We start from the raw sequence: 71,023 nt of genomic DNA, 5'->3' as shown, positions 1-71,023 counted from the left end.
CAAAGTTTCGAGCTTTTCGTAAAACTATCCGTTTTTCTTGATTTTTCGCTTGGGATATCTTCTATACTTGCCCAACAACCTAGAACACTCGCCGTTGTTCGCCGATTTTGATCGAGTTGTCAAAGATCTGAAAAACTGCTTAGAAAACCCATTTGTGCACTTATTGAAACTTTAATGTTGAAAAGTCGCAATCCGACTTAGTGCCTTTAGGATTAGTTGCTACAAATGTCGTTAGGAACATCTCTATCAAATTTGTTTTCCGAAGTTTTAACTTTGAGTTTTTGAGCTTTTATTTTGGACCAAAACGCCCCTGAATAGCCGTATTTTGACCCGGTTGTTCTAAAATTTTTCCGACAGTTTCTTTACCCTAGTTTTACCCTAAAACTACCTTGTAATTAAATTAGATCGAAGAAAAAGAGCCGGAGCCTTTTTCCTCTTGTGGCCGAGAGCATGTTTGTGTGGGGGGGAGTTTTTCGTTTGCGAAAACTTGTCCTTTCGTACTCGATTGTTGTATTCTGAAGCTTCAATGCTTTGTCTATCGTTAATTAGCTGTGTTGTGATCGAGCTAATCGATTTTGTTTGGATTTCTGCTTTGTTTTATCCGAGGTTCAGTTGAAGGAACTTTGGGTTTTTCAGAGCATTTGTGTGAAGAGAACCTAGACCAAGAGGCTGGAGCAATTCGAGGTTAGGGCAACTTACCTTTTAGCTAAGACTGCATGACAGGCGTCGATAAATTCGACTTATGCTTTACTTTGATATTGATTATGATGATGAATTAATGTTATGATGTTTTTCATGACTTATGATATTGAGATGTTATTGAATTGTGCGTTTTGACGCGACTACGGAGTGGAGAATCACTGAACTGGTTACTTTTGATCTTTCGGGTTGGGGAAACAACCCTAGGCAAGTACAAACAGGGGTTTGAGACTTAGCCATTCGTTTGTATACTTAGACTTTCCCCGGGATTTACATTTGGTGGGTTTTTGGAAAACTTAGAGTGAATAGAATTTCGAAAACTAGAGACTTTAGAGAATTTAGTATTCAAGAACTAAACTCATAACTTGACTAATTCAATTCGAAACATTTTTATTAACGAATAAACCATAGGAAAACTAAAGGGGAAAATAATTGCGAAAGACGGGGAAAAGTCGACTTTTGTTGTGGGTTCTGGAGAATTGCTGGACACCAGGGGGTGAGCCACGGTGACAAGGGGAAGTTACCGAGTACTTTAGCACTCTTGTTGTTGGAGTTGTGTTGTATTGACCGACACTAAACTCTTGGGTTTTGAGATTGGGTTTTGAGCTAAACACCTGCGTTGTGAGGACGAATCGATGTTTGGCTGACCATATTGCATCATGCATCATTCGAGGTTTGTACGATCGAAAGATTGGGCCTCGGTGAAGAACGGGAAAGCTTCACGAAGGTTGGGGAATCGCCTTCATCGAAGAACACCTGGGTGTATCTTCGGCATAGCGGGCAGAGTGGCACGACCTTTGATGGTTGGGGCTGATCCGACTATGCATGGGTTTGTAAGCGACACCCGAGCAGAGTTGGCGACACTAGGCCTGTGTCGTGCAGACTCGTGGTGCCCATCCCAAATTGAATTATCCGGATCATATTGAATTGCATTTCACGCATACATTCACTCTGACTGGAATTGTATGCTGTTTGAATTATTAAAGCATTGTTAGAGCCGATAACATGCTAGGATTATTTATATATATATATATATATATATATCAACATATATATCTATACCCCAATCACATGTTGAGTGTTGATAAGCGCATAATTGATACACTTTACGTGTGTCTTTCTAAGCTTCATTATATACATTTTTGTGCATAATTGTTATGACTTAGCCATGTTTTGACCATTAGTGTTTATTTGGATTATTCATGGAAAAGAGCTTAATTCTACACTTTTAATTTCTATGACTGTTTTGCTAGAACAGATTGAATATGGAGCTAACAATATCGAAATAAGGCCCATAATATGTCGTTGGAAAGCTAACTCGAAGCCCTACAACTTTCATGTTCAGAACAATTGAAGAACAAGCCTCTAACATGGTCAAAATGGCCTTGCAAAGTTGCTGTCGCTAATCCTGCGAGTTTGGAACAGTTTTCACTAAAATGATCATATCTTGGGCTACAGAACTCCGAATTAGGATCCAATTGAAGGCCCGCGAAGCTGACTTAAAGAGCTACAACTCTCATGTTTACTTTAATTGAAGATTCAGACTTCTTGTGGGACCGCGAATGCCTGATTGTTCGGCAGCTTACTCCTTTATGTGGGCCCGATTTTGTGAAGATTTAGAAAAGATTTAGATAACAAAGATTGTTACTTGATGAACAAGTTTATTTATTAGTATAAATAAGTGAGTTTAGGCTTTTGTTAGACCTCACCACCTCACCACATCTCACCATCACCTCCTCTACCTTCTCCTAATATCTCTCTCCATCTTTTCTAGTATGAGTTGCTAAACTCCATAGTTAGTTTTAGGATTTTTAATATTCTTGTGTTTGCAAACTTGAGGTTCTGTTCTTAATGCAAATTTCTTCTTTATTAATTCTCTTCATCTCTATTTCTGATCTAGGGTTGCTTAATTCCGTAGTTTTAGAAATAATAGTTGATGCATGTTCGCTTAGTTCATGTTAGTTCGTAACTGTTTCTTAATCGCTTAGTTTAGGAAACTGTGAATTGATTTTCGCTTAGTTAATCAACTCTCACGAATTAGGGAAACAATAAGGAAGAATTAATCTTTTGTAACCAATGAAGGTTTGTTGCACTTGAATGTTATAATCCGATGACTAACACTTTCTTTTATCTGAATTAAATCTCTTTTAATTTCTGTTTGTTACCTTCTATCGAATCAATCAAAAAATCCCCCTTTTATTTGCTTTTGTTTTACTCTAATATCAATTAATAATTCTTCAAGTCCTTGTGAGAACGATCCTAGTGTTAACACCTTGTACTGCATTCAAAGCAAAAATACTTTGACACGCACCCGCGACAGTGCGTTCGTCAAGTGTATAATTACTTATTTCCGTGAGTTGACCCTAGCGCCTTGGCTTTGGTTTCATGTTTGTGTTTGGGCGGTCGGCATGCTGCCAGATGTCGATGGCGGAGTGGTTTTCGATGGTCTCTCCCTCGGGGGGATCAGGTTTGAGTTGGTGGACCGTCATGCCCCCACCGCTTGGGTGATCGATGCTGTGGATCATCGAGCGACGTACCGGGGAAGGTTCATGGAGGACCGGACATACGAGCGTTGACGTTTGACGAGGGGAGTGCTACGACGCATGGAGCTGAGCTTTGACTTGCTGCCTTCAGTTCGCTGTGGATCAGGTACTGGTCGAGGACCACCTGCACCACCTCCGACTTCATCTTCTTCCGATGACGAGGACCCATCCGAGATCTAGGTTGATGTTGCTGCACCTGTTGCGCCACCTCCTACTACTGCTATCGATCCTACCGACATGGCGTCATCCTCGAGGCTCGTGGAGCCAAAGAGGGAGTCTGTTGTTCCATCTGCCTCACGTCGTTTTCCTTTTACTCCACCGCGCGGCTACCGTGTGGAACCCCTGGTTCGGGTGGTGGAGGAGGATGTTCTTACTGGAGAGGTGGATGTTGAGACGGGCTTGACTAGGACGGTGCGCAGGACAGTTAGGAGGGAGGTCGTGGACTTGGACACCGAGATGATCACGGTGGATTCCGACTCGGACTCCGACAGCGATGTGGACAGCTATTCGCCGAGCGACGAGGGAGAGGAGGAGGAGCTATGAGCGATACTGGGAGGGTAGGTGAGGCAGCGTCATATTTTGTGTAGAGCTCTGATTCGTCTTACTTTTGGGACAGGGTAGGTTCCTGATGCATGGCTTTTTGGTGTGGTTCTCTTGATGAGGAATCACAGAGAGTCTGTCGGACTATAGGGGTCTTTTGTTTAGGCCATTTTGGAGCCGACTTTCTCATTGGATGACTGTACGTAAAACTTTTACTTACATTACTGGTTCTGTACATATTTGCCTACGGGCACACTACTTGGGGTCACTGCGAGTGCGCGTGACGTTGACGTGCAGCTGAGGCTGTACCTGTTTATATTTGTATATCGGTTAGTTTAGATGCTGGGTTATGTCTTTATTTTCTATCGCTTTAATTAAAAGGAATCAAACGAAAAAAAAATTACCTGTTTTCCGCGTAAAGTTTATTTTTAGTTACTTAAGTGACACCTGGAAATCGGGGTGTTACATTTAGCTTCGGTCGTCTTCAAGTTTTAGGCCTTCATCCTTTTATAGACTTCAGCAGCGGTAGCATGGGCTCTAGGGTTAGCATGGGCTGAAGTAACAGATTGCAGCAACAGCAATTCAAAACGCAATCTTGATAGATTTGGTTTACTTCTTGCACAAGTAAAGATAGAATCCAATCTTTTAACAAAGATTGTTTCAACAAATAACAACCCATAACTAAAACCCTTCTGGAATAACTACTTGCACCTTAAGTAACTCGAAAACATATCTTCAGATAATCTTCAGAGGGCCCACGACAGAAACTCAAGCTAAGGACTGATGCCCTAGCTTCACGGAATCAGATGCCACGACATCTGCTTCGACAATCGGTTGTTTTGACAAAATGCAAGGCAACATGTACCAACAAAATTTCTTATGCTCTCATCAACTGTATAGTCTCATACATATACACTTTTAGAATACCTATTTTTCGAGTGCAAGATCGGTTCATTCATGTGTCCCTCCGCCTAGAAGCCTACTTGGAGCCGCTCATTGTCCATTCCACATCGCTCAGGAGCCCTCGTCGGCCTCATGTGTTACTACAATGTCTCAACAACAAAAGTCATGGCCTCAACAAGAACAAGATCAAATATAGAATGTTATCAACAAGCAATACCACAAAGTATAACATTTATTCATGTTATCAACCACACGCAATTCAATATTAAGCATGCAGGAAACTGTAGCATTTCCCAACCATTCCAAACCCCAACATTTAATATTTTTTCTAAGTCTTAATACTTAGAATATAATTTCTAATTTAGCTCCATTAACCAAAATCTCGACTAGGCCTAACTATAAGGTAAAATAATTACTTCAACTAAATTATTATTTAAATCATATTTTCAAGCCAAATATTTTATGTCTAATAGATCCTTATTTATTTCAAAAATATAATAACAATTAAAACTATATTCCAACTACCGAATTACTTAATTATTTTCGGCCACTTCCAATATTAAAAAATAATCAAATAATTTATTTAACCAATTATTGTTAAGTCCAAACGCTAAATACATCTTTTATCATATTTTAAATGATAACAATTTTTAAGAGTATAAGTGTAATGGTTAAAAATTTCATATGAATTATATTTCAGGAAATAACACTTTGACTCACATCCCTCACTATCTGGTCATCAAGCGCAAGACAATGCCAGAAGACAGATCACACAAGACAAGAAATGTCAAAGCTGCAAGACATTCAACACTAGCGAAGAAGAGCCAAATTTTCAAGAGTACAAGTGTGATGGTTAAAAATTTCATATGAATGATATTTCAGGAAATAACACTTTGACTCACATCCTCACTTTCTGGTCATCAAGTGAAAGACAATGTCAAAAGACAGACCACACAAGAGAAGAAATGTCAAAGCTGCAAGACACTCAACACTAGCAAAGAAGAGCCAAATCTGCTAGATCGTCGGATCAAGAGAAGACTACACTCAATGAAGATTTTCATCATCTATCTCAAAGTTGACCTATGAAAGCAATGTCTGGAGAAAAAGCAGCAACTTCAAACTAAAGAAATTTCTCTGACATTCTTGTGAAGAAAGTCAAGTGCAAAGAATCATGTGATACTCTACAAAGCACTATGATCAAGGAAACAAGTACAACATTTTCAAAATCAAGTTTCTCCTATCTCTCACAAAAGGACTGGAAAAGAGTTTAATGTGCTACCTACCGGCTGACAAGATACTTTTTGTAGCAACAAGTCTCAATCATGTGACACAACGCATTTAATACACCTGACGAGAAGACTATTTGATCTAACAGCTATAACTTGAAGTGCTCCATATGCTCCAACGGCTATCAACAAACCCTAGAAGCACTTGAAATATGAAAGGAGGATTTGAAGATTTTTAGAAGAAGAACCACAACACAAGAATTTCAACTGCAATCAACTTTCAATCTGAAAAAGCAAGCTTAAGAGTTAAATCTTTTGACATCGTCTGAGAGAAGAACCTAAGAGTCAAATTTTTACCCCACACTCTCTAGATCTAGAACTCAAAGTACATCACGGTGTAAAATCTTATCCAATAATTTGCAGTTCTTGTGCTTAGAATTTTCTACTATCTCTCTTGTGAAAAGAGATCCTTGTAGAAGCAAACGATCTTGAAAAGCTTTTTAAGAGAAGTTCTGTATAATACTTGGTGAAGGAGAAGTCCTTAGAATACTTTTTTAGAGGAGTCCTGGATAATACTTGGCTAGGAGAAGTCCTTGATAATACCTTGCTGAGGAGAAGTCCTGTAGAATACTTAGTTGGGAAAAGTCTTGTCTAATACTTAGTGTGAGAGAAGTCATTGATACTTGCTTACTGAAATCTTGGTTTAGCCAAGGACAACACATAATTTAAGTGATTAACGAACAAAAGTGTTAACAAAATATTATTATTAAGTTACATATATATATATATATTCTTGGTTTATCCTCTAGTCACTTACGTGATTATTATTTATTTCTTCCACTTTTTATTTATTTATAAATAATAATAATAAATTAATTAATAATAGCAATGACACAATTATTCTTCACCAAATTAAACATACATCTTCATAAGGACGTTAGAGAAATCATATTCTTATATAAAACACATAAGGCACAATAAACACATCAACTTAAGCTTAATAGCGCTCATCGTTCATAAGCCGATAAATAACTGATTAATCGAACGTTTAATCTATTTAGGTCTTACAAGATCCATACATTATCTAATTAATATGAACGCAATCAACGTACACAAGCATATGAATGCTAAAATCTCCAATTGATAGTAAATCTTAAATTCAGAAGAAAAATAATGAACAAAATTTCTTTACCCAAAGTAATGCTACATTATAAAATAAAGTCTCTTATTCGCTTCTGCACTTGGTCAGTGATTGTAGGGAGGTTGTGCCGCTGTGGAGGGGACTTTTGCATGGTGTAAGCTTGAGCCAATTCTGGTCTTTGGACCTGGAACCCTGGATCCTCTTCAACTTGCAGGTTGGCGGTGATAATGGGCTTCCGAAGGAGTGGGCACACACCTTTTCAACCGCAATTTGGGAGCTGGGAGAATGCGTAATGAGGCGGTTTTTACGGACCTTGCACCATATTGTTTCCGGGCCTGAGGGTACATGCAACTGCGGTGGTTGATTCGCACCACAAGGAGGTTGCACTGACGTCCCTTCCCCCTCGGGTCTTAGGCGTGGGTGTTGGAGTCTCGCCTGCGGTTGCTTTAGGAAACACAGATAGATCGAGGACACAAAGGCTGGTCACCGATGGCAGCAGATGGCGCAAACCTGAGGCGGGATGGCTGAAATTTAATATCGATGGTACGGTTAAAGTGGATAGCTCAGCCGAGTGTGGAGGAGTGTTGTGGGATGACCATGGGAATTGGGTTTTGGGTTTCTGTAAAAAGCTGGAAACGTCGAACGCATTATTCGCAGAACTTTCAGGGATTCAGGTTGCTATTGATATCGTGCTGGACAATAATCTACCTCGTGTTATCATTGAGTACGATAGTTTGGAGGCAATGAACCTGATTTCTGGTGCTTCTTCTACTAGTGGACCATATGGTGAGATTGCTAATACTATTAATGGTGGAATTGCCTTCCATGGTAATGTCAGATGCTGCTATGCACCGAGGGAGACTAACTTAGTTGCAGATTGGCTTGCCACAACGGCCATGTCCTTCCTTTTTGGTACACATGTTCTCTCTTCCCCTCTAGGTGATTGCCATAATCTTCTAGTGATAGATAGAGGTGAGGGAATTTCCTCTCCTCCGGTTGAGCCTAGTGCGTAGTTCTTTTTTAGGGCCTATCCCGGCCATGTAAACAAAAGAAGAGTTTCTCACCTATTATATCAAGTTGAAGCAAACTCAACTATTACATACGTACCCAGGAACATATTTCAAGCCCTTCATCTCCTTGCATGAATCAAAAAATAAATTCACCTAAATCATGATACAAGATAGCCTTCTTTGGAGAAGTTGTCATATGTAATAATTTAGAGGAAAAACAACACATTTTCTTTAACAAAGTGACAGACAAAATGTCCTTATAATTTATATAAAGGAGTCACTTTGGTGACAAACATTTAAGTATACTTTCATAATCAACTCAAACTAGAATGTATATCACATTCAAAATAAAATAAATAGTTAACATAATAATTAAATGAATGATATCAAGTACATGAATCAACACAACATGTGTCTTGTCAAATTGTCAAATCAAAAGAGTCAAAACAATGATCAGTAAAATGCTTTTAACACATGATTTCTTTCTCAGAGGAATTTATTGATTACAAAATTAATTTCTCATAAACTTCATGTGAATCTTGCTTTGAGCAATCAATACAACATGTGATTTAACCAATTCAGGTATGGTATAATTTTTTTTTTGGTAGATACAAGCTTAAAAGAAAGAAAAATAAATGGAGCAAAAATCTAAGCTCTCAAGAACTCGACACCCCTATAATCAACACTCAACAAAGGACCAAGGCCATACAAATGCAGCTCATGCACCACCAACTTCCGACCATCACGGACTCCTTCCTTGGCAAGGAAATCAGCAACTTGTTTACCCTCTCGTAGAGTATGCTCCAACGTAACCAACCAATCGCAGCTTAACCACTTCCGGATCGCAACAATAATAGAAGCATACGTGTGGAACAACGACATATCTCCTTGTAACAGCGCTAGTCACCAAAGATTAACTATCAATGGCTAGTAAGGAATGCATTAGAATAAACACAGACAAGATATAAAGCTTTGGCTTGAAGATTGGACGGGGTCAGGGCAACTCAGGATGTCTTTTACCGATTGTATAATTTGTCAAGACAAAAACAGGCTATGGTTGGGGATTGTGGGAGGTCAGTGCAGGGTGTCTGGCATTGGAATTTGTCTTAGCGGCGTCAGTTAGGTGAGTGTGAGCAGGCTTGGTTTTTGTCCATGCTCCATATTATTCCGCTTTTGGTAGGCGGGATTGATGGTTAGGTGTGGAGGCCAAGTCCATATGGTATCGGCTAATGTTTTTTGCAGCACCTGTGTCGTGAGTATCAGATTTGACTTTTGAGCTTGTTTGGAAATCTTTTTATCCGTCTAATGTGCATGCCTTTGTTTGGAGGTGTCTTCTTGATCGCATTCAAAGCATGGATAATTTGGTAAGATGCGGGGTCCTTCTAAATGAATAAGCAGATGCGTGCATGTTTTGTCTGGCTGATGTTGTGAAATCTGGCTCACATCTTCTAATTTCTTGCGTTTATCGCTTTGTGGAAGTCGTACTATATTGGTTGGGATTTCAAACGGTACTCCCTGATTCAATTCGAGCTCATTTTTTGCAGTTTAAATTTGGGTGGACTGAGCTTTAGGATTTGGGTGTTTTGTCTATTTGGCTTGCCACTGTTTGGACAATTTGGGGATTAGTAATGGAATGGTGTTTCGAGGGGAGAATGTTTGTTGGACTTTTCTTTCGAATTGTTTAAATGGAGATTATGGAAATGAAATAGAGCAAATATAAAAGGGTTTGGCTATTCTTTTTTGAGTGGTCGACAAATTCGGTGATGTGTGTGCTCTGGTTTTATCTGATTTTGTGTGTTGTCTGTCGACTGTGTTGCTGGGACTGGTGCAGGAACAGGAATTGGTTGAAGTTTTCTTTTATATTTTGCTCTATACTGTATTAGCGGTTTGTTGTTTCCTGAGAATCTCGTGCATGGGATTAATTTATTGGGGTTGGTCATGCTACACTACAAAAAATTCGCTGTTTAGTGGGGGTTTTTTAGCGGGGGTTATTAAAACCCCCGCAAGTTTCATTAATTTCTATTAATTACGGAGGTTTTAATAACCCCCTCAAATTTAGTTTAATAGTTCCCAATTTTCACTCTGAACTCACTCGCTCTCTCACCCTCTCCTCACTCACGTTAATTTCACTCTCACACTCTTACTCGATTCCTTTTCCTTCTCACCATCTCCGCCATAACCGCAGGCTCTTCTTCTTCCGACGAGAACTTCCGATCTATCTCCGCCGTTCACCGAGAGCGAGACTGTCGCAAACCACCATTCGTCTTCTCCATTACCGCAGGCACTTCTTCTTCTCCCTTCTCCATTACCGATCTATCAATTTTTGCGATTTTAGAGTTAGGGTTCAGTCGATTTATCAGATTTTCAGGATTATTTGTATGTGTTTTCATCATTCACACCATAGAATTCTACCTAGGTCTACATTTCACTCTATGTTGTGTCTTTCTCTGCTTTGCTTTTCTCCTATGATTTCAATTTCAATCTCTGATTCATGATTATCGTCTGAGTGTGGTTGATTTCTTATCATTATATTCATGATTTCTGAGTGTGGTTGATTTCACAATCAGTTAAATTTATCATTATATTCATGATTTCTTTCAATTACGAATTTGTAATCTGTGTGCGGTTGATTTTGTGATTTTGTGAATCAGGAATCTGAATCAGCTAAGAATTTGAACGCTCGCAAGTAAGAATTTGAACTTTCGTTTTCACTTTTACAATAGCTGGAAAAGTACTCCTACATGTTCTTAAATTTTTCTCTGTTCCTGAATTAGTGGGTTTCTTGTTATATATGAGTGGGTTTCTTGTTATATATGAGTGTGGGTGATGCAGCTACAATACAATTACTGTCGCAATGTGATTGTGAAAACCTTCGAAATCATGAAATTATAGCTACAATCACATCATTGGGGAGCTGATTTAAAGCCTTGTTAGTTGTTACCTAGTAGGATGTTGGCCGTATAGAAATTTTTGTGATTTGGGATAGTTAAGTTGTGATGAAATTTGATGATTTTTTTTAGATGGAGCTAATATATACTGCTACTTGTTAGTGTACTTTATACAAGGAACACGTCATGAGGCATCACCATTTCCAAGAGCACAAAAACTCATTAGAAAGCACAAAAACTCAACTGACGTTCCTAGCCACCAGCTAAGTCACTCTGTTTGTGAGGAAGATGTGAGCACGTACTTCAATTAGTGTAGATTGTGTTTTACTTTTACCTTATAAATTGTAATGATTGTGTTTTACTAGTGTATTTCTAGAGGCTTATTTAGTCCAGATATGTTTTTTACATGTGTATAAATGAATTAGTAATGTTTATATATTACTTAGGAGTAAATAAGAATTTATTTATAATTCATCATCTGCTGAAATTTGGAAGCCTCTTAAGTGTTTTAAATTACTTTGTTGCAGCTTGGAGGACCCCATATCCCTCTTAAAACTGGAAGAAGGGATGGGAGAAGGAGCAGAGCCTCAAAATGAGACACAACCCATATGCTGCAAATGTCTTTCGCACCTGGCTGTTGTTCCCTCACGAACGACACGTTCACCTGAAGCCGGGCATATCTGGTAGTTACATTCAAATCAGTTATCTTGTTTCATTCAAATTAGTTCTTTGTTTTAGGTTCATTCGATATCTATGCAATTTTACTCACACGGTATTTGCATTTCTCTCTCTGTTCTCTCTCTATCTCTGCATTTGTTTGTGATTCTCATTGTTGATTTGTGTATTGGTGATTGGATTTGTTTCTGGAAATTGATCAATTTCTTGCTTATTGTGGTATGTGATTGGTGTATATATGATTTTGCGTACTTATATAGATTAAGTTTTCAATTAACAGATAGTTTCAGAACGACTTAAACATGACCATTTGCGATTTCATTTGCTGAGCTTCAGGGTGATGAGGAACATGCATTCAGAGATGAAGACGTTCAAGGGAGAAATGTTCTGACAAATTTCTGGGTATGATAGGTTTCTAAGGCTTCTTTTGATCACTATATTTGTCTTAAATTATTCTTATCAAATCTCATGTGGATGTGAATACCACTGATAATTACATATTGAGGATGTTCTGCATTGGATTTTCCAAGAGGAGAACTTACATATTGTGTACTGACCTTTAAATTGAAATATGCTTAGTGCAAAATGTAATGGGTTTGGTTTGATGTTTGTTTCAGTTTTCATTTACCTTGAGATAAATTTAAAGTCATTCTTCCCTTTCTCATGCAAAAATCTCTCTTCTATTTTTTGACTTCTCTACCTGTGAAGGTCGTGATAATTTTGATTGTAACAGTTCTAGCTAATGTCCTTGGTTTCTATACTAATGGTTAAAACACTGCATGTAAAATATGTTAGTGGAGACAATTGCATAACAGTGAACAATCTATCCTGAGGATGTATATGAAAGAGCTTGACCAATTGTGTAGCCTTGATGATGAGTATGTGTCATTGGCTACGGACCATCTAAATGATGATGTAAATCTATGTTGTGGTCAGTAATACTACTATTATCATTTCTGCTAAGAAAGATCCGAATAAGGTCTGTTGTTGTCTCTGCTACAACATAGAAATTATACTCTTGCAATAGCCTAATTCTCAGTGTTTTTGCTTTGTTTATGCAGTCATGGCAAAGGTCAAGCGTTTCCAAAGTCTGACAAAAATCAGCGTTGAACCACAATGTGGAGCATATCCTCCAGCACATATAGAGCCTACACCATCAGTTGAAGTTTCTTCGCAATAGGTAAAAGTGTTATGCTTTCATTATCTTTAAATAATTAGCATGTTGATGCAATAGGTGTAAATAATTAGAAAACGAAAGTGTTAAGTTCAAATAATTAGAAAATGAAAGGTGAATTCATTTAAAAAACTGTAAACAAGCTAATCTAAGCTTGTTTGCCACAACCACAAAGTGTGAAGTATGCCCTTACTGTGCAATTAGGGAAACTCTCATCTCCTTACTCTTATTTTTCTTTTTTCTTTTTAAATTTTCAAAGCAATTGTTCCTTATAATAAAACAATCTATTAATCTGGCATTTTCATTTTTTTTCTTCATTTTGTATCATTACTTTTTTGATTCAGTGTCAACCTTTGGAGCCGTGCTTGACATGATAACAGACAGGTCATTCTCTCTTTACTCTATGTATGCATGCAAGCCAAAGGAATGTGCTGATTATTGCTGTTTTAACTTCTTTATATTGTTTCACAAGTGTACAAGTATGATATTTCTCCTTTCCAGCGGTTCATCAGTTGTTATAATTTTTAACTTCTTGGATTGAGAGTTGTGTATGAGTTATTTTGGATTGAAAGTTGTCCATGGGTTTGTTTCTTTATTTGAACTGTTTTGTTGTTTTGGATATTGCAACTTTAAGTTTCTCTCTATGGATGTTTGGATTATGAGGTTAAAAATGTCCCAAGAATAAACTCTAGTAGCCAAGGGAGATTTAAAGCGGTAAATAATCTCTTGCATTTAAGGGAGGTTGAAAACCGCTGCTAAAAACCGCCGCTAAATGCATCTGCAGGTACCAGGATTTGCTGAAAAACGCCGCTAATAATTTGTGGCGAGTGTAACTTCGGGATTTTTCAAAACCCCCGCTAAGTAACTCGCGGGGGTTGAAAACCCCCACTAAATGCAAAAAAAACCCCACTAAATAACGTTTTTTTTTGTAGTGCTAGTTGGGTTGTATTTGCCGTTGGGTGGGTAGTTTTTGTGTGGTGACTCCATTCTTTTTTCTGTGTAGTAGCTGTCCATGCTTTATGCATTTTTGGTCTTCTAGAATTTCTGTTTGTCTTACTTTGGTTGTAGTATTTTTGTTAGCTTTTCTTTTTCTTCTCCTTTGTATTTAGGTTTAGTACCCTTGTGCTAAATGTGAATACAATAATTTGACTCATCTAAAAAAACTCAACATAAGCTTTCTTAATGAAGTAAAAATTAGTCGTTCACCTTTGGGTAGAAAGTGTATATCAAGATGAAGGTCAGAACCTTAAATGAGTTACTCAATGAACATAAATGATGTTAATGATTTGTGGATTGAGTTGACGTATAGGAGTGAATGCTCGTAATTTCTGGATTTTGGAGTTGTGGTGTGTGTGTGTGAAGATTCAAGGTTGTGTTGACTTATAAGAGTGAGTGCTCTTGATTTCTAGATCTAGGAGTTAAGGTGTGGGAAGAAGATGAAGATGATGAACAGAAAGACTGAAATTGATGAAAATAAAATTTGAGGGACTAAATTGGAAGAAAAATGTCGACCTGGGTAGATTATATTTGAAGAAGTTTCACTAATGAATTATGACATCACAGGGACTTTTTCCAAAAAAAAATGTGAGGGATAAAAAGCTATAAAAAAAATTTTTTTAACAAAGCTATAAAAATATTTTCAAAGAACCACTTTAGATGAGGGTGTTTGTGTCTGGGACTAAACATATTTAACCCAAAAATAAAACGCTCAACAATGCAATTTACACTAACACGCCCTTATTAGGTGGTAATAAATAGGGTTAGCTCTTTCTTCATTCTTGTCTTAGGAACTGATATAAATTAGAAGCTTGAAATTATCTAACAATATCAACGAAATCTGAGACCATTTCTAAATGAAAAGTATAAAACTTTATTCAAGACATTGAATGTCATCCATCAATGATTTACACAACCATCATGTATGTATCTTTTATCTGAAATGTCAAATTCCTTTGTCCTAATTCTCAAATCACAATTACTTGAAAGCTAAAAATGAATCCCGGGAATCAATTTTTTATAGCAGAAAGTTGGGCATTCAATTTAGTTTGGATCAGAGAAGAATTTGTTGATGGATGGCATAATCTGAGTGTCCTTGCCGCGGACAAACTTCCTCACGAAGTGCTGTGAATATTTCTCACCCTCTTCGAAATTGTCAAGAATTCCTGCAGCTCTATTCTGTTTGGTTACCCTGAAAGCATAATCAAATTCAGATATCAACAAAAGGGTTCCAAATGAAGCATATATCTTTATCATACGCTGCATCATATAAAAATATACATCAAACCAACACAATATATCATTGAACTGATTCCTCCACAATAAAAAAAATCACATACTGGGGCAGGGTTGTTAATGGCGGATAGCGCGTAGCATAGCGTCAAGCCAAAAAACTCTATTTCAAGCGCTATTGCGACGCTATAGCATCAAATAGCGGTGAATAGTGAAGTAGCCGTGAACCTCCAGGGCGCTACGCTATAGACTCAAGGTTCGCATCATGTGGAGTTGAAATTTTATAGGTCTTTTATAAATTTAGTTTTGAATATATTATTCTATAATATAAATGAAGATTTAGATCCATGCATTTCATTTCAGAACTGTAGAGGATTATAATCGTAGAACCAGAGAAAGGTATCAACATCTTCTTCCATACAAATCATGCCACCTACTAATTGATTTTTGATCTTTTCCAAATCTGACAATTAACTCTAATTATTTACCCAAAATTTTCACTTTTATGATTTTTGCCTTTATCAGGGTTTCAAAATGCTGCTTGCAAGCAATTGCAACCACACAACCTGAAATTATTTACAATTCCAAAACCCAGCAACAATCCCACGCCCAACCGCAAGCCAGTGTTGTTAATTGCATATGACGGGTCATGGTGGAAAGCCAAAATTCCGCCATATATGACAAATAATGGCGGAATATAACGGCCATATAGCGGGATATTGGCCATAGCAGAAAGTCAAGAAACCGTCATGAGAAACTCTCATGGCGGATATTTGATAACACTGCCGCAAGCACAATTTAAACCCTAATTAACACAGCATTCTAACGATTGATTATGATCGAGGAAATTCTAGATCTCTAGCAACGAAAGAATAGATCAGAAAGAAAGAAGTCCAACACTAATACAAGAACGAAATTTGGATGAAAGATCTATACAAACCTGACTTCTGGATTGGTGCTTATATTCCTAACAAGTTGCATCCCGCAGATCCCAACAGCGATGCCAACAGTGGCAAAAAGTGGGAATACCTGAAGCAAAACTCATGAAAAATTAGATACAGATCATCAATCACAACCACATAAAATACACAAAAATTGCATGAGAATACGGAAGCTACATACCTCAGGTCTAATCCATCTATTGGCAGCCATGTTGAGAATAGAGACAGGAACAAGATCAAAGAGAGAGTAGAGAAGATTGATCACGATCGATGCACCCCGCGACGAGAAGAAAGGACGCGGAGCAAAAGAAAGGTGAAAGTTGAAATTGAGAAAGAGGGGTTTATATATGTGAAGGTGATACGAAAACGATGGTGTTAACCCGAGAGATTAAGGTAGAATCAATAAAGTAATGCAAATAACGAATGGACGGGTCAGCAATGTGTGACCGCCGCCACTTGTTTTCTTTGAATTTCGGAACCAATGAATGGCTTTCCTTTTTCTTTGGCTTTCAATTTCCACCTCTGCTTTCTAGAATATTCTTTCATTATTCCTTTTTTTAATTATTATTTCGTGTGTGCCAACCAATCACCGACTTACTTTTGGCCAACGTGACATTATTCCTCCTTTTGAAGGATGAACTTTGTTCTGTGCGTCATCCCGAAACTTCTGCGAAATATTAAAGGATTATTTTTTTTTTAAATGAAAAAATAATAATTAATACTATCATCTAATTTTTAATTTGTGTGAAGAGATGAAGACCCATTCAAAAAAAAAATTGCGTGAAGATTGTTGCCTAAGAATTACATGCATTTTTAAAGGGTAAGAACATCTTCAACCATGAGTTACTAGTTAGGTTGTTTAAATATTATTCTGGTCAGCTTAAGCTGTCACATAGAATTTAAACAACTCATAAGTAATTTAAGCATGTTTCGCTCCAACTTAAACATTTTACTTTTGATTGAGTCTCAATATATCTCATATATTAATACAAGAGGTGTATTTGAAAAAGCATAATAATTACTTTTAAAATTTATTAGAGAGTCTTATATTAAAGAACGCTAAAATGTTTGTAAGATGCCTTATCGAGTAAAAAGAAACCGAATATTTTTCAAACTTACACTTTTTCTATGTCTATGAACACACTTCAATCTGACCAAACACACTTCAATCTGACTAAATAAGTAAACTCTAATCTCATATCGAGAATCCTCTATTTTTTGTACTATATTTGAATATTTTGATTAACAGCTGTAACTCCCAGCGAACATGGTTTAGCTTATAAATATTAAATACATTAAAAAGGTGACCTCAAACATAGAAAAATAAACAATAACCAAATGAAGTAAGGATACGAAATTACAAATATAGTTGGTACTTGGTAGTAAGTAGATAAAGGAGATGATGTTGATTCACTGATACAGTATATATTATGATTCCCTGGGACCTTCATATGTAACTCTCAATTCTGTAGAGATGATATTTGTATAATTCACTCTTTGAGACTTTTGGTAGCCCTGAGAGATGATTGGAAATAGACCCGTTTGGATAAAACCAAAGTGAATCTCAGAATTGTGAATAAACCCACAGCGAAGATCATAACGAACCAGAAAGGCTGAGCCTTGAGCCTATTGATGATACAGCATTCCATTTTCAGAGCAGAATTGAAGAAAAAACTATAGATAGCTTCTAAATAGAGAGAAAATTAACAGGTTATGAAGAAAACCAGAAGAGCATGGAATTTATGGGGAGAGGAATGTAGCACAAGAAGATGAGTTGGCCCCTTGGAATTGAATGTTGATGCTATAAAATGGGCGCAGAGCCAACAGAATATGAATTGGAAAGGTAGCGGCCACAGGGTTGAAGGTCCCCGGTTTTTGTTTTGTTTGTTTTGGACTGTAAAACAGGTGCCGTAAAATAGTGTGCTACATTAAGTTGAAAAGTGCTGCTGTGATTTTTATCGAAGGGTATATGTGGAGAAAAAGGATTTATGCAGATGGACTATTTATTACAGTAGTTTATGTGATTTTTTTAGTTTTTTTGGCTGGTTTTGTTAAATAGTGTGCCGTAAAAAAGGACTTCAGTTGGTTCCAGCGTTTGGTGAGGGGATTTCTCATGGTATGGCATCCTGTTGGCTACGAGGCTGGCATAATAGCTTGCAGATTTGGATCTTGATATCAGCTTAGGGGGTTTTTATTATATATATGGTCTTTACGTACCTTTAAATGGTGGTAAAGGGGTTAATGTATCAAAGACACTCTCTTAGGCGTGCGTGTAGTTTTTTTTTTCTTCACTAAGTTTTTATCACAAATGAGTTTTTTCTAGTAAGGTTAAAAACGAGGCACATCTCCTAAGTGTGTTTCTTTTCAAGGGGGTGAGACTTTTCTTTTTTTTGAAACTGGGAAATTCATTGAAAGAAAAATAAAGTTGCCATAGAGGCTAGTACATCAACATTAATCAAAGACTCCAACTCCGGCGGCACCTCTTCAATCCAAACAGTGTTATGGAATTTTGAGGAGTTCTTAGCCAAGTGATCGGCTACAGAATTGTCGGTACGACAGACAAAAGAAATAACTAAATACAAAAACGATGAGACTAAGTCTCTACAATCACTAATAATAGAAAATAAATACGAATCACTCTTCTTCGCCTTCTGCCAAGTCTCAAAAAGCTGTAGACAATCCGTCTCAAGACACACCTTTTGGAACCCGAGATCCTTGGCCAAAGAGAGGGATCATCGGAAAGCTAAAGCCTCAGCTAAATGGGTGAGGGAGCATCAACAGGAAACACCACTGCTGCTGCCATGACTTGAGCTAAGTTATTCCTAGCAACAAAGCCAAGTGTCGTGGCAGCATTCTGAACCCAAGAGGCATCAAAATTAATTTTAATTATATCCTCACCAGGTCTGATCCATGGAGCCGTGATAATGTGTTACTATCCACCGGTGTGCTCACCATAACGACATCCTCTGCTGTCGAAAGTAGGCTGTTGAAACGCGCCATGATCCCATCGAACTCCGGTTGCTTTTGCTGGTGTATCACGGCATTACAGAGCTCCCAAATAACGTACAGGAAGGTGAAGCACCGCCCCACCAACTGATCATCTTGCTGGTCGAAGATTTGCTGCAGGAAATCTGCAGGCTCATCACTCGACCGGAACCGCACACCCATGGGTGATGCAAACCACCATCGGGTGACCATCGGGCACGTGAAGAGGACGTGTGTAACCGTTTCTGGATTCACACAACAGAATGGACATTCTTCCTCAACTTGCATTCCACGAACACGGAGAGCATAACACACATGTACCATCTTTTTAGCCACTCTCCAAGCTAGTTCCTTACACCGAGGGAGAGCATCCACAGACCACAAAGCCTTCCAGAAACGAGCATGGGGTTGCTGTCCTGAAGAAGAGGAAGGCTCCGACTAAATACGCCTCTGACGAATGAAGCCATAAGCGGACTTAGTTGTGTATCCACCATCGCTTGTAAATGGCCAGAAAAGAACATCACAGGACGGACGCATAGGGAGAAGGATTTGTAAAATCTCATGCGCCGTCGGAGGCCAAAACACAAACTCAACCAGGTTCCTGTTCCAAACCTGCAAATTAGCAACAAATAAATATGAAACAGTAAGCAAATTTGCATCAGTTTCTAAATCTTCTCTAAAGACAGTTTGGGTTCCACTCGGAATCCATTTATCCTTCCACAAATCAATACTCCTTCCGTTGTCTACCCTCCATCGAGCTCCTTCCTCAAAAATCCACTTAGTGCGGAAGATGCTTGTCCATGCATAGCTTGGACGCCCATGCTTCTTTGCCATAAAAATAGTAGATTGAGGAAAATACACATATTTGAAAAACTTTACCCAACATAGAATCTGGATGCTTCAAAATTCTCCACCAAGTTTTCCCGACCAAAGCCATGTTGAACGCTTTGAAATCCCGAAAACCTATACCACCATCAAGCTTGAACCTACAAAGAGAGTCCCACTTGAGCCCATGAATAATCCTACGGGATGCATCACCACTCTAGTAAAATTTACAGATCATCCTCTCAATATCTGCACATAAACCATCAAGTAATAAAAAACAAGACATAATGTAAGAGGGAATAGCTTGAGCGACCGCTTTAATCAGCACCTCTCTCCCCGCACGAGACAGAGAGCGTTCCTTCCAACCCTTCAGTTTTTTCCATACTCTTTCCTTGACAAATTGGAAACTTTGGGTTTTTGACTTACCAATGATGGTAGGTATTCCCAAATATCTGTCATAGCTATCTACAACCTTTCCACCCAAAAGCGTTTTTAGCTCATCAAAACAAGGACTAAGCACATTTCGGCTACAGGAGAGCATCGATTTGTCAAATTGATGACCTGACCGGACACCCGCTCGTAAGAAGAAATCACGTTCAAAACCGTTGTAGCTTCCTCCGGCGTTGCCCGGGCAAAGACAATACTGTCATCTGCAAAAAGAAGATGTGAGATAACTGGGGTGGATGCAGGGCGTGCTATTTTGCATGGCAAGGGAGTGGGACTTTGATTATATGTGGTATCTGGTTTGTATTGGCCTTTGGTCCCCTTTTTCATGAGAGGGTTGTTCTCATAAACATTCTTCTATCAATAAAGCTTTCTGTTGTCGAAAAAAAATAGGTGCGTAAACTTTGAAAAGAAAATGTCTATATAGTTTTGTTTGAAGGAAAAAAACATTCTATTTCGATCTTTAAAAATATTTTTAAAACTTCTATTTTTTTAAATTGAATTTTATTTTTCTAGATTGATTAAGGTATTCCCACATTTGGTAACCATAAGATTAGTCATTTGTTTAATGTCAGTGTAACAAGAGTTAAGATTCGAACTCTCAACCACTTACTTAAGAGATGAAGTGTTGAACTACACTACGACTACTCACCAACTTTTTAAATTTCAATAAGTAAATCTCAAACAATAGATTTATTGATTGCATGAGAAATTATTTTGATAATTTTCTTTTTATAAATAGTAATAATCGTAACTTTTTTAAAATAAAAAGCTATCTATAATTATAATGTCTTTTTGTTACATTTCAAAGGGTTAAATATATTTGGTCCCTGATTTAAGATTTACACACTATATTCTAAAATGGTTCTTATAAAAAATTTCATAGTTTTGGTTTCTGAAAAAAATTTGTTTTATTGAAAGTAGTTTTTATAACATCATAAAACATTTTTGAAATATTTTTAACTCAATCACCCGCACACATAGCAATTTTAGTAAGATATGAGTATCCACACATAATTCTCACCCTAATTTTAGTCTTTCCAAAATTCTTTATCATCAATCTTAGTCCTTCTCCATTTTTCATAGATGCTGCTTCCTTCTATTTCACTTAGTTTATAGACTTTAAGGAAATTTTCATCATTTTTTTCTTAATTGGGTATTTGGGTATCGTCATTTATTGTGTTTCATTGTGATGCTGCTGTTTTTTTTTTATCTATCCAATTTTAATATACTATGTTCCTATTGCAATAGTGGCAATTGTTGAGCATGTCAATTTTGAGCTAATTTAATTGTCAAACTAGGGGTGTCCACCGGTAGGGTTCAGTCGGTTTCGGGCTCAAAAAGCTCCACCGGCCGAACCCGCATGACACAAAACTGGGCCTGTAACCGACCGTGAGATGTTTCGGTTTGGGTCGGTTTCGGTTTGGGTCGGTTTCGGGTTGGTCGGGTTATGAGGCGGGTCGGTCGGGTTCAACATAGAACCCTAATTTCATTAAACTAAGAACAAAATTAGCTTGTCAAAAAAAAAAACCAAGAACAAGTGTTAGATCAGATCCGGAGATACCAAGTTTTCCATTGCTTTCCTCATGTGAAAGAGATTGTTCACTTCATCCTTGCGATTTCACATCAGAATCGATGGCAATGAAGATGAACAAACTCTTTCGGATCAGAGAAGCATGGAGGTTTGAGACGTGTGAAGGAAAAAGCCATGCACTGTGGTGGTGGAGTGGCTAGGGTTTGACTTTTGAGATGTGTGAGGACTGAGGAGATTCTGAGATGGGTGATGGAGATGTCGAAGTGGCGGCGAAAAGGAAGAGGAGAAGGGTGGTGGCGGGAGGATGAGGAGAAGCGTGGTGGCGGCGTAGTGGATGGCGACGTAGAGGATGAGGAGAAGGAAAAGGGTGGTGGCGGTGCAGAGGATGAGGTCATGAGGATTGAGGAGAAGTTTGAGAGCGGAGCAGAGGATGAGGGGAACTGGAGAAGGGTGGTGGCGGCGAGAAGCTAGGGTTTGGAGAGAAGAAGAAGAGGAGAAGGGTGGTGGCGGCGGCGAGAACTAGGGAAGAAGAAGAAGTGAGGAGTGAAAGAGAGAGGAGCCAGGTTAATAGGGTAGGGTTTGGGTTTGGGGCTTTGAGGTTTGGGTTGTATAAACTTGGGTCGGCTGAATTTTTTTTTTTGTATTGGGTTCGGTCGGACTGGGCTCCAAACCGTAACCGACCGAACCAAACCAACCGGAGACGGTTTTTTTCCATCCTCAACCCGCCACCTGACCCGCCCGAAACCGAGGAGGCCTTTTTTTGTAGCGGGCCGGTCGGGTTCGGTCGGTTCAAAAACTTCTGGACAGGCCTATATCAAACAGTGAGATTGATTTGAAGATAACAGTGGAGGGGAAACTGATTTATATAGCCAGTATGTGAATTAATTGATATAGCAGTTGAGGTTGAGGGGAAGCTGAATTTTTGCAGCATGTAATGTTGCTTAGACAGACAAAACTGAAAAATCTTGTTTTCTCAAACTTGATAGCAAGAACCTCAAAAGAACAAAAGGCAATTAGTTTAATCCAATACAAAAATGCATTGCATCTTACAATTAGTGAAAAAACATCAGCAAATTGAATAGCAATTTTTTGTTGGCCGTGCTTGTGTGTAGAGAAGGTGCTGGCTGTTGTGCTGGTTGTGAGTGCAGAGCTTTTTTTGTTTTATATAGGCAGTATGTGAATTGATTGATTAGTATAGATGAAGATCAAAGGAGGAAAGAAATAGCCAGGTTTATCCTGATAAAATGGATCCACACTCAAATTGTTAGGAAAAGGTGATGAATATCCATGTATAGATGAAGATCAACTTTGTCGTTCTTTCCACTTCTTCTCTCATCTCTGCGTGCGCAACCTTCACTCATCCTCTCGCGCGACCACCAGCGCAACTTCCTCCTCCTCCGACGCGGCTTCCTCCTCCTTTTGATGAAATTCAATCTGATGATGAATGCATAACTAAAGAGGTAGATGTAGAGGAGAATGATATTGATGGTCATGATGATATTGTGGATATCATTTAATTAGTTCAAGACAAGATTGATAATTTGGTTCTTGATCCTAATGTTAGAGGGTCTAAGTCTATCTCATCTGAGGAAGAACTTGATGGTGATGATGGAGATAATGATTCAAGTTGTTCTAAATTCGACGGTGTTGTAGGATTTTAAATTTGGATGACTAGTGACTTATTTGTTCTTGTTTTAAGTTTATCCTAACTTGTATTGATGTTTTGTTAACTTGTTATAACTTATGTACCTTAGGTTTGGATATTTGGTAATTTTATGCATGATTTTAATTGTCATTGTTGGATAATTTTTAGTACTATTAGTGTGACTTAATCATGATTATAGTTTTAAAAGTATTATTTTTGCACGAGGTAATCTCGTAATCTTATGAGATTACGTTACGAGATTACCTCCCCTCCACGAGATTAAGTAATCTCTAGAGATTGACAACCATGTTCATAACACTATTAGTATGTGTCATTTTACATGATGTATATCCAAATATGCGATTATAGTTTTTAAACTTTGCCCAGACTCAACAAAAATCCTGTCTCCGCCACTGTAACCCACTGTTGGAGACTTGGAGATCAAAATGGCCTTGTGCAAATGAACATCATTCAATAGAATATAAAAGAAAAAGTGACCCTTCACCCTTTTTCTTTTTCTTGTGTATATTAGAGGGCTCCAACAAAAACCAGCAAATCATAAAAAAGAAAAAGAACAAAAATAGAAAGCACTCATATCTTGGCTTAGGAAAATTCTGAAGCAGGCAAAGTGTCAAACAACGAGTAAACAACCATTCTGGTCCTTGGTTGTGTTCACTTATGACGAAGTGGTCCTTAGCTGTTGAAAATGGTCTTTTTTCATCCCTTAATGTGTTGCCGTCGGTCAAGTTAATCCTTAGTTCAATTTTCCGTTGGTCCCTTAGACGGAAATGTCCAAATGGCAAGAATTTTTTTCCACGCAAGTGTCCTACTTGGCACCTTCTCTTTTTCCCTCCTAGACAATAATGTCAAACTAATCCCTAGTTTATGCTTCTTCTTCCTCCTGCTCTTCTTCTTCATTATGTTCATCTACATCATCCTTCATCTTCTTTATCCTCCTCATCTTTCATCATCTTCACCGCACCAACCACTCGCATCTTCCACCTAAATACATGAACATGTGCCATCAAAATAAGCCCCTTTGTTCACAAACACCAACCCCCAAATAAAGAAAGTAATCAAAATTCACAAACTAAAAACTTCTCTATAGAACTCAATTTCAGTGATGAATCTGAGTTCAAACTCACAAAAATTTCACCATACAACACCAGATTTAATATAATGAATACCCACCCACAAGGCTACCACTTTAGTGATTATGCAGCAGCCTTGCCCATATAGAATGAAATAGTAAATCCCACCCCCACATACTGTATAACCCAGCTAATTATTTCCCCTTCTCGATCAAAAATCCAACATCACAGATCCATCGACTAGGTACATAACAAATGACAGCCAGCATTATGTTGAATTTGTAAACGCAAAGGTTGACGGTTTCTCCCTATCCGTTCACAGAATTTTCCTTCTTCGTTACCTCCGATGTCGCCATTTATCACAGTCACAGGTCTTCAAAAATTCCCTGCCTCTCTATCTTCACATCCCATCAAACCTTCGCTTCCTTCCCTCTCTTCTTCTCAGCAATCCTTGTGTTCACCAGAATCAGCACAAGCAGAGCAACGCAATCTCCGATCTGAAAACCAAATTGACAAATTCTCAATCCTCGTAAAGAACAATGGTTCGCGGGATGGAGTGAAGCAGTGGCTTCAACGGTGGGTTACTACAGTGAAGAAAAGCGACGACGCATGGCGCGGTGGTCAGATCTGGTGCGCCGACGAAGGCTCCTCTCTCTGGGTTCACGGCGGAGCTTGAAGTGGTAAGGTGCGGCGAGGCGTGGAGAACTCACGGTAGTGGCCGGGTCGAACGACAACATCGACGGAGGCTTCCGGGTTCGATTTATTCAAGTGTTGGTGTTTGGGTTTATCCTGGTTCGATTATTCATCATCTTGTGGCTGGGTGAAGGGCTTGGTTGAGGCTTTGTGGTTAATGTGGCAGGGACCAATTTCTTGTGAGGAAGAAGCGATGGTGGTGGTCGATGGCTCAAGGACGGTGAGGTTGGTTGTTGCTTGGTGGTTTAGTGGCAGGGGAAGTGGGAATGACACTGTCATTAATTATTGGAGGGAGAAGTGGATTGGAGGTGAGGAGTGTTGGATGGAGATGGTGTTGAATTGAAGGATTGAAAGTGGGTAAATTTAGGATTTTTACTTTAGTATGTTCTTCTTCATTAATGACCAATCTATTTGGGTTTTTTCTGGATTTTGTTGAAGAAGATGATGAAGATGGTTGAAGATGAAGAACTCCATAATGATGAATATATTTAAAGATGAGGAATAAGGACGAACTTGACATTATTTTCTGGGATGGGATGATGGAGAAGAAGAAGGAAGAGGGAGAGAGAGAGTGCGGAAGCTTGAGGGACTATTTTGGTATCAATGAGGGACGAATTTGACATTATTTTTTGGGAGGGAAAATGAAAACGTGCCACGTAGGACGCTTACGTGTAAAAAACGTGACATTTGGCATTTTCCGTCTCAGGGACTAACGGAAAACTCAACCAAGGACGAACTTGACCGACGGCAACACATTCAGGGATGAAAAACAACCATTTTGAAAATATGAGGACCAGTCCGTCATAAGTGAACACAATCAAGGACCAAAATGGCTGTTTACTCGTCAAACAACACGTGGAAGAGAAGAAGGACTATGTTGTTGACTAGGAAAACTCAGAACAGAACAACAACAGTGGCAGCTTCGATTGAATGCAACTCTCTGAACACTGAACACGGAATCTGCATCCAAATGTAAACTCAATGGCCCGCTGTGCCGTCGAAGGAGGATGCCCCACCGACTACGTAGCCGTTGCCCTATCCATCGTGTCCTTCATTGTGTAAGCTTGCTTCTCTTTCCTTTTCTTCTTGCCCAATTCAGCTCAAGAATAATTCATCTTTCAATTTTTATCTAACTATGCGGCTTGTTTTTAATGTGTTAGTATGCCACAATGAATTTTGAGGTCTGATTAACAAGTTCTAATCTTATTTATATACCTTGAAGTTTGTGCTCTTGCAATTGTTTTTTTGCTTCCTGGATTTGCATATTGATTAAGGGTTTTTTCATGGTTGGTCTCTCTTTTTTATGATTTATGTGATTCCAATGTATGGTGGTTCATTTTCCTCTTTAATCCCCTATACAACATAGCATCCTTTCTTTGAAAATAGGAAAATTTTATGTTCACACCAATCCACCCACACCCTAAAGAAATATAGGAATAGAAGGGAGAAACATGAGAGATATAGGAAAAGAAGAGAGTGATAGGAAGAAAAGTTGGTGGAAATACGATGGAAGAGAAAGTGAGTGTGAATGAATCAAAACAGTTCAAAATAATATGTAAACAGTAAACACATGTATAAATTTGGATTTTTTATGCACATGTTATTGATTAGCTTCTATCTTCCAGGCTTCTCTTATGGGCAATATTTCCCTTCTTAATTCACAACGTTCCTCGTACCAAAGGCAGTGGCTTCTGGATACCAGTAATTCAAGTTGTTGCAAGCTTCATCCTTCTTCTATCGCTTGTGGTAGGCAGAAACTTCTTTATGTCTGTGTCATTTATTTTCTGAAACAATTTGAATTTTTTTTTTCCGAAATTCTAGTTTTTCTGTTGTTCTTGCCTTGCAACATCAGCTCAGTATGACCCTGTTTTTTTTCCAAGCATAGCTATCCATATTTTTATCTTTTATGCAGTTGTCAAACAGTTTCTTTAAACTTGAAAAGAGGCATTGGTGGCTGTCATGCTACATATGGGCAGGTTATCCTTCTTTTTGCCATATTTTCTGACTTGTTTATACTTCATATTGAAGCATATGAATACTTATTACTTGTTAGTATAGCCAACTTTTTGTGTTTATTTTCAGTCTGGGGTGAGGGTCTTCTAGGATTTGGTTTGCTGTTGAGCTGTCGCATAACTCAAGCCGCCCAGTTATATTTTATCTTTGTCAAGTAAGTGATTACTTGTTATTGAGATATTAAATCCTATAACTACCAGTTTCTGCCTCTGTACCTCTTAACCAATCAAGCAAGAAGCTACCCTAAGCTCATCTATAGCTTAAACCAGCTAGTCTGTACTTATATTGTTCTAAGATTCTGTTTGTCTCATCGGTTTTTGCTGGTTATACTATTATTGACTTGAGCTCATGGAAGCATGTGGTTTTCTTACTGATGTGCTTTTTCATAAGCGTTGTTGACCATAATTGATTGGCACGTTGCCTATTACGTTTTTTTGTTGTCTGTTTGTCACTTGTGTCTTGAATATATTTCTTCACTGATATTTCAGGAGGCGTTTACCACTGATCAGATCATATTTTTTTCTTCCACTAACTATGCTTCCCTGGATTGTTGGTGCTGCAAGTAAGAATTTTAATTTACTTTCCTAGTGTTTTTTTATTACATAAAATTTGCTGCTTGAAGTTCAAGCACTAGTGCGAATCCAATGTGCCATTTTGAAGTGTTTCTGCATTGTGTCCACAATAATCTCACCATATTGTAGAATTTCTAGAAATAACTACTAGAATTGTACCCCTTATCCTAGCACTGTCTCTTTTGTCTTTCCTCCATGTTTTCTAACAAAGCTATTCATCTGTGCTTTAGTTATCCATATGAGGAAGCCTCTAAGTGATCGTTGTCACATGAATGCTCATTGGACCATTCCAGTTGTTTGTCTTCATTCATTGTATGTTGGCACTTTGGTTGGGGTTACGGCTGCTGTTCATCATATAGAGTTCAGGTTTGATGAACTCAGAGACCTCTGGCGTGGAATACTTGTATCAGCTTTATCCATTGGTATTATTTCCCTAGCTCTACAAAATAACCTGTTATTTCTGTATTTCTTTAATTTCCTAGCTTCCAACTAATAAGTGCTCTAAGGCCATTATTATGCTTATTGAATTCACCATTAAGTCTATAATTAGTTAGTTTTTTCCAGTAACCAGTTTTCATATAAAAATGAGTAACATTCAAGTTAAGAAAACTGGTGAAGAAGTCAATTCTAACTCTTCAATTCATATTTCCAAATGTGGCTAATCTTTATTACACTGATATCAAAATAAGGCTAAACAGCTGCCTTCTTCTTATTCCTTCTTTCATACACCTTCTTTATTGGGGGACGATACTCATCAAAACTCCACCAACTCTGCCACCCTCGTCGCCCACCCAGCCTAGTCGTTAGGTGGTTTCGGTGGAGGTCGTATGAGCGCTCCCATATTTCTCTCCCCAACAAATTCATCTCAGCGCATGCGAAGTGATGTCGCCAGAGCTCCGCCGCGAACAGCACCTTTGTCGTTTCTCTATTCAGCGCTGGTGGCGGTTGATGCTTGCGTTTCTCCATCACCTTCAGTTGCCAATGGGTCTTCCGTCGCCGACTCCATTGGGGTCCAAGCTTCTTCACAACACATCTTTTATCCATTGCTTCAGATTCCTTAACTAAATCGGGTTCAGAATCCTTCCGCAACGCCTCTGTCGATACTCATTCATCCTGGGCCGCTTCAAGATTGGATTGCTCAAGCCGCTGCAATCTCTGGTGGCCTCTGAAACGCCTAAGCTGCCGCTATCTCTGCCTCCGACAGGGCTTCAGAAGTTTGCTCAAGCTCAACTACCGCTGCATCTCGCCTTTCTTCCGCTGCGGTGTACGATCCCTTCAGCGACGCCGTTGCCGCTGTTTTCTCAGCCTCAGTTGCCGCCTCCGATTCTCCTTATTTGTTCCCTCTTCTGTCTCCTCTCACTTTCCTTCCGTAATCTCTCACTTTCCTTTCTCAATTCTGTGATTTCTCTTAAAAGTGCACAAATCTCCTCCTTCTCTTGTGATGACAGAGAAGATGAGAAATTCTCCTTTCTCTTGCCAGCCATCTGCTCCAGATGTTGTTTCCTGTAGGATATTTTTGGCCAGGGCACCTGAATCGGTGCTCTGATACCAGTGTTAGAACCCAGCCAAATCTGATATTATTCAATGGTAATTCCTAAATAAGAATTAGGGTAAATATACAAGAAAGAGATACCAAACATCCTCCCTAAACCCTAGAGAGACCCAACGCTCTCTAAACCTAATTTCCAAAGTGAATACAAAGATAACCTTATAGGAAACATGCCTCTTATACCCTATAACTAACTAACTAACTACTGACCCTGCTTAACTACTAACTAGCTAACCCCAAGTACCTATAAATTAGTAACAATTTTTTAATATAATCTTGCAATGGCTTGCTGGATTAAGGACAGTTAATGTTCATATGGTTTGGCTTACCTTACCCATATCCACTAAAGTTATTTTCAAACTATTGGTTTTTTTTTATAGGCTCAAACTGTTATCTAATACTATCTTTGGATATTTTCTGGACGTCTCAGCTTTGTGGCCTGTATAATTTAACATTTGCTCATTTATGTCAGTTGTATGGTTTGCTGCTTATGTGTTGAATGAAATTCATGACAACATCTCATGGCTTCAAATTGCCTCCAGATTTCTGCTTTTAGTTTTGGTATGCTTCCTACTGTGTGTGGTGCATAACTATGAAATGACAGACATTATTAGTTTTGAAAGATAAAATTATAGTCATTACCTTCTGAATCTCTTATTTACTTCCATTTTATGTTGCCTTTGTTTGAAGGGTAGTACACTTGTGCTGGCTTTCTTTTCAATATCAAGTTCTCAACCACTGCTCTCACAAATCAGCTTGAGGCGAAGAGAATCCCGAGAATTTCGCACAATGGGCCAGGCTCTAGGCATACCTGATAGTGGGGTATTAGCACAAAGTGAACCAAATTCAAGGATAGATCCTAACCAACCATTGGATAAGCTTCTCTTGAACAAGAGATTCAGGCAGTCTTTTATGGCATTTGCTGATAGGTAAAAGAACCTTCTGTTTACTTTCTGAGTTTTGCTGGAAACCTATGGGAGTTATGGTTTCTGATAAGGGGTTATAAGAAACGATTCATTTAAGAAAAGTAATTCAGGCGAAATGGGTATTATTTACATTAATGGAAGAGAATAGATGATAATTCGCACAAATGAATTCTTGTTGAGATAAATGAATCATTTGTACTTTTGTTCCGGTCTTGAATGTTTTGGAACAAACATCAAAATAGAGAACAAGGAAAAAACCTTGTCTTTGTTTAGACAAATAATAATATTGTTTTAATATATTTACAGCTGCTTGGCTGGGGAGAGTGTGTTCTTCTTTGATGAAGTGCATGAGCTCAGTAAAATACCTGAAGATGACTGTGTCAGAAGGATCTATATGGCACGGCATATTATTGAGAAGTACATAGTTCCAGGTTAGTCATTTTAGTTCCTCTTCCTTCTTTCATCCTTTCCCTTGTTTTTTTATGTTTGTTTCGCTTTTCAAAAAGCTGAAAGCAGATTAATTGGAAAAGCTAATTTAGAGTGCGTTTGGTTCGTTTTTTTTTTTTTTACAAAAATCAGTTTTTTCATTTTTATGTTTGTTTTAGCTTTTTAAAAAAATCATTACTTTAGAAAAAGCTGAATGCAGATTAATTATAAAAACTACTTTAGAGTGCGTTTCTTTCGGCTTTTTTTTTTAGAAAAATCACTTTTTCCATTTTTATGTTTGTTTCAGCTTTTCAAAAAATTATTAGATTACAAAAAGCTGAAAGCAGATAAATTGGAAAGCTGCTTTAGAGTGCGTTTGTTTTAACTTATTTTTAGAAAAATATCATTTTTTCATTTTTATGTTTGTTCCAGCTTTTCTAAAAATCACTACTTACAAAAAGCTGAAAGTAGATTAATTGAAAAAGCTACTTTAGAGTATGTTTGTTTCAATTTATTTTTAGAAAAATCGCTTTTCTCAATTAAAAATTTCTAACATTTTGACCTGAAAAAAACACAATCTTTATTTGCTTATCAGGGTTATATATGTAATTAAAATTGTGGTTCTGTTCGGATGACTTAGTGTTACCAAACATAACACACAAAACATTATTATCCTATTCTATTATGTCATTTTCTGTTCTGTCACAAAAATCAGCATGCATGCTTTTCTTTCAAATGTGGGGCATTTCGCTTAATGTTATCTAGAATGTAATTTTACAGGTGCAGTTATGGAGGTAAACATCTCTCACAGAAGCAGACAGGAAATTATGTCAACTTCCAACCTTGCACGCCCTGACCTCTTCCGCAATGCACTTAATGAGATTATGCAGCTGATGAAAACAGTAAGTTCCTTAAGGTTCAAAACAATTTGATTGGAATTCTCCTTGCAGTGTGTATATAATTTCATCTAAATTGTGTTCACTTCCTCAGAACTTGGTCAGCGATTACTGGTCATCAATGTTCTTCCTGAAATTCCAGGAAGAATCCAATATGAGATTGAATGACTATGAACTTGAGCAAATGACAGTTTGTAACTTCTCTCCAAGGCTGAGTTCAGTGCATGGTTCAGATGATCCTTTTCATCAGGAACATCTTCTAAAGAGCTCAGGCTGCGGCAATGATACTGACTCGTGATTTGAGAATGTATATTGGTATTGCCTTTCCAAACCAGTTTTACTTTGTTTTACAAAGGAAAGGAAATTGCTTGGATACTTTTTTCATGCAACATGTAGAGTTAGTGTCCATTGAAGATGAACACTAATGCTCTGTTTGGTTCATTGGTTGGGTGTACTATTAGAGGAAGGAAGTAGGTAGGAAGGATTATGACTGGAGAATAGCTTTTTTGTGTTTGGATGAGAGTGGAAAATGCATGGATGGGAAAATGAGTGGTGTACACTGTACAGTAGCCAAATAATTTTCCGTCCAGATTGACCAAGAAAACAAGCCAAGAGAAACCTAAGAGAGTCTATCTCCCAAGAATTTGAAATTCTCATAACGAATCAAAATTTCATAAAATGTACGGAGAAGGGAGGCCCAAGTTGGTGCCATCTAAGCATACTCCTAAATGCTAAATCGGTCATAATACAACCCAACAAGAATATAACTCTAAATGCTAAATGGGTCAAAATACAACCTAAAAGTGAATACTAAGACTGGGAAAAAATACATAGAAAATAGAAAGGAATTTTAAATGTTTAAGACTCAAAAGAAAGGAGTTTAAAACACTTTGGATCCTTCTATGTTTTGGACCTAGTTGTAAGTTCTCCCAAAGCCTCCATTGCCTAAAAACTATCATTTTCTAAGCTTTTATCACAAATGAACGGGAGGCGATAGGAAGACGTGAAGAGTTTCAGAGAAAGTGAAAGTAAGTGGCCTAACTTTGGTATTGCACTGTACATTAACGTCAGCCGGGTATATATTATTCAATATTTTAATGTAGCTTTGGATAATATTGGACACGGAATAATTAGTTGTGGCATTAACGTGGGCTTGGGCAACATAATATTAGGTTTTACGTTAGCATCGGTCGAGCCCATTCCAAAAGTCGACACAAAGGTTCAAACATTTAAAATCTTTATCTTTAGCCGACACTAATTAGGGTGCCCACTAGGGTGAACCACCATTTACATTTTGGTCCACCCATGGACCATGGTTATATTAGTAATTTACAAAAGGGAAAATATATAAAAAAAAATCAATTCCTAAAACCACTCTCTCTCCTCACTCATGCATCCCTCTCTGTTTATCTCAATCTTCTTCACGCTTCTTCTTCTTTTTTTGGAAAATCACCGCCACCATGGCCTTCCTTTTTCATATTCTTCTAGCAAATCACCACCACCATGGCCTTTCTTCTTCATCTCCCTGATCCCCTATGTTTTGCACATGACGTGAGCTCCAAGAGCAACCCAGAAGCTTCGAATTGGAACCCATATCTCGCGATTTGGGTTTAGGGTTTCTCTGATTTATATTTACTCCATGCTCATGCTTATGCTGTTCTCTGATATTCAGATCTGGGGCTGTGTTGGCTTGTTGTATTTGTGCTATTTCAGTGTGTATGCGCAGAAACAAAAGTGAGAAATTGGGAAAACAGTGAAATTTGGTCCTAAAATTGGAACCTGGACCGGGCGGGTCATTACAAGCCCGTTGACCCGCCCGGTAAGGCCAACACTAAGTTGATTAGGACGTAGACCCCAGCTTGAAGATGTGGGCCCGAGTTGTTTTGTCTTGTTATATTGTGCACATATGCATTTGTCTTATTCAGCATAGGGATTTGGGCCCTGCATGTAAGGCCCAAATCCATGAACATTCTAGATAATGATCACTCCTACTATAAAAAGGGTGTCATCACCTTGTACTAGGGATCTTTTTTACCATTTATGAGATAATTTCCTTATATACATATTGCTTACTTATTTTAGCTATGCTAGGGTTTATCAAGGGTACTTTATTCCTATTGTTATACCTTAGACCAGAACATTGGCGCCGTCTGTGGCTCTTACTCAGTGATTGTTCTTCTGCTGACGTGAGAGGCAGTTTTTTCTTTGATGGAGACACGTTCTTGTGGTGGGCGAGCACCACGACGTCGTGGTGGTGGCCGTCACAGTGGAGGCAGAAGCCAGGCACATGCACTTCAGCATGAAATGGAGGATGAGGCTTCCTCCGATGGGGCGTCAGTGGCGGTGCGATCTCACGCCACCACGACGCCGAACAACCCGGAACAGCCGGCCGCGCCGGTTAGATCAGAACTAGATCTTAAGGCAAAGCTTCCCACTCCGGAGACAGAAGATCCCCATGTTGAAACGCCTGTGCAAGCAAAGGACCATGCACCCGGAGCCTCATCTGCGGAGCTAAGGCAGGTGTTGGACACTATTCAGGTGGTTCAACGTCAGAATGAACACTTACAGGCTCAGGTAGAGTATCTTAATCAAATGTGCGACTTAAGGCGTGGACAATGTGTGGATGCTGAGGATGTGGTGGATTTTCAGCCCTTTGCGGCCATAGTCGCTGCAGTTGAGATTCCAGAGCATTTGCAAACTCTGACTTTGGATATGTATGGGAGAGATACCGACCCAATCGACCATTTACGGTATTTTAATACTAAGATGGTCATTGGAGGGGCGACCGACGCTGTGAAGTGCAGATTGTTACCTTCAACGTTTAAGGGCGTGGCCATGACTTGGTTTATTAAACAACCTCCATATTCCATTTCCAACTTCACTGATTTGTCAACTAAGTTTCTAACACAATTCTCGGCCAATCAAGCACAAAAGGCGACCCCAGCTGATTTATTCAATATTCGCCAACATGCGGGCGAGCGTATCAAAACATACATGTCTCGATTTAGCAGAGTTTCAGTGCAGTTAGAGGACGCCAGTCCGGACGTATGTGTGGCGGCCTTCAAAAATGGGCTCAGATGCGGCTCGTTGAACAAAGATTTAACTAGAAGGCCTGCCAAAGATATGATGGATTTGCGTACACGGGTACAAGAATTTATCTTGGTTGAACAGGATGAGCAAACTAAAAAAGATAGGGACAATTGGCGGGCTCAACCGGACGTTTCATCAGAAAAAGGCCGCGTTTCTAAAGAACAACGACCCGCTCAAACACCGCGCCAGCTAAGGCCGGCGCCCTATCCTGCAGGAAGACAGGGGCCACAAAGTAACACTTGGCATCGGAACAATCAACCTGCTTCGGTGAATCGGTCCAAGGAGGAAATGCTCCTGCCTAGGGTCATCAAACCAAATTGAACGCCCCTCTCAGCACAATCCTGCGAGCAGTAGGGCAAACCAATGTAGTCCAGGCCACCCAGGCGACCTCCTGCGAACGTGGACACAACAAAGTGGTGTGAATTCCATAAAGCCATGGGACACAATACTGATAATTGCTGGACCTTGCGCAAGGAGATTGAACGACTGATCAAAGCGGTGCATTTGTCCAACTTTGTCTCAGAAGAAAATACACAGCTAGAAGCAGTCAAAAACACGGGCGGTGATTTGTCAAAGGGTAAGGAGGTAGTTGAGGAGTTGGGAGTACCCGCCGGGTCTTGCTCATCAATCGCAGGGGGATTTGGCGGCGGGCGTGTATCTAGCAAAGGAAGGAAAAGATATGTCGAGGCAGTAAACTCGGTGCACCACGCTTACGAGGGGGAATGTTGGCTGAATCATACTCCTATTACTTTCTCGCCAAAGGATTTTGATCATGTGATTCCGCATGATAATGATCCAATAGTGGTGACTCTGCGCGTAAATAACTATGTTACTAAGAAAGTTTTTCTAGACCAAGGCAGTTCTGCAGACATCATATATGGCGATGCATTTGAAAGATTGGGCTTAAACGAGTCAGACTTAAAGCCATATACGGGGTGTTTAGTTGGATTCACAGGCGATCGGGCCAAGGTCCGAGGCTATGTGGAATTGGACACTGCTTTTGGTGAGGGTGAATATGTGAAGAAATTTCAAGTAAAGTATTTGGTTCTTCCATGTAAGGCGACGTATAATGTGCTTCTTGGACGCGATACTTTGAATAAAATATGTGCAATAATTTCAACCGCCCATTTAACAGTAAAGTATCCAGCTTTCAATGGAAATGTGGGGATTTTGAGGGTGGATCAAGAGGCCGCCCGAGCATGTTATGCACAAAGTTTGGAACTTTATGGTAAGAAGGCGGCCAAGGAAGCACATAGCGTCACATAAATTTTTCCACATGAAGATTTTAATTTGGATCCTCGTGATGATTCGGAGGAGTTAAGACCTCAGCCGGCGGAAGAAACCAAATCTGTTCACTTATCCGGGCGTGCTTTGAAAATTGGGAGCACCTTGTCAAAGGAACAAGAGGACCGATTGGTCCAACTACTAAAAAAGAATTTGGATTTATTCGCATGGACAATTAAGGATGTTCCAGGCATTGATCCCAACGTTATATCTCATCACTTGTCAATCCAGCAAGGGGCCAAGCCTGTTGTGCAAGCTCGCAGGCGGATGGGCGAGGAAAAGGACAAGGCAGTACAAATGGAAACTCAAAAGTTACTTAAAGGAAAGTTTATTAGAGAAGTTCAATACCCAACATGGTTGGCAAACGTTGTTATGGTGCGAAAGGCTAATGGGAAATGGAGAATGTGTACAGATTACACAAGTCTAAACAAAGTTTGCCCAAAGGATTCTTATCCGCTCCCAAACGTGGACAAGTTAGTAGATGGGGCTTCTGGGAATGAAATGCTCAGTTTAATGGATGCATATTCAGGGTACAACCAAATTATGATGTATCGCCCTGATGAGGAGAAAACGGCGTTCATGACAAGTCAGGCGAACTTTTGTTACAAGACGATGCCTTTTGGTTTGAAGAATGCAGGAGCGACCTACCAGCGATTGATGGACAAGGTTTTTGCAAGTCAAGTGGGAAGAAACATGGAAGTGTATGTGGATGACATGATTGTTAAAACTGTCAAAGGGGCGAGCATCACGAAGACTTGGCCGAGGCATTTGCACAGATCCGGAAATACAATATGAGACTGAATCCAGAGAAATGTTCCTTTGGAATTTTAGGTGGCAAGTTCTTAGGATTCATGATCACTTCAAGGGGAATCGAGGTTAATCCTGACAAATGCAAAGCTATAGTAGACATGAAAAGCCCGTCCAATATTCGCGAGGTCCAGAGGTTAACAGGACGGTTGGCGGCTTTATCTCGCTTTTTGCCAAAAGCAGGTGATAGGGCGGCGCCATTTTTTGCATGCTTAAAAAAGTATACAACTTTCCAATGGACGGAAGCGTGCGAAGAGGCCTTCCAACAGCTTAAGAAGTTGTTGGCCTCACCGCCTATGCTAGCTAAGCCAACGCCAAGGATTCCTTTAATCTTTACTTGGCGGTCACTGATGCGGCGGTTAGCACAGTCTTGCTCCAAGAAGAAAACAAGCAATATAAAATCATATACTTTGTAAATCACACACTACAAGGGGCAGAAGTGCGTTACCAAAAAATAGAAAAGGCAGCGCTGGCAATCCTAAAGACGGCCAGGCGACTTCGACCGTACTTTCAGAGTTTTCAAATAAAGGTCAAGACCGACATTCCTTTGAGACAAGTTTTGCAAAAGCCTGATTTATCAGGGCGACTGGTTAGTTGGTCGGTTGAGCTATCAGAATATGACATCTGCTATGAACCAAGAGGACAAGTCACAATTCAGAGTCTGGTTGACTTTGTAGCAGAGTTAACACCCACGGAGGGTGACAAAGAGAATGCAGAATGGGTACTTTCAGTTGATGGTTCGTCCAATGAATCAGGGAGTGGGGCTGGCGTGTCAATCGAAAGCCCGGATAAAATGCTGATTGAGCAATCATTAAAGTTTGGATTCAGGGCGAGCAACAACCAATCCGAATATGAAGCACTAATAGCGGGTTTGAGACTCGCCATTGAATTGGGAGTTCAAAAATTATATATAAAAGGCGACTCCCAGTTGGTGGTAAAGCAAGTGCGCGGCGAATATCAAGTGAAGGACCCACAACTGTCCCGGTACCTAGAAATTGTTCAAAGGCTTATGCAGGCGATCAGACATGTCAGGATTGAGCACATTCCAAGAAGTCAAAACGAGCGTGCGGATGCATTGGCTAAACTGGCTAGCACTGGGCGACTCGGAAACTACCAAACTGTAATACAAGAAATCTTGCCCCATCCAAGTACAGACATGGTAGAGTTCAAAGTGGCAAAGGCTATAGGAAATGGGGGACCATCTTGGATGGATCCAATCATCGAGTTTTTAAGTCAGCAACCTCAAGATGAAAGCAAAAACACTAAGGAAAAAAGGCGCGAGGCTAGCTTTTACACCCTGGTGGGTGGACAGCTGTATAGGCGGGGAATTATGTCTCCAATGCTTAAATGTGTGGATACCGCCAAATCTCAAGAAATAATGGCTGAGGTTCATGAAGGAGTCTGCTCAAGCCACATTGGGGGGCGGTCTTTGGCTGTAAAAGTCCTTAGGGCGGGATTCTATTGGCCAACCATCAAGAAAGATTGCCTTGAATATGTGAAGAAGTGTTCAAAGTGTCAAGTTTTTGTCGATATACACACGGAACCACCAGAGCAACTCACAACGATGACCGCCCCGTGGCCCTTCGCCATGTGGGGAACGGACATTTTGGGACCCTTTCCAAAGGCGAAGGCTCAAATGAAGTTCATCGTGGTAGCAGTGGATTATTTCACCAAGTGGATAGAGGCCGAGGCACTCGCCACAATCATTGCTGCCAAGGTGCGAAACTTTTTGTGGAGGCGTGTTGTGTGTCGTTTTGGAGTCCCAATGGCATTGGTTATGGATAACGACACTCAATTTACCAGCGCATTGACAAGGGACTTCTGCGCTGACCTTGGGATTGACATGCAATTCACTTCAGTTGAACATCCTCAGACAAACGGCCAGGCTGAGGCGGCTAACAAGGTCATATTAAATGGATTGAAGAAGAAGCTTGATGAGGCGAAAGGATGGTGGGCAGAGGAATTGCCCGGTGTTTTGTGGGCGTACAATACCACGGTCCAAACCAGCACTGGAGAAACGCCGTACAGGCTAACCTATGGTTCAGATGCCATGTTACCCGTGGAAGTAGAAAATCAAAGCTGGAGGGTTGCAAACAGGAATGAAGAAGAAAACAATGATAACTTAATCGCAAACTTGATCATGCTCCCAGAATTGCAAAGAGAGGCACACTTGCGTAATGAAGCTGGAAAGCTAAAGGTCGCCCGAAAATACGCAACTAAGGTCGTCCCTAGAAAAATGAAGGCGGGAGACTTAGTGTTGTGTGAAAGGACGCTGACTTCAGGAAAGAACAAATTGACACCCAATTGGGAAGGCCCTTTTAGGTTTGAAGCTGAAGTGGGCGCTGGGGCGTACAAGCTGGAACAGTTGGATGGCGGGGCAGTGTGCCGCACGTGGAATGCCTCTAGTTTGAGGCAATACTATAGTTAAGAAGAAGAAAGTCGCACTCTTTTTTCCTTGAAAAAGGTTTTTAATGAGGCGACCAATGAAAAGAAGGGGGGAAACTCTCATGTACGAGTCTATAGACCCTAATTTTTATTAAAAGAAATGAAAAATGTTTTACAGTTTGATATTCGTCACAACTGACAAGATCTAACTCATAAACTTTCTCAAACAAACTTCCTATGACGATGATCTAATATGACAAAAAACTTTCACAATCAGAAAGTGTTATCACTGAGCAAACATAGCCTTGGCAATTCTAGTGGCCACTAGAAACCAAGCCACGTCTGTAAAACGACTAAGGCTAGTACAATGTGCCTAAGCCTTGGTTATCATACTAAGCACAAAAAAGCCTCGCCAAATGACGAGCAAAGTCTCAGTAAACATGCCATAACGAAATCAAAATAACAACGAGCAAGGTATGCTTAAAAATGAAAAGGGGACAAGCGCCCAAAGTCACATGTCATTACAAAACAAAGGGCGGAGCCCAGAATCCAAATGAAAGAAAGTAACAAAAAGACAAGTTACGAACATGGAAAATATTTTCAAAAATCCTATGCTTGATTATCTGCGTTGGCATGGGGGACAGTCTTCTCCACACCCTCGCCGTTCATTGTTTCGCTTGCAGCAGTTTTCTCCACACCCTCGCCCTCGCCCGGAATTACTTCTTCTTCTTCATCGTCAGACTCTTGCATGAAAGGAAGGCTACTCACTTCAGGATCCGGATCGCCTATAACCTTCCCATCCATGATCTTCTTCATGAAACCAAACATGGAAAAATCAAGCTTTGGATAAAGAATCCGAAGTTGCTCTTTGGCGCTGAGATGACCCAAAACATATTGACGAGAACTCTTCGCTAAAAGTGTCTCGTTAGATTTTTGCAGCTCGGCCTTCAGCTTCTTAATTTCTTCTTCAGCAGCGCTAAGTTTGGTTTCAAGAGTCCCCTTTGCAGCCCTCTCCTTAGCAAGATCTTCTGTCGCCCCCTGAAGCTGACGGCGGACGCCGGCCAAAGCATCTTCAGTTTGCTTCTTGGCAGTGTCAGCGCGCTTGGCGGCGGTGTCTGACTCAGTTTTCAACTGCGCATAGGCCGCCTTAGCATCCTCAAATTTTTGCTTGGTGCGGACATTATCTGATTCAATATTCTTCAAATGAGGAAGAAGACCGGCGGCACAGCTGGCAGCGGCGAGCGCTTGGTTTACTACGAGAGTCACAGCGGCTCGAACGCCCTTGGAGGCCACGTCATGCGGAATTTGAGTGTTGAAATTCCTCTCTATAAAGTTAAGGCCATTGAATTTGGGATCAAAGACGCTGTGAAGAGCGCCAGTATCGCTACCAGGTACCGCGTCCCGAGACGATTGAGGAGCAGGGCTGGCGGCGGCTATCAAGTTGGCAAAAGCGCCAGGAGTGTGAGTTGGGGGCAGGGGAATGTTGCTTGAGGACCTCTTGTCTTTTGAAGCCCTGGATAAAGTATCATTCAGAGTTGTTTGCTTGGGGTCATTCTTGGAGGAACTGCCAGGTTTTTGGCGTTTAGGGTCACGCTCATCAACCAAGGGCGACTTATTCTTCTTGTCACCCTTCAAATCTTTCTTCTTGTTTTCCTGTGTCCCTTAGCAGCATCGACCTGACTGGCGATTAAGGCTTGCATGCTGTCAGCATTGACGCCGCCCTTGGACTTGCCCATTTCAGCTGCGAACAGTAAAAAAAAAAAAAGCACTAGTTAATAACAGGCGATCAAGGAAAGCTCATTACAAGGCATACACAATAAATCTAGACTTACCAAAAAGGTTCGGAAGTTTCTCATCTTTGGTGGCCTGAAGAAGGTCAGAACAGGAAATTTGAGGAAGGGTAAGGATGTATAAGGCGACCTGTTTCTCCTCCTCGGTCAGCGCCTCTAGCACGACAGTGATATCCCACCGAGGGTTCACGGTCCAATGTAGAGGAAACAAGGGGTGGTCCTTTTGTTCAAATATGAGGTTTGGAATTTCGGGCGAGTGAACGATCTTAAAAAACTTTTTTTGCCAGTGTTAAAAGTTACTCTTTAAGGGTTTGAAAATGGCCATATTGGGGCGGGCCGACAAAGGAACAAAAGACACGCAAGAAGGTTTGGCGATGCTAGTCTTATAGAAAAAGAAAAATAAAGGGTAAGTGGGGGCAAAGTTTAGCTGCTCACACAACAACTCAAAGCAATGAATGAAGCCCCAGGCGTTCGGTAGAAGCTGGCAGGGGGCGACATTTAGGAAAGTAAGCACGTCACAGACAAAGTTGGAAAATGGAAGCTTCATGAAAAGCTCGGTAAAAATATATCCATGAAGATAGAACCAGGCGGGCTCTCCGTCGGCTCCAGAAGGTTTAAGGGTTACGACTTCATTGTCATCGCAAGGGGCGACGTTCAAGGATAGGTCGTCGTTATGGCCGGTTTCGGAGTTCACCCTGGTGAAACCCCGGGCGGTAAGGCGATTATTGTTCAGTGCTTGAACACTGTTCCAAACGGAACGATAGAGACACTTGTCATCAATACACTTGTCACTAGTGCGCCAACCTTCAGAAGTCGAGGGGTTATCGGTGGAAAGGTGAGAGGTTATAAAGGCTGTCTTTCTTGGGCGGGATCTGAGGAAGAGGGCGAGTTGTGGGACTCAGAGTCAGAGTCAACCGTAATAACCTTTTGGTTAACGGTGGTTTTGTCATCATCATCAGAAACAGAATCAAGGGAAAGAGAAGAGCAAGATTGGCCTTTTGCAGACATTTTGGGAAGCTTCATGAAAAGGAGATGAACGGAAAAACAAGAAAAGTAAAGAGAAAAGAGAGGAACTGACCGAAGATAGGCGAAGTAATAGGAATGCAGCAAGCAATGGTGGTCGGAGCACTGAAAAGTCACCGGAGTAGCAAGCGGCCGCTGAGAACAGAGAACTCCAACAGAAGGACAAGGGTTGAAAGTAAGGAGCAGTAAAAGAGAATGAAAAGTGAGGATTTGGGGTTTTATAGGGAAGTCAAGTAAGGAGAGAGAAGGAAAGTGGAAAAGACGTGACCATTTTCGAACGTTTTCGCAAATCGAGGCAATCGCTCGAATCCCGCGTGAAAAGACTGCTGCAGTTGAATGCTAATGATGACAACTTTTCGGTAACGGTGCAACGTTAGATGAAACGACACCAGTCGAATAGTTTGGGCGACCTGGCGGGAATTCCACAAAACAAGCAGTCCCCAAAAGAAGTGAAGCCTCTTGTCTTATGGGCTTGTGGGCTAGGTCAGATAAGGCGGAGCGATCGCGTAAAGGGCTGCAAGAATATTTTTGCTTTGACTAAGACATTTCAGTTCCAGAAAAGATGGAGCTTCATGTCTTGTGGGCTTGTGGACCGGGCGGGTCATTACAAGCCCGTTGACTCGCCCGGTAAGGCCAACACTAAGTTGATTAGGACGTAGACCCCAACTTGAAGATGTGGGCCCGAGTTGTTTTGTCTTGTTATATTGTGCACATATGCATTTGTCTTATTCAGCATAGGGATTTGGGCCCTACATGTAAGGCCCAAATCCATGAACATTCTAGATAAGGATCACTCCTACTATAAAAATGGTGTCCTCACCTTGTACTAGGGATCTTTTTTACCATTTATGAGATAATTTCCTTATATACATATTGCTTACTTATTTTAGCTCTGCTAGGGTTTATCAAGGGTACTTTATTCCTATTGTTATACCTTAGACCAGAACAGAACCCATCCCTAAAGGGTTTCGATAAATTGTTCGAAAACGGTGAAAAGCGAGTTAATCTCCAAGAAGCTCGATAATCTCCTTTGTTTTGTTTTCCCTTTGCTTCTTTCTTTCCTGTGAGCGTGTTTCGTTTTCTTCAGATTTTTTTGTTTTCATTTTAATTGCCCCACCCAGTGTGTCATGTTTAAAACTTCACGTAGGAACCTCTCTTACCAAATCAGCAATAAACTTACTAGATTGCATGATTTGAAAAGCACCTACTAACTAAGTTTGGATTGAAATCACAAGAAGATGGAGAAGATGAAGATGACTGGTGCTTTAATTCATGAAAGATAAAAGATAAAATTAGAACTTATGTATTTTTTTTAATTAATAAGATAAAGAATATTACATTTTTGTCCTTTTACCATCCATTCAATCCTAACCGTTCAATTAAAGATTCTTAGAATATTCTTTAATCTAACGGTGCTTAAATGTGGTGCACCGGTAGACCAAAAAAAACCTTGCCCACCCTAGTGGGCACCACTAATTAGCGCCGGTGTTGTGGCAAAAGCTAATTGAGATGAATATAATGCTCTTTTAGTGTACACACTCCTAAGTCTTATGTGAAGTGCTCTATCTCCATTTTCTTCGAGAGGTGTGAGCAAGCATTGACGAATGTTCGTTCGAAGTAAGGGGTTGTTGCCATAAAATGTTATGCTAATATAATCTTTTTTATTGTTTATCACTTTAATTTTGTTTCTCTTTGCATTACATTTCCCCCACGGTCTGACACGTCCATTAACATAAAATCAGTTTTACAGTTTATCACTTTAATTAATGTTCTTTCTGTGACATTGCCCCTGCCCTCCATAGTGACACATCAACATGTACAATAAAGATTTATGTATATCTCAAGGTATAAACCACTAGAAAGACATTTGAATATCACGCCTCTCAAAAGGCGCATAGTCCCCGCGTCGCAAAGCATCCATTCTCGCCTCAAAATCCTTAAGAACGACATAGGTAGCCAAACCCCATCGGTAGTCCAATCCATAATATCCAGCACAACAGAAGAATCAGGCCCTACATAAAATTTTTCCTGATCAGCATCAATAATATACTAATACAAGTCACTTACACCTCGAATCAACCGCAAGTCAACCAGAGACTTCGCGAACAAAGCCAAAAACGAAGAATCATCCTCCTCATTCATCGAGGAGTCACCCCCGGAGCCAAACAAGGTTAACATCTCATTAATAGGAATTTCAGAAGCACCTACGCTAACATAGGTTTCTGGAAAAAGAAATGCATCCGGAATGCGCTCCTCTGGAATCCAAGGCCTAGCCAATGAACACCCCCACAACATCTCCTTCAAGAGCCAAAGAAGAAGGAACATCCAAACCACCTGACACACCCTCTATATCCAAAGCAGACTCCACCGTAGTCACAACAAGACTCCCAAAATCTACCGCAACCGGTGTTGATGCATTCTCCACTTCCATCACTGTAGGCTCCACCTGCATTACAATAGGATCCACCTCCATCACAGTAGGCTGCACCTCCATCACGGTAGGAATACATGAACGTTTGCGCTGCCCTTTGAAAGGAAAACGAGCCATAACGCAGACATACGAGCACCACCTGTAATCCTCCCATGCACCGTCGAAAGCCTCTCCCAAGCAGAATGTGAATTTGAAAACCACACCAAACTGAACTATGACTTTCTTGCACGCTTTGGTTGTTGTTGAACATAAACAGAAATCAATCTCCTAAAAGGCGAAAACACTTATCTTACCTGACTATATGTCACCATCCCTGAGATCCTGTCACAGAACAGTGTGGATGGATGACGATGATCAGCACCATGACGCTGCTGCCCGACCCCGCCACGATCGAAAACCTCCACATCCATTCCATCACGACCATCTTAGGTTTCACATTCGATTCTCGATCGATCAACATCACTCATGCATCGCATACAAATTGATAACTATCAAGCATACTTCATAATCATCATGTGAACTTAAAGCAAGACATATACTCCTCATAGATATTCTAAGGTTCAGCATGTTATGTTCATCAAGTATTCTTGTTCTCAAACATCAAGGCATGCAAGCACTACATCATTCGTATTCATGTTATTTAAACATCTAAGCATATAAGCCATCCTTAACTCATCATGTTCATAATAAATTTCTCATGTTAATCATGCATTCTTAACTCATAAAATTCATGTATATCATGCGTAAAATTCAATGATACAACCCTTAACCATAGGTGCCTACAAAACAATTCAAAAGTAGCAAAAGACGTCACTTGGTGTTGAAGGGACAGTAGCCCCATGCATGTGCGCCATCTACCCACGCACATGAGCCATAGCTACATGTCTCCCACACATGTGCGCCACTTACCCATGCACATGCATCGCGGTCCTGTACCTCTTTCGCGTTTCATACCTTTTCTTAACTTGATTTTTAGCCCAAGCCTTAACATTTTAGTCCCTTTACATGATTATAAGGTTCATATATCATACTAAATCCATCTCCATTAGTTTCTCATGGCATTAGCATGCTCATCATTTATCATACAAGTTTCATACAATCTTAGTAGACAATTTTGCACGCTAAAGTCCAAGACCCGAAGTGCCCTTACCTTGAACGCTTTCCTTCCAAGCTTTAGCTCCTCATAACGAAATCAACAAGGTGTTCTTCACCTTGAATGCTAACTATTTTGTGAAGGAACGAAAGACAAAAGGTGAGTTCTTGATGGTGTTTAGAGGTGATCAAGGTCAAGATTCAGTTTTTGTGAGAAGAAAAGATGAAAAGATTAAGATGATGTTCTCTCTTTCTCTCTAACTTCTCTCTTACTCTTCTCTCTAGTTTTCACTCATTCCTATCACCAAATGAGAAAGCAATTAGCTGAAGTGCCTTAAGGGAGAGGGTTGGACGAAAATGGAAAGAATTGTGGGTTTGGCTTTGGTCCATCCTTCCATGCATACCATTTATGGAAAAAGGTTGATGGTGAAGGTTTTGTCTTCTTGTGTTGGCCCATTTAATTCAAATCCAAGCTTGTCTTATTCCACTAACAAAAATCCCTTACAGAGTTTCCCTCCCAAATCTGATCAGATTTCACATTGGTTCGTTTACGAGCCGAACTCGACTAGTTTTCGAGCCGAAAACACTACCGAACGAGTTTCTCGACCCTATATCGATAGTACAGTCGAAATTCTTGAAATTGCACGTAGATTATGATAATGATAAGGAAAATATTTAATTCATGCCCGAATAATAATTCGATGACAAAAAGGTGCTCTATGTGAAAACGCGTCGGTTCTATCGTTTTCCGAAGTGCAACTGAATTCTCCCAGGAAAGAAGAATGAAACGCTTGGAAAATAACTTCGATATTAATAATCAAAGTATTATTTCTATTAGATAAAATTCATCATGCGAAACCACACATACAGATCACATAAACAAGCATTAAAGCACACTAAACCAAGAAATTAACCGAGTTTATTTCTCTTAAACAATCACAGGTTTTACAAGAACAAAGTTTAAACTTTAAGCTTTATGAATAAGGGAAAAACTTAGGTGCAGTACCATAAGTCCTGTTGGTACTGTTGGCCAATGAATATAGAACACGTGTATTATTTTTTCACCTCGTTAATATTCAAATCTAATAAACTTCACGCTGTTAATTACTCTTCCATGAATGTACGAAAAAAAGACTTTTTCAGTTTCCTTGAACTTCTGCAACTCCAAAGTGATGTTTTCCTTTGAGAAATTCCGTTGAAGTCAAAATTAATCTTCCATGAAGTTACTACCATTTCAGATCTGAAACAAATATTATGATAGAAAATCACGAAATCATTGATAAATTTGCTTGATTACATGGAGTTACTACCATCACATATTTTGAAAATAGCTTTTGAGATGCAGAGCGATGAGAGAGTTACGCATGAAAAGGGGGAAAGGTTTGTATCCAGATCTGGAAGGTTACCATCACAATAGATAAATTTTGACTTTGTGGCCTCATTAAATTTCTCATCATCAGAACAAATTAAGGGTTTAAGATCAAGAAAGAGAAGAGGAATGATTTATAAGGGACAAAAAGACTGGATCTCTTTCACCATATGATCTGGTTGTTCGAGAATCAGTAAACCCATAATACTATAATAGAGAGTCAGAGATCGTGGAACAAGGAAGAGGAAAAAACACTTTTTTCAGATGCTAACGACGACAGGCCACTACTACCCCTTTTGTCTGATTCAACCCTCAACACTAATGGAGAAACCACGAGGGGCGGTGGATCCGGCGACGAAGAATTGACAAGTGGGTGATGATCGAAGTGAGTCCGAGAGGGGAGAATGGAGAGTCAAGAGGATTTATTCTTTTGTTTTTGAGGTAAAAGGATGTGAGAGATCCATGAACGTTAACGGAGTCAATGAAAGAGTTAGTGAGTGGGAAAAATAATATACGTGTTCTATTTTCATTGGCTAACAGTACCTACAGAACTTATGGTACTGCGCCTAAGTTTTTCCCTATGAATAATTGGAGCCTTATGGGTATAATTTACGAAATTAATATTGTACCATGGGGAAAGTAACAGGGTATTATCAATAAAAAAGGAGGCTATTATTTTAATAAAAAAGAGGACAAATTGATCCGGCCGGTAGGGCTGAAAGTAGGTGAACATTTAATATTAGCAAAGAGGGGGCCTAACTTTTTGACTGCAGGAAAAAGTTCTATGAAGTTGGGAAATTTCTTGTGAGTTTGTTGCTATGGAGTGGGCAGATTTCTTCTTGGTGGCAACAACAACCTTGGGCTTCATTATTACATGCAAACATCTCATCCATGTTCTCAACTGGGTATGGGTAATGTTCCTGAGACTGCCAAAACAACTCAAACAATATGGTTCATGGGCTGTAATCACCGGCTCCACTGATGGAATCGGCAAAGCCATGTCCTTTGAGTTAGCATCTCAGGGACTCAACCTTCTATTAATCGGTCGAAACCCTACAAAGCTTGAGGCGACATCGAAGGAGATAAGAGATAAGTACCATGTTGAGGTGAAGATTTTGGTGCTGGACATGCAGTATGTGAAGGGAGAGGAAATGGGAAAATTAATTGTGGAAGCCATTGATGGTTTGGATGTTGGTTTGGTAGTTAATAGTGCAGGATTGGCGTACCCTTATGCTAGATTCTTTCATGAGGTTGATGCGGAGCTTATGGATGCTGTTGTGAAAGTGAATGTGGAGGGATTGACTTGGGTCACCAAAGCTGTGCTTCCAGGCATGATCAAGAAGAAAAAAGGAGCAATTGTGAACATTGGTTCTGGTTCCACTTTTGTGCTTCCTTCTTATCCTCTCGTCACTCTTTATGCTGCTACAAAAGCGTAAGTTAATTGCTAGTCCTTAACACCATTTTCTTTATTTTTATTTTTATTTTTTTTGTTTAAGATATACTGTTTTTTTGTTGTTGATCAATTTCATCCAAGATATTCCAACTCCAAATACTTCTAATTCATTCATCAATATATAAAAAAAATGCAAGATAAATGAGCTTTGTAAACAAAAAGAAACACTTGATTTGAATGTGTTCATTACCTTCATATAATAAGGTTTCCATATTGAGCCACGATTCATTCACACCCATGACACTTTTCTTTTTTAATTTCCACTTGACTTTTTATATATTTTTCTTTTCACTTTCAATTAGATCATATATCTCATTTTTTACTTTCTCTCATGTTTCCTATATTTCTTTATCCATTCCATTTACACTTAAAATAGAGTGTTAATGAAGTTTTTCCTTGCCTATTTTTCTTATTGCCAAATCAAGTCACTTTAGTTTTCCTGTTTTTCTTTTGAAATTCTTGGTTGCTTTTAATAGGAAAATAGAACTAAATTTTGTTATTTCTGAACTCAAATTGATGAAGTATGATTTTTTAATTGAGAAAAAAATGAATCGAGATCTACTTGATATTTTCACAGATATCTTGCAATGTTCTCGAGATGCATCAGTTTAGAATACAAGCATCACGGAATTGACATCCAGTGTCAGGTTGGTTGTTCCACTTCCTTTTCTTCCTTTATGACGAATTTAAAACTTAATTGTGACGTTTCACCCTCGACGTAGAATATTCATCATTCATATCCACAGGGCCCTCAATGATTTTTTTTTTCTTACAGAGATCTGAAAGATCGATACATTATTTAATAGCGGGACTGGGAACTACCACTACTTTAAATTATTACTTCCGTTCCTATATTAAACATTTAAATGAAAGAATCTAGCATAAGGGTATAATTTAGTGACTCCCTCTTAACATAAGGGTTTATTAAATGAGGAATTATTGTACAGGATATAGAAAGACATTACGTGAAATTTTGATTATATACTTATACATGTATATTAAATTATTGTTGAATTATTGTTAAGAAATCTCTAAATTAAATATAAATATTTCCTAATGAATTTTTATAAAAGGTAGAATAATTCTCAACTTTAAAATAGATTTTAAGCTGGAGTTAGGTCTAGCACAAATGATATCAATTTTTATCCTAAGTATGTATATAGAGGAATACATACTCATAATACTCCCTCTGTTGTTTCAGAAAGATTATTGTTTTAATCAATCTCTAATTTATCCAAAATGTTTGTTGTTTTGAAAAGCCAATGCATTTTCTATCTATATTTTCATTTAATAATTTTTTTCTCACTTATCATCTTACATACTCTTTAACCAACCACAACTCTTCTCTATCAACCGCATTCTTCTCTATGCAATGTAGAATTTAATAGTTGCGTATATTACTAGTAAAATTAAATGAGTGTTTTAGTAACATTATACTATCAATAATTATCATCTTACTATTTATTGTCACAACCTTAAACAATAATATTTCTAGAACGAACAGAGTATATATATGAGATATCCAAAAATATACCTTCCTACTAATTCTACGCTTTAGATTTCCAACTCGTATAGACTAAAGATATAGTTAAATCAATACTTAACGAGAAACCATCATTGCCGAACTAACTTTTGGAGGTAGAGTTTTTTTTGAAAGCAAAAATATATAAAAAGCACTCAACAAAATGAGCAAAACCCCTCTAAAAAATACATAATAAAGCCTAAAACCAAGTTACTTTGGGGCACCCTCAAAAAAAAAACTTTTAAAATAACAGCACCTTATAAACACCTACACAATTTGCAAGATAAACCCCAAGCAACATTCTCAACAAGGATTCTTCAACCTTGGATCAACCACATGGCAACTGTCAGGGACCGAGAAGCAGCGATGAGCCTCAAACCCAACAAAAACAGAGCCCTCTCGCCATTAGAGGGGACGCAAATCAGGACGAGATACCGACCATAAAGTGAAGTCATAAAAACCAACACAAGAGAACATGTGCGCTATCAATTCGGTCGGACTACCATATTGAACAACAAAAACAGATCAAAGTCGCAACCTCCAAAAACCGACAACCCAGAACTACACTCGCCGATCACAACACCACCGCTCCATATTCGCCAACAAAGATGCCTTAGCAAGAAAACTCCTCAAGCAAAAACACGCTTGCAAACCCATATGTAACCAAAACCCGATTCCAAGGACACTGCCATGAACCAACACCACAGACAAGGGCGGAAAGAGCACGCCGCCAACAAACGATGCGCCAAAGCCAGAAGGCGAAAACAGGGTGAGAAAGGAGAGAACGGCCACATCTGTCGCATCTCAATCAACACCGACACCGCCAACAGACTCTGGTTCAGATCCGAGCCCAAAACCCATGGCCTGCACCAGCCTTCATCTAAATATCATAGCACTCATACGAGTCAGATCCGAGCTAAAGCCAAACTACTGACAACCAGGGAGAGGTGGTGAGTGGAAGGGACGAACGACGGGCGTCGGAGGGGTGCGAACCCAAGAAAAACAACGCTGTCACAACAACCCAAGGGAGGAACAGAAACGAGGAGCCAAGCACAACCTAGGTAGGCCGATCCAGAGCTTCGCCGCTGTGGCGGGAAGGGGAGCAACAAGGGCGGCCGCCGCCACCTTATTGAAAGCAAGGGAGCCACCCCAAGAAGCCAAGCACCGCAGACATGGTTATCGGAAATCTCAAATAGGTGTAGTAGAAGAAGAGGAATAGGATTAAAAGGCAAGGCAAGGAGTGGAGGGGTTGCCGCCGCGCACAGGGGCGGCGTGGCGGCCACCCAAGAAAACTAGGTCAGGAGCGAAGCAAGAGTGAAGGCTGAGCGTTAGGTTTTCTAGTGAGAGAAAAATTGTGACATTTTATATTATAGGGAAAATATGAGGTAGAGTTAAGTTTAACCATTTCTAGGAATTATAATTTATTAGATTAGATATAAAACATAATTTTTTCAATAATGTTATAGTTTACTTTACTTTCCAAATGATCTCTCACAAAATTAAATAAATAGAAAAAGTATGAAGAATTGTTTTTTTTTTTTCACTACTAATGTTAATGGAGATGTTCCAATCTGACTCCTAATTAGTCCTTAATGTGTTTGATGTGATGCTGAGCTTTATTTTCAGATTCCATTATTTGTGTCAACAAAGATGAGCAAGATGGGGTCCTCTCTTTTTGTTCCAACGCCGGAAATGTATAGCAAATCATGCACAAGATGGATTGGCTACGAAAACCTGGTTGTGCCATATTTTCTTCATTCTCTGCAGGGGTTTCTCATAAGTGCAATTCCTGATGCATTGGTGGATTCATTCATGTTGCGTTATTTCCTTTACTTTCGCAGAAGAGGATTTCTCAAGGACTCCAAAATTAAAGGATCAAAGGCATCATCTACATCTGAAGCTAACATCACTCCATGATTAATGACTTAATGTCACAATATAATTTTCCAATAACAACTTCTCCATATTAGAATTTTGTGTCATGGTGGTCCCATCGAATCACATGGTATTTTTCTTTTCTCTTAGAGCATCTCCAATGGGGTTGCTTAAATCCAGTTGGCAACTTAAGCAACGTTCCTTATTTTGAAGCACCACTGGAGCAACATGACGTGGCAGTTGGATTGCTTATTTAAGCAACGGTTGCTTATTTTCTCTCTCCTTACTTTTTGACTAAAAAATTATATTTTCTCTTTCATTCATGTACTTGTATAGTGTCATTACCTTGAAATAATATAAATATAAGAGATATAATGGGACCCAACTAAAAGTAAACTAAGCAACCGTGGTTGGAGCGAATTCTGCTTGGGTTGCTTAAATTCTATGTGTCAATCTGGACCCACCGAAATAGTTTTTAAGCAACTCAACTAACAACTATGCATTGGAGATGCTCTTAGATTGAACTTGTGGTGGATCGTTTGCCTATTTAATGCTATAACTTTCTCTGGTTACATGATTTAGTTATTATTATTTGTGTTGTCATTTTTGCTTACCTTTAGTCGGCAGAAACAAAAAAGATACTTGTCGAGTTGCGAAAGAGCAACAGCAACAAGTATCATCAAAGTAGATGCGAATTAATTAAGGTGAGACGCGCGAGGTACAGTTTGTTTTTTTTGTCAGATTAAAGTGTGTCCATCTCAAAGCTAAGACCATTTACAATAGTTTGTTTAATTTACTTACTTTCAACATCACTTTTTTTCTTTCCAACACTCCACATCATCTTCTCTCTTCAATTCAACACTCATTCAACTTTTATCCACTCCAATGGTTTTTCATTCAACACCAACACCCTACCCCACCACTTTTTTATTTCATATTTTTATTTAACTTTATATTTTTGTTTTTATGATTTACATAAAATTACAATTATCGATTTAAATTAAATTAAAACAATAAACACTTAACAATTAATTTTTTTTTTTAAATATAGATAATAATTTATTTTATTTCCTTAACTTATTTTATTTTATTGTTGGGATCAATTTCAAAACAAAGGCTAATAGAAAGATAATAAAAATAGTGAAAATTTTGGTTTTTTTTTTCTGTGTCCAAATCAAACGAACCAAGTCTCAATTTATAGAGGAAAAAATCATGAATTTTGGTTAAACAAAATTTTCCAGAAATTTTTTTTCTGCAATTAAATAATTGAGTTCAAAAGATTAAGATGATAAAAATCCGGACAACGAACCAGAACGCGCCACGTGGCACCAGTTACCCCCTCTCAACATTGTTGTTGTTGAGAACTCTCAACACTTCTCTCATCTACCTCATCTTCAACAAACCTCAACCAACCACTACACACCCTCAACAAAATTCAACCTCCCTCTCAACAAACCATTGTATTTGGTCTAATGACCAACAAGTGGCTTAGTGATAGGCAAATAAATCTTTGTAAGAATGATTAAATAAGTTTGAATATTGTGAAAACTATTTGTCCGGAGGGACTGTTACAATTTTCCAAAGGGGTTACATCCATTTAAGATAAATAAAAAGTCCATTGGAACTTTGTTGTTGTCGATGAAGCTTCCTCCATTGGATCTGAGCTCGTCGTTCCGAGTTTTAAAACCCAAAACTATATTTGGGTTTTGAGGTTTAGTTTAGCCTCGCGATTTAGAACCCGGTACGCACTACTAATGTTCTTGAATATAGAACACAATACACTAAGCTTACTTAACACTCCTGAATTTATAACCTGAAATCGTTTTGTTCATTCGTTTATTTTAGTTATATGATTTAGAACCCGAAACACATCATTTACATCCACGATGTGGAACCCGGAACTCGAAACCCCACCTTTTTAGTCTAAAATTTAGGTTCAATGTAACACCCTAATTTTCGGGGGTCATAGTAGTAACCTTTCTCGAATAAATATGCAACAGTTAACATAAGTAGTTCGGAAATGCGGATATATTTTTTTCAAAGCGTTTCTAACACATATCATGCATACTCTCAACCATAAATAAATATACATCTAACCTTGACCAAGGAAAGTACCCGGAGGTAACGACAGATGCCCATAACATATAAAACATAACAAATAGAATTAGGGTCGACAAGGAATCTAGTATGCAACGACTCCATAGACTGATATACTTCCTATGATTGCCACACACGAGAACCACAATAAAGCAATGCACTGAAACCTATCTAGATCCTCAAATATAACTTGTAAAATGATCCTGCATGCTTTAACCAATAACGGTAAGCTCTCGACTGAAAGACTCTTGGCTTACACCTGACTCTGCTCTTACGAGTCTTTTACCGGTTCTCCATCAGACTTTAGGATTATTCTAACCATCTCTCGAGGAACTCTCCTCGTCGCTCAGCACAACAACATTCTTCCAATAGTGTGGCATCTCCTCTTCACTTGTCATCATCTGAAAATTTTCCAACTACCCAAACACAAACATCCAAACAAGGCTGGCAAGGGTCAACTTCCCGACAATAGTATATATTATTAAAGAAATGTACACAACATAGGCAACAATAAACATTATTGCAATGTACATGCAACACAATGTATATAATCATATCACGATACTCAGTTAATGCATGTTATCATTCCACAATTCACATAACCAGCACAACAAATACATCAAATTTACTTGCATGATAATGATCGTGACATGCATGCTATAAAATGATCCGGATAATTCTCTTCCTCGTAAGGTAGACGAGGCAAGACAACAGAATCCTCACTTAATAGGTCGGGCACCTCGTAGTCGATTTAACCCACTCTAGTTGATCATACTGACTCAGGTGTCACTTTCTACCAAGGGTTTTCCAAGCTGATCTAACTCGCTCTAGTTGAAAATATTGACCTGGGCGTGCTAAAAGATGACATCACCAAGTTGGTCCAACCCACTCTAGTTGAACATAATGACTTGCGCGTGTCAGAATAAGATTGCCGAGTCAATTCAACCCACTCTAGATGGATATAATGACTCGCGCGCGTCAAAATTATGCATGCATGAGTGCATCATGGTTAGCCAAACAACGAAACGTCCTCACAAGGATACACTTTTCTAGCTAACATTCATTGTCTCCACAGTACCCTAAGGTAAATGCCGGTCCTTCGACCAATTGCCTCAAGAAAAAAGTGTCATTCGCACTCTAGTGACTTTTCACGTCACCATGGTCCATCCTCTTGATGAAAAAAACTCAATGCCTTAAAATGCTCCTAGGCAATGGTGGTTTTATGAACAAATTGCTATTAAGCAAGAAGTGCCTCCTACACCCTAGTGACTTCTCACACCCCAACGCTTCATCCTCTTGATTACCGAAACTTAAGTTGTGTTTCTATCCTCAAAATTTGGATTGTTGATCTTTTCCGTTTTCAAAACTCTTTCATAAGTAACAAGTTTTCCTTCTCAAAGCAATTTTGTTTAGATTATCGAAGTGTTCTCCCTTGGATTAGTTTCATTATGATGTTTCATTCTCAAAATCATAAGTCATTTGTCCCTTTTCCAAAACATATGAAGATTCCCACCCCAAGACAATATTTTTCCAGAAAAATCTCGATCCTACAACAATAGCAGTGGTTCAGACCTCTCGTCAGAAACCTACTTGCTAATACTCATAAACACTCTGTGTTTACAATCGATAGAATAATCAAATTTCAACATAATTAAACAATAATGACAACAATTGCACATGCGTACTATTCATTCAGTCATCCATCAATATCAGTCAACATCTCAACAATATGCTCAAAAGCAATCCATATATCCATCAAACATGCTTCTATAGCAATCAATATCTGAATCAAGCATGCATCAATAGCAATAAAACATTTTCATCAAGCATACTTCATTATCATTTCACATCATGACAATCAATCTTAGACAAGTCAATGTTTAGCATATAGCTAGTAAATGGAAAAGTTACCCTCACCTTAGGTGCTTTCCTTCCTAAGCTGTGACTCTGATTCAATCACATCTTTGTTTTCCGTTTCGGATAGCTTCCTTCCATTATGTAGTTGTGATGTAAAGTGTTTCTGTTCTTTGTACCCTTCACAAGTGCACTTAACGTAATAACTAACTGAGTTAACCTACTAACTCACAGTATATAGCTAAAACTTCAAGCGTGTTCTAAGAGCTCTACACACAACTAACTCGATTAACTATGCAAACGCAAGTTAAAACTCAATTTCTTTAATGGCTACAAACCATTAGGATCAATAACGGAAATCAAGACATTTCATCACAACAACAATAGCAACAATATTTGAAGCTTCAAGAAGCTTTTCACTTAGTCAAACGTTCTTTTAAACCAAAACACATACTTTACATGGGTTCCGTCCCTAGTCATCGTAGTCCACGTGTGCCACAAACTGCGTCGCACTGTAAACTCAGACAGGTATGAAGCTACAGAGGCATAAGGAGTAGGAGTAGGAGTTGATGGCTGCACCTCAACTACAAGAACACAACAAGAGAAGGTCGGGTTTTGTCCATATAATTCGATCGCATTGGCGAGTTTCTGCTAGACTTCGTAGGTGATTTACTTAATTAAGCATGTAGTCCAAAGGCGAGTTGTGCAGACGATAAAATAGAGAGTTAATCAGCGAACAATCCTTTCTTGAATAAGAAGGTGTTCTCTAAGAATTCTAATTATATTTTTAATCTCTTTCTCATTTAAAAATGAAAAAAACATACAACCTGAATTGATGAAAATTGTTTGTTGTTGGTTTCTTGGGGTGAGTACACCATTATATTACATTTTACTATGGAAAAATTTAACGGAAAATGGAAACAAGTTTAACTCTCCAATTGCAAAAACTTTCTCAATGATTCATCATGTATTTACATTATCTCCGAGATGTTGCATATTTCAAGTAGCTCGAGGTATGAAACGACAAGAAGCTACAACGATGATTTGAAGAGGCTGCTCAATTTTATTTTCTTCCTTCCCCATCCATTGCCTCGGTAGAAAATTGATGAGATTGAGAATCATGACGTATATGCTTATCAGCGTGAAACTACACATCCTTTATCTTTGTCTAAAGGCTAAAGCAAAACCACTTTCTCTGCACACAAAGATCATGTATAAATTAAATGGATTCAGATCCAAAATAAACATTAATGTGGCTTTGATCATTAACACAAGCAACTATCATGTATTAAATAAACATGATTACTTTTGATGTAACTAATACACTTGTAAAAAATGGTACACTTCATTTAGGCCCTCAACATCATCATGTTTTTTTATTTATGATTTTGTAAAATTCTTTCATTATTTCCTCTTTCTTGAGAAAACGGGAGCATCTGCCGCTATTGAAAGAGATCTAGTAACGAAACTAGCTGTTCAACCAAAATGAGGCAATCGACCCCAAAGAGATTTTTTCTTAATATAATGGTATTTAAATGATGTATTTTCCCCACGAAAAATGTGCATTACATACGTTAATAAACCATTTTTCATTCTATTTAATATGTTACATTTTCCTCTCAAATCTATTTTTTTCTGGTTTCTTCCCTCTACACTTTTGGCCTGTTTAATTATTGTTTTTTATAGGCAAATGTTAGTTGTTAACTTTTAGTAAATTAGTTCCTTCAACAGGATTTGAACCCTGGCCTTCACCCTGCAAATTCCTTTATTTCCCTTAGCTCACAACCCTTCCCCCTGTTGGTTTAGTTTTCTACATTTAAAGCAGTTTTCAGAAACAATTTTGAAAATCTATTTTTCAAAAGGAAAAAAATCTGATTGAAAGAGATGTTTTAAAATGTTAAAAATAATATAGAAAAAAAAATATTCCTATGAAGTTTTGAGCTTTTGGTTATAAACTTAAAATAAGAAAATAGACTTTGAGCAAACAAGTTTTCACAAACAAATTTTTCATTTTTCCATTAAAAAAAAAAGAAAACAGTTTTCAAAAACATGAAGCAAGACCTTAATTCCACTAGGGAATAAAAGAAATGTATATAAGAGAGTTTGGAAGCAACATAGGAATAAATAGGTACATACCTTTGAGGAACTCTTGTATTTTTTATCACTCTTGCGGGTGCGAGAGCGTGAATCATATCTTCTTTGTGAAGGAAAACGTCCCGATGCCGAGGCAATTTTCTTTTCATCTCTTGCTTTGTTAAATATAACAGTGAATCCTTCAGCTGAGGCAGGATCATTTACATCCCATTCCCCAAACTTGGGTAGAGGCTTTCCTTGGTTCTCATCATACTGTACACAATAGGTATTCATAAAGTTTAGTGAATAACAAAGGCTTTGTCTAGCGTGGATCAAGAAATACATGGCACATGAGTTAAAATAGATTCACTACAAATTTGTTTTAGCATATAAGAACTATACTGCTAATGTTAGTTGTAAAATTATGGTTCATACATGAACCAACTTTTAACATGGTCTATCATAAAACTGTGCAGGAATGAAAAACTCTCCCTATATATGCACAATTCACATCAACTTTCATTTAGAAGGAAAAAAATAAAAGAATCATGTTTTGTTTTCTTTCTAAAGAATAAAACATGGAATTTAAATTTTATTTTATTAAATTCTTAGATAGCTAGATTTGTTTATAAAAAAATTTCATAGAAAGCATTGCCATACTTAAAAGAAAAAAACATTTGATTGGGTTACTTATTCTCTATTTCATTGACTATCATTCAATGTAGCAGAATTTTATAAAACGTTTTGACATTGTTCCTTTTAAAAAATTTCATCATGTCTTTTTCAAGAAAGAATAAAAAGATTTGGTAGTGTTCATAAGAATGGAAGATTGTTGTTTTTCATATTTCATAACATACTTTATTTTTGTCTTTCATGGAAGAAGAGAATCTAAATAACTATAAATTACATAAACAAAAACTTACATGCATTGCAATGCATGATAATAGAAAAGATGGATATGGACAAGAAAATCATACCGAGGCCATGAGATTGGAACTTGGTGATATTCAAGAGCTAGAAACAAATTTTTTGAGGAAAATGAATAGGAATTTTGAAGAAATTAATCGAATGAGAAAAAACAAGGTATGGGATGGAATTGATTCATAAAAGTTGGTAGACACAATTTTATAAAGGCCGGGATTAGGAGGAGGAAACGAGAAGCAACGCAAACTAGCTGTCTGGTATGCGCGGCCAACTCGTCCTAAACGCGGGTTAGTTTTAAGTTACTATTATGACAATGTTTATCTACAACTTATGTTAGAAAATTTTCTCCAGTAATCGCGTTTCAGTTACAAAATATACAATTAGTTATTTAGTTATTTATAGTAAATAAATTCCCGTATTTGTCCACGTAACTATATTTACAAAAAAAAAAAATGAAACCCCGCAAATTTGATTTTGCCACCTTTTTTTTTTGTTACAATAGGAAAAGAGATTTTGCCACCTAAACAAGAGAACAATGCTACTATTGCAAAACTTTGCAGCAAATAATTGGGAAAAATTGTATGATCATCCTATACCGCTTTGCAACTTTTGTGAATAAGCACTTGATTTTTATTATACCAAACAATCTTTAATTAACTTCATTTTTTATGATGACAACTTACTCTATAATATGATCAAATTTTCATTTTAAAAGAAAAATACTAAATGATTTGTAGAGTCATTTACATGCAATTATACGCAATATGTTACATCCGACAATATTTCTTTTCAAAAGTGTGAAGGTTAGGTTTTATCCTTTCTTCATTGCATATCATTATTATACTTACTGTGTGTTCACAAATCATATTTTTTTGATAGACAAAATAATTGTATTAATAGGGGGACACAAGGGGTGCCCAACCCTTAATACAAGAATAGGGAAGGGAGAAAAGAAAAGGAAAAAGCAGGGAAAAGTTTACAGCAAGAAAACAGAGTTTCTCAGCAACTAGCAGTACAAAGTGACCCAGCTAAAAATCAAAACTTCAAATTATATCCAAGCATGACAGGGGCTGCGATTTCCATTCAATTAAGGAATAGGAAAATCCCTTAGTCTTTACTTTAAGCCATGACCAAGACTTGGTTTGAATTTGATCCACCGACTTCTGAAAATCAAGCTCCTCTCCTCTGAAAATTAATGAGTTCCTACTGTACCAAATTCAGCCTATTGCTGCTACCCAAATGGACCAAGCTCCACGCCTTCTTCTCAAGTTGCCCCACCCCTCCATGAACTGTAAGAAATTAACTGAGACCTCCATCGGTAGAGCTGTACTAAAACCACACCAGTTATAAACCTCTGTCCAGACCCTCCAAGAGAATTGGCTAGAAAATAATAAGTGGGGGATACTCTCCTCGGTTTGCAGGCAAAGATAAGAAATAAACTGAATCATAACAGAAATTGTAACTGAATAATGAGATTGTTATTTTCAACCCTAACCAACTCTGAGAACATTACACCTTTATATAGGTTCAGATACAGCAGCTTCTCCTAGAAGCTATCTGCACTTAACTAACTATCTACTAACTACTTTACGTAGTATACTCTTATACTCCCCTGCAAGCTCAAGTGGGGTGAAGTTCAGAGGCTTCACACACTTGAAGCTTGGATCTAAGAAAAAGAAACCTAGTAGGAGACAAAGCCTTTGTCAGTATATCTGCAAACTGATAGTCAGCTGGAACATGAAGAACTTGAAGAGTCTTGCTGAGAACTTTCTCTCTGACAAAGTAAAGATCCAATTCAAGATGCTTTGTGCGGGCATGCAACATTGGATTATGAGAAAGTGCCACTGCACTTTGATTGTCACAGTATATAGTGGGAGGCTTGAACTGCAGATGCAACTCAGTGAAAAGAGAATGAATCCACAGAAGCTAAGTAGTAAGTAATGCCATGCTGCGATACTCTGCCTCTGTGCTGGATCTGGAAACAACCTGCTGCTTCCTTGACCACCAAGAAACAAGATTTCTTCCAAAATAGACACAAGCACCTGAGGTAGATCTGTAGTCATCAGGGTCAGATCCCCAATCAGCATCACAGTAGCCAGTAAGAGAGAAGGGAACCTGAACTGAAACTGGCTGAAGATGAAGGCCAACATGGCTGGTACCCCTAAGATATCTCAAGATGCGTTTGACTGCAGTCCAATGAGACTCAAGAGGTGAGGACATGAACTGACATACCCTGTTTACTGCAAAGCTGATCTCAGGCCTGGTGATTGTGAGATATTGTAAGGCCCCAACAATGGACCTGTACATGGTCTTGTCTGAAAATGAATCAGTGCCATGTTTAGAAAGCTTACAACCTGCCACCATGGGGGAAGAGATAGATTTAACTTCAGTCATGCCAACTTTGGTTAGGAGATCTCTGATATACTTAGACTGTGTGAGATGTAAAGAACCATCTTTAACCCTGTGTACTTCTATACCCAAGAAGTAATCAAGTCTGCCAAGTTGCTTAAGAGCAAAAACTGAATCCAATTTAGTAACCAATTGACCAACAAAAGTGGAGGAGCTGCCAGTGATGATAATATCATCAACATTAACCAAGAGATAAACTGTGATTCCCTTGTGACAATACACAAACAGTGAGGAGTCACACTTGCTGCCAGTAAAACCAAAAGAAAGTAGAGTGGACTTGAGTCTCTCAAACCAAGCCCTTGGGGCTTGCTTGAGACCATAGATGGCCTTATTCAATTTACAAACCAAGCTTCTATCAGCACTCTCAAACCCTTGAGGTTGAACCATGTAGACCTCTTCCTCCAAAAGACCATTCAAAAATACATTATTAACATCTAGTTGCTGAATATCCCAGCCAAAAGACAAGGCAAGAGTCAAGATTATCCTAACAGTTACTGGCTTAACAACAGGAGAAAAAGTCTCAGTAAAATCACACCCAGGAATTTGATTGAAACCCTTTGCCACAAGGCGGGCTTTGTATCTTTGCAAAGAACCATCAGGATTCTCCTTGATCCTGAAAATCCACTTGCAACCAATAGGCTTTCTGTTTGGAGGCAAGGGAACAAGGGTCCAGGTTTTATTATGTTGTAAGGCACTGAATTCTGCTTTCATAGCTGCATGCCAGGGAGGACTACTTAAAGCCTGTTTAACAGACTTAGGCTCAACTTGAGTAAGAAAAATATGAGGAGGAAAAGACTTAGAGGGAATAGCACCACTTTTAGTCCTTGTGACCATAGGGTGTGTATTAGTAGAAACATTCTGAACAGGAGTAGAAGACACTGGTTGAGAAGAGACAGGAGCAGGACTAGGAACCTCTAGAGGAGGAGAAGTTGAGACAGTGACTTGTGAAGGACCTGATGAAGGAGGTTGTACAGTAGCTGAAGTAGGAAGAGGGTGGGATGGCTCAAGACAAGAAGGAACAAGGGGTGAACTGGGAGGGACAGAAACTATAGGGGCAGAAACTATAGGAATAATAGCAGGTATAGGCATGGAAGTAGGTAAAGTGGAAGGTGTGGGACCAAAAAGAGAAGAATAGGGAAATCTATGCTCATGAAAGATAACATCCTTTGAAATATAGACCCTTCCTGAAGAGTCCATGCATTTGTATCCTTTGTGAGAGGTTGAATAGCCCAAAAACAGACATTCTTGAGATCTGAAACTGAATTTGGTTTTATTATAAGGTCTCAAAAGAGGAAAGCAAGCACAACCAAATACTCTTAAGAAGGAGTAATCTGGTTGAGAACCAAACACAAGTGTGTAAGAGACTTTAAACTTAAGAGAGGATGAAGGTAACCTATTGGTGAGATAAACTGATGTTAAAAAGGCATGGTCCCAAAATTTGAGAGGAATCTGAGCTTGAGCTAACAGAGTAAGCCCTAGGTCAACAATCTGTCTATGTTTCCTTTCCACCACACCATTTTGATGGTGGGTGTGAGGACATATAAGCCTGTGTGAAATACCACACTCAGTGAGAAACTTGGTGAAAGGTCTGAATTCCCCTCCCCAGTCAGTCTGAACAGATTTAATGGTTTTATGGAATTGAGTTTCTATCATTTGCTTAAATTGCTGAAAAACATTTAAAGCTTCAGATTTCGATTTCAGTAAGTAAAGCCAAGTAAATCTGGAATATGAATCAACAAAGGAAATGTAATAGTAGAAACCAGTATTGGAACAAACAGGGGCAGGTCCCCACAAGTCACTATATATCAACTCAAAAGGAAGATAAGTAGTTGTTGACATTTGAGAGGGAAGCCTATGAGCTTTACCCAAACAGCAAGCAGTACGAAATTCAACAGTGTCCTTAGGACTATAGGAAACATTACAAGAAGATAACACTCTCTTAAGATTGTCTAAGTGAGGGTGACCTAGTCTAGAGTGCCAAGTAGACAAGGTTACAAAGGCGGAAACTGAAGAAGGATGTCTTCCAGAAACAGGAGAAGATGACATTGATCTGGTGTATCCCAACTGCTGCAGTTGAGGAAGGGGAAAGGAGTAAAGACCATCTGGACCAACAACTCCATGAATAAGAGGTTCACTGGTGACCTGAGATTTAACAACACAAAAATAGGGATGAAACTCAAAGAAAACAGAATTATCCCTAGCAAATTTGCTCACATTCATGAGATTCTTTGTGATAGAAGGAACATATAGCAAGTTATTCAACTGAAAAGTAAATGAGTGTTTAAGAGGAGATGGAAAAAGAGAAGAACCAGTAGAATTTACTGCCAGACCTTGGCCATTACCAATCACAACCTGATCAGGCCCTTGAAATGGTTCATTCTGCTGAATGTTATGAGAACAGTTTGTTACATGCATTGAAGCACCAGAGTCAGGATACCACTGCTGTGGTGCAGATGGAGCAGCAACTGATGATGTGTGATACACATGAGGGACTGCCATTGGAGGAGCTTGTTAAGCATAAGGCATAACAGCTGCTAGACTTGGAAGATGCATCATGTAAGCCTGGGATTGAGATCCCATTGGTGCTTGAGCAACACCTGGATAAGAAGTAGGTGTAGGAGCACGTGGATACTGTGAAAATGGAGGTCCTGGAACAGCAGAGTAAGTCATCCAGTTGTTGTTCCTCCAAGAATTGGAAGAATTTCGCCAGAAACCACTGTATTGTTGAGGAGGTTGAGGCATATACTGAGGATTATACATATGATAGCAAATAGAAGCATCATGCCCAATCTTACTGCAAACTTGACATTGAATAGAGGATCTACCTCTTCCACGTCCAGATCTGCCTTTGCCACGACCACGAGAACCTGAATCTTGCTCATAGGCATCCTGTGCATAATCTTGAGATTGCTGCACCTTGGATTGACTCTGTGTTGTGGAATCAGAAGAATTCGCAGTTGGAGTGGATGTGAGGTTAACGAGAATTGGGTTTGGGGCCCCCTATGCGGCTCCGCGCCCCACTTAAAGTGGGGAAAGTACTGGAAAGCCCCCCTTTAATAGAATATGGAAAATTACATTCCGTATTCAATACGAAAGATAAAGTTCCGTATTATATTAGTATGTAAACGACAGAGATTTTTTCAAAACCCATTTCAGCGCTCCAAACCCATTTCAAACCTAATTCCCAACCCTTGCTCTTCAATCTTCGAGACAGACGCTCTCCTTGCTTCAATCATCATCTGGAAAGGGTTCCATCATCTCCATCAAAGCTATTCATCAAACCCATTCTCCCATTCATTGCATTGAAACCTAGAGGTAAGTAAGTTTGGATTTTCACCATTTAACTTGAAATTATGTGAATCTTTCAACCCTAGGGTAGTCGATTGATGCTTAAGTAGATGTTATGTTGGCTGAAATGGTATAAATTGGCCTTGGGGCGAGTTCCAATCATGCAATGGCGTTAATGGAGGTTCTGGTTCGATACGGAAAATGATGTTCCGTATTCGATATGGAACATCATTTTCCGTATTCGATATGGAACTTTATTTTCCGTATTTGGGGTCTGTTTAGATTTTAAGCAAAAATCTAATTAGCTTAATTAATTTATAAAATGTTTTTAAATTGATAATTAAGATAGTGAATTATTTAGTGAATTTATTTAGAGATTTAATTGAGAGATTTAGTAATTGTGAGACTATAATTTATTTAGTGAATTTATTGAGAAAATGTTTGCTCTGAATATATAGTGAGAATGAAGAACAGAAAGAGGTCTCGAGCTAGTGAGGATGTGGGGGCTACTGAGGATAGACACCGGCGCTTACATGCTTCTAGCCGGCGCGGCGATCATGCTGCAACCTCTCAGGCGGTTGAGGCTTCAGCTCCAGCTCCAGTTGATTCTATGCAGTTGCCCATGGTAGAGTCTTTGGCTCCAGTTGACCCTACTGATCCAGTTCCTACTCCGCCGTCTCCCATGGTTGAGTTATCTCGCCATGAGTCACCAGGCGAGGAGTCATCAGGCGAGGAGTCTGAAGGTATGAAAAACGGTAGAAGGGGGGGGGGGGTTTGAATAACGTTTTCAGTATAAAGCTTCCACCTTAAAGATTTTGACAAATCTTTCGAGAACTTAAGTGCTAAAGATAAGAGATAGAAAAGCACACAAGGATTTTATCCTGGTTCACTTGATAAATCACTCAAGCTACTCCAGTCCACCCGTTAAGGTGATTTCTTCCTTCTTAGAATGAAGGCAATCCACTAATCAGGTAAGAGTTACAACTGCACTTGAAACCTACAAGTGACTAACAATTACACTGACTTAGCTCACACTAAGATTCACTCTCTTAGTCTTCTCTAGGATCCGATCAACCTTGATCTCCTAAAGGAACTAAACAAACTGTTTATCAAAGAATTGTTTACAAGAGATTTGCTTCTAAAAAGCTAATAGTAAACTCAATGAATTTCAGATGAAAGAAAGCTTAGAAGAATTTTAAATTGTCTTGCGCGTATGTGAATGCTTCTAGCCGCTTCTTTCAGTCTTCAGCCTCTTTATATACTCCAAGGATTAGGGTTGAGCGTTGCATGGGAAATGCTACCGTTGGAGGGCAGTTCTGGAAAATCCAGCTTCTGCTATGTCTGAGACTGTTAGGTAGGTCGTCAGGAAGGTACAATTGCTTTTGTACTTGGATAGCGACTTGACCTTTAAACCTAGGAGACTTCTGATCAGGGGAATGCTTCATATTGGAACTTGTGAAGCCGGTTGATCAGAGTCAGAGGGAAAGCCCAGATCCTCTGACCATTATTTCTTCTGATTCTGAACTCAGAGGGAAGAACATGGTCTTCAGAGTATCTTGCTTCTGGACATCAGAACTTCACTAATCAGCTTCTGGATCTTCAGAGTCTTCTACACCATCAGAATATCTGAGCCTTCAGTGTTTCTTGGTTATCAGACTTTCTGGATCTTCAGAACTTCTAGTGACTGAGTCCACATCAGAGTTTGTATAACTTCAGAACTTCTGAAGCTTTTCCACTGTTCATACTGAACATGGTGAATGCGAAAGCGTTGCTTGGGTCGCTCTTTATACACAGTGCTTCTGATTTGTGTGAGATTGAGTTGAGGTCAGAGCCTGTAAATAGCACACTCAGAAAAACACGTTAGAGTACCACAATTGTTCATATCAAAAGGTTAACTTGTAATCATCAAAACATAGAGTTGTACTACTAGATCAAAACTTGATCTTACAATCTCCCCCTTTTTGATGATGACAAAACTAAGATTTTTGATGAACAATTCTTAAACATTAAACTAAATTCACTCAGAGTTTAGAGATATAGAATAAGACTTATCCTGATGTGAATAGTTTATCTTGCTCATTCTGAAGTCAAGTCACTGCTTGATTCTGAGCTTAGCTCCCCCTGAATCTAATACTTGATGAAAACATTAGTAAAGTCTAGATTCTGAGCTAAATGATATAAGAGTTCAGAGTGAAAAACTTATGACATAGATGAAGATAGAGTAATCAGAGCGCATAAGTAATCAGAGTCACGGACAAGGTATCAGAGTCTTGGGTATCAGAGTCAAATTAGAATCACTTCAGAAGAAGTGAAATGTATTCCTTGTATTTGCCCAGTGACTCATCTATGGTCATAAAGGTGGAACTCTTAAATTCTCCAAAAGAAAAATAAATCACACTAACACATCTTACACATCAAAAACTGGGTTTACTCCCCCTTTTTGTCATAAGCAAAAAGCTTGGGGTGTGAAAAACTTAGCTTGAAGTACAAGGTACTCCCCCTTAGAGAAGGTCTAAGTTTAAAGAAAATGAAAACGATGTAAGGATCAGAGTTAGGCGAAATAAATAGAAGAGTTAATGCAAGATAAGAACGTTTACCACCGGCCAAGGGAGTAAAGAGGAGGGTCAGTTACCAAGAACTTAACCTCGAGAAACTGTAGGAGCATTAACTTTCAGAGAGAGAATGAAACCTATATAAAGCGTTGGAGAGAGAGGTAAGCTTCACAACTCAAGCAATTATCAGAAAAAAAAAATGGCATCATATATCGTAGCACTAGAAGAGCTGAGAAAGAAGGCCTTCGAGGAGGACTTGTTCCTGAACATCAGGCATCCAGAGGGTACTAGGACCATCTCAGAGCTAACACGGACACTGCTGGAGGAGGACCTGCGTCCAGAGTTGAAGAGAGACCTGAGGGAATTTCTTGCCTTCGTGGAGGAGGTGCAAGAACTCAGCCAGCTTGAACTCAAGCTGCTGGAAGAAAAAGAGATTTTTGAAGAGAAGCTCAAGACTGCAGAAGAGATTCTGGAGAGGGATGAGCTAAAAGACAGGCTCAACAACATCCAGTATGCACTGGAGCGTCTGGAGAAGGATAGGTCAGAGCAGCGCCAGGAGTGCAGAAGAATGAGGAGGGATCCTCCATTCTAGACTTTAGGAAAAGAATGTATGATGTAAACATAAAGAAATTATGAATAAAAAGATTTTTGCAAGCATATGTGACAAATATATATATAGATATGCATAGATAATCACAAACGAACAAAGTAGAATAAATATATAAAAAGAAACAGAAGTTAACAAAATAAAACAAAGTTAAAGAAAAAGAAAAGCGAAGAGATCCTAGAACTAGGGTTTATCAGATCGACGCAGAAGTTCCATCATCATGTGCTTCATTTCAATTAGCATGGATTCATGAGTGTCAAGACGCTGTTCCATGATGTCGAGTCTGGACGAGCTTGACTGAGTAGAACTGGAAGGAACATTCTGAGCAGCTTGAGGAGCTGGAATGGAAGCAGAAGCAGCAGGAGTAAACACTACTGGTGCAAGTGCTTGGCATCTAAGGGCTTCAGCCTCAGCTTCAAGTCGTTCTGCCTCTAATCTGGCTTGTTCAGCTTGAGCTGCTGCTTGACGTGCAGCTTCTTCTGCTTGTTCTTTCTTTCTCTTAGCCTCTTCAATAGCTTCAAGGAGCTTATGTCTCTGTTCTTGTTCATGAAGAGCCACCCTTCTAGCAAACCTTTGCTTTGCAGCCTCGATCCTATGACTTCCTTCTGCATGCAGGAGCTGCATCATAACTGGAACTTGAGCCACTAGCCAAGTGCCCAGATTGTTCCACTCTTCAGCCACATTTTCAGCATTCTCGCTTAGGTCAGTCTGACCTTGCACATTGCGTAGCATCAAAGAGGCTTCATGATAGAAAATATTGATGCACTCAGAGAGAGATGTGGGTCGGAGGTGAGTGTAAGGAACTATAGAGAGGTTGGTTTCAGGAGAGGCTGAGTGATTGCTGCTGTGAGCTTCAGAGGCACCTTGTGGAGAGCCAATGTTAAACATTTGAGCATTTGGTTCAGAGGTTCCAAGGTGAGGTTCTGAAGTTTCAACCAGAGGATGGGGTGATCTAACTGAGGATTGGTTAGACACAGATTGTTCTGGTTCAGGTTCTGGTTGAATAGGCTCTTGGTGGTCAGGGGCAGGGTGAGCTTGTGGAGCCAAAGGGTCTGCCTCATGTAAAGGATTGGCCAAGATAGGTTCATCTGGGTCAACTAGACGTTCAGGCCTAGGGCCAGGATATCTCCTAGGGCTTGGACAAGTGAGATAATACTCTTCTAAGGTAGACACCTTTTCTTTTCTGACCTCCATGAATTTTCTAATGGATTCAGAGTTATTGGAGGGAGAAGAGTCAGCAACATTGGTTGGGAAGGATACAGGTGTAAGGGCTGTGGAAGAGTCTGTATCCGTGGTTCTGAGAGCCAGACGTTCTGATGCTCTTGGGACAGAGTGATCAGAGGTTCTGGGTCCAGGTTCTGTTGGGTTAGGCTCTGGTTGCTCATGAATGATGGGTTCAGAAGTTAATGGGTTGTACGGAATGGTAATGGGAGAGGTTGGTTCTTCTGGCCTAGAGGGTTGGTTCTGGAGCAAATTCCAGAGAGGTGCTTCAGTAGGAGAAGGTTGAAAAAATGAAGACCTTGGGGAATGTGGTGGAGAGGTGGTTTGTGCAGCTGGTTGGGACTCAGGAATAGGAGTGAGGGGATTTGAAGAGTGTTTGAGCATGGCAGAAATGGGGAGTGCATCAAATAAATTCAAATCATCATCAGAAGCAATTGCAGACTTACTTGAATGTGCTGATGATCTTGTCACTCTGGCAGGAGGTTCAATCCTTCTGATCACTTCAGCAGCAGGTTCCACCCGAGTAGGCTTCACCACAATTCTGACTTGCTTCTTCTTCTTCTTAGGAGGACCATCCTCATTATCACCATCATCACCATCATCGGGCTTGCTGGTTTCATCATGCTTTCTCTTGGATTGACCAGCCTTCTTCTTTTTGATCAGAGGGACATCTGATTCCTCAGAAGATTCTTCTAGGATCATCTTCCTCTGACCTTTCTTCTTGATAGGAGAAGGAAACTCTGGAGCTGGCGGCAGTCTGCTAAAGAAATCATCGAGATCAATTTCAAAGCCTTGAGCCCTTAGGTCTTCAACATAACACCTAATGGCTTTAGGATTGTCAGCCTGTGTCCACAGAGGGTAGTCATTCAGAGGCACCCTTCTACTTCTGATTTCAGAAGATGTGTCTTCATGGGCAGGAGCAATCTTCTTCTTGACTAGGCCCATTTTCTTCAGAGAATTTGCAGTGAAGACATCACTGACAATGGTGGTCAGATCCTCTGTGCATCCAGCATTTATCAGATCTTGAATGAGGCCACTCTCAATGAAGAGATCAGACAACAGTCTCCCGAAGGGAATATACTTGATTGCTGACTTGATGGAGGCAGTGGTACGAGACTTCCGGATACACTCCTTCAAGTAGGAGAACAGGAAGTAGGGAAGGCAGATCTTCTTCTTGTCTTGGATGAAGAACAACATCGCCTTCTGGTTGAAGTTGATGTAGTCTGGGGAACTGCCCTTTGGTCTCTGGTTTATGCAGTGGAGCAAAATCTTGTGCCAGATCCTGAGCTTGGGATGAAGGTCCATCACCTTGTAATTCGTCTTGCCCGGTTTGTAATTGGTGTACAGGGCCTTATTGGTCTCATCCTTCGTCTTGGGTTTCAGCTTCGATTCAGTGAATTGGAAACGATACCCAAAAGCAGTTTCTGCACCCAGCAAGTTCACGAAAGACTTCTCTGTGATGATGATCATTCTTCCAAGAATGTGAGATACCACCTGAGTATCATCGCAGTCGGCGTGCTTCCAGAATTCCTTGATCAGTTTATCATACACTGGTCCTCGAAGCCTGTTGAAGTAATTTCCCCAACCTTGAACTTGGACTTCAGGACGAAGATCATACCCATTTGTAGCAAGGTTGTCGAGGTCGAATCTCCATTCTGCCAGAACTTGAAGTTCCTCAGGAGCATAAACGCAGTTAACGGCACAGCCCCGTTCTGCAATCGGGATTATCTGCTCTTGAGCTTGACCTTGATCTTGAGTCGGATTCTCAGGACCCCTTTGACCCGTTGCTAGACCAACTACCATATGAGGGAACTGGGTTGCATCTGCAGTAGCTCTTCTGGTTTGACTCACCATTTTTGAAGCGGTTGAAGGTTTAGGTAGAAGATGAAGGTTGAAAGATGAAGAGAGATCGAGAGAGAAATCGAGGAATAGCGGTTTTGAAATAGCAAGAGAGAGAGAGTAAAAACCGAAAGTGAAGGAGATCGTGTGTGTATAGTGGGTTTTGACAAATAACCGTTGTTGATTCAAAAAGCAATTTAAGATCAACGGTTGAAAATTAAAGATAGATATTAACAGTAAATACACCTATCACACACAGGAGAGAAGCACATCTACACGCAATCATAACAGACTGTCACACGGGCACAAGGAACTATGCATCAGAAATACTGACACACGTGTTGCTGTCTCAGCTTCAGAGTCAGTACCAATGGGTACACACACTCTGATTGAGTTACCTTCTGGACTAGACATCTTCCGATCAAGAAGTATCATAGTCAGAGGTTCTGATCCATCTTCACTCTGGACAA

The 71,023-nt window shown here is 39.3% G+C and overlaps 5 protein-coding genes and 1 long non-coding RNA gene across 9 annotated transcripts; 3 read left to right on the top strand and 3 right to left on the bottom strand.

Annotated features, from left to right (window-relative positions):
* The first annotated feature begins 10,710 nt into the window (after positions 1-10,710).
* Positions 10,711-13,418, top strand: LOC130721835 (uncharacterized). 2 transcript variants are annotated; one of them, XR_009013667.1, is made up of 5 exons: positions 10,711-10,748; positions 11,478-11,633; positions 11,962-12,027; positions 12,687-12,805; positions 13,144-13,418. It is a non-coding gene; the product is annotated as an uncharacterized LOC130721835 (long non-coding RNA). The 2 variants fall into 2 exon arrangements; XR_009013668.1 differs by having other exon boundaries at positions 11,956-12,027.
* Positions 13,419-14,645: 1,227 nt separating this feature from the next.
* On the bottom strand, positions 14,646-16,333 carry LOC130724694 (uncharacterized). The gene is made up of 3 exons (XM_057575978.1): positions 16,151-16,333; positions 15,969-16,057; positions 14,646-14,987 (listed from the first exon to the last, which is right to left on the bottom strand). The coding sequence occupies exons 1-3, from the start codon at positions 16,178-16,180 to the stop codon at positions 14,840-14,842; spliced, it is 267 nt and encodes an 88-aa protein (XP_057431961.1). The 5' UTR covers positions 16,181-16,333; the 3' UTR covers positions 14,646-14,839.
* Positions 16,334-26,077: 9,744 nt separating this feature from the next.
* Positions 26,078-32,009, top strand: LOC130723770 (regulator of G-protein signaling 1). The gene is made up of 11 exons (XM_057574894.1): positions 26,078-26,244; positions 26,812-26,932; positions 27,099-27,162; positions 27,269-27,353; positions 27,688-27,761; positions 28,002-28,193; positions 29,793-29,881; positions 30,011-30,249; positions 30,553-30,677; positions 31,453-31,574; positions 31,663-32,009. Exons 1-11 carry the CDS (start codon positions 26,168-26,170, stop codon positions 31,864-31,866), a joined length of 1,392 nt encoding a protein of 463 aa, XP_057430877.1. The 5' UTR covers positions 26,078-26,167; the 3' UTR covers positions 31,867-32,009.
* Positions 32,010-40,721: 8,712 nt separating this feature from the next.
* On the bottom strand, positions 40,722-47,588 carry LOC130722474 (uncharacterized). Of its 3 annotated transcripts, none has more exons than XM_057573214.1 (3): positions 45,529-47,588; positions 44,672-44,840; positions 43,998-44,585 (listed from the first exon to the last, which is right to left on the bottom strand). In XM_057573214.1, exons 2-3 carry the CDS (start codon positions 44,786-44,788, stop codon positions 44,217-44,219), a joined length of 486 nt encoding a protein of 161 aa, XP_057429197.1. In that variant the 5' UTR covers positions 44,789-44,840; positions 45,529-47,588; the 3' UTR covers positions 43,998-44,216. The 3 variants fall into 3 exon arrangements, 2 of the variants coding, with proteins under 2 accessions (XP_057429197.1, XP_057429196.1); XM_057573213.1 differs by having other exon boundaries at positions 44,672-44,866; positions 45,529-45,779; XR_009013970.1 differs by lacking the exon at positions 43,998-44,585 and adding an exon at positions 40,722-43,959 and having other exon boundaries at positions 44,672-47,588.
* On the top strand, positions 47,587-52,266 carry LOC130722473 (very-long-chain 3-oxoacyl-CoA reductase 1-like). The gene is made up of 3 exons (XM_057573212.1): positions 47,587-48,271; positions 48,870-48,939; positions 51,441-52,266. Exons 1-3 carry the CDS (start codon positions 47,658-47,660, stop codon positions 51,729-51,731), a joined length of 975 nt encoding a protein of 324 aa, XP_057429195.1. The 5' UTR covers positions 47,587-47,657; the 3' UTR covers positions 51,732-52,266.
* A 4,299-nt stretch (positions 52,267-56,565) lies between these two features.
* On the bottom strand, positions 56,566-58,951 carry LOC130722476 (protein NOI4-like). Its single transcript, XM_057573215.1, has 3 exons — positions 58,691-58,951; positions 57,777-57,986; positions 56,566-56,835 (listed from the first exon to the last, which is right to left on the bottom strand). The coding sequence occupies exons 1-3, from the start codon at positions 58,697-58,699 to the stop codon at positions 56,809-56,811; spliced, it is 246 nt and encodes an 81-aa protein (XP_057429198.1). The 5' UTR covers positions 58,700-58,951; the 3' UTR covers positions 56,566-56,808.
* Between the last annotated feature and the right edge of the window lie 12,072 nt (positions 58,952-71,023).

Source organism: Lotus japonicus, chromosome 6 (genome assembly GCF_012489685.1).
Source record: "Lotus japonicus ecotype B-129 chromosome 6, LjGifu_v1.2".
Taxonomy (NCBI): domain Eukaryota; kingdom Viridiplantae; phylum Streptophyta; class Magnoliopsida; order Fabales; family Fabaceae; genus Lotus; species Lotus japonicus.
Note: the sequence above shows the minus strand (reverse complement) of the source record. Positions and strands in the feature narration are given on the sequence as shown.

Bases quoted from the DNA above. Each gene is read 5' to 3' on its own strand.
- LOC130724694 (XM_057575978.1), bottom strand. From the start codon at position 16,180: ATGGCTGCCAATAGATGGATTAGACCTGAG. The intron at 16,058-16,150 runs GTATGTAGCTTC...GTTTTGCTTCAG, and splicing joins ATAGATGGATTAGACCTGAG to GTATTCCCACTTTTTGCCAC. The intron at 14,988-15,968 runs GTTTGTATAGAT...TTATGCTTTCAG, and splicing joins AGCACCAATCCAGAAGTCAG to GGTAACCAAACAGAATAGAG.
- LOC130723770 (XM_057574894.1), top strand. From the start codon at position 26,168: ATGGCCCGCTGTGCCGTCGAAGGAGGATGCCCCACCGACTACGTAGCC. The intron at 26,933-27,098 runs GTAGGCAGAAAC...TCTTTTATGCAG, and splicing joins TCCTTCTTCTATCGCTTGTG to TTGTCAAACAGTTTCTTTAA. The intron at 27,354-27,687 runs GTAAGTGATTAC...CTGATATTTCAG, and splicing joins TTATATTTTATCTTTGTCAA to GAGGCGTTTACCACTGATCA.
- LOC130722474 (XM_057573214.1), bottom strand. From the start codon at position 44,788: ATGGATGTGGAGGTTTTCGATCGTGGCGGGGTCGGGCAGCAGCGTCAT. The intron at 44,586-44,671 runs GTAAGATAAGTG...GTCATAGTTCAG, and splicing joins GGATGGTGACATATAGTCAG to TTTGGTGTGGTTTTCAAATT.
- LOC130722473 (XM_057573212.1), top strand. From the start codon at position 47,658: ATGGAGTGGGCAGATTTCTTCTTGGTGGCAACAACAACCTTGGGCTTC. The intron at 48,272-48,869 runs GTAAGTTAATTG...ATATTTTCACAG, and splicing joins CTTTATGCTGCTACAAAAGC to ATATCTTGCAATGTTCTCGA. The intron at 48,940-51,440 runs GTTGGTTGTTCC...CTTTATTTTCAG, and splicing joins GAATTGACATCCAGTGTCAG to ATTCCATTATTTGTGTCAAC.
- LOC130722476 (XM_057573215.1), bottom strand. The intron at 56,836-57,776 runs GTATGTACCTAT...CTTTGTGTGCAG, and splicing joins AATACAAGAGTTCCTCAAAG to AGAAAGTGGTTTTGCTTTAG.